Consider the following 72,089-nt stretch of genomic DNA (forward strand, 5'->3'; position numbering starts at 1 on the left):
ACTGTGACAAAGGTGAACAAAGATTAAGAAGCACAGGTGAGTAGTTACCTAGCAACCCGCGGTCACATTAACAAAGCTGGTGGTTTTATTACTAAACATGATCAGTTTCACACATAGACTGTAAAAAGAATGGACGTAGCGTCCGTGACGTCCCCCATTGGTTTTGGGGAGTCGTTTTTGTGACTCCAACATGGCGGCCTGAACAGTGCCATGTTGGATTGGCCGGCCGAGAACCCGCCCACTGGCCTCGAAGCAGCTGTCCACGGAGCTGCTCGGACCTGTCACTCAACGTTTCCGCACCCTAATTGGCCAGAATTTTAACCTAATAACGGTCAAACGGTAGAGTTAAACCCCTCAGAGTTTTAACCTAATAACAGTAAAACGGTAGAGTTAAACCCCTCAGAGTTTTAACCTAATAACGGTCAAACGGTAGAGTTAAACCCCTCAGAGTTTTAACCTAATAACGGTCAAACGGTAGAGTTAAACCCCTCAGAGTTTTAACCTAATAACAGTCAAACGGTAGAGTTAAACCCCTCAGAGTTTTAACCTAATAACAGTAAAACGGTAGAGTTAAACCCCTCAGAGTTTTAACCTAATAACGGTCAAACGGTAGAGTTAAACCCCTCAGAGTTTTAACCTAATAACAGTAAAACGGTAGAGTTAAACCCCTCAGAGTTTTAACCTAATAACGGTCAAACGGTAGAGTTAAACCCCTCAGAGTTTTAACCTAATAACGGTCAAACGGTAGAGTTAAACCCCTCAGAGTTTTAACCTGTGCGGGGGTAGAAACTATCGATTGAGACCAGAAAACGTGCTGACACCAGGCTTTTAACATGTTTATTGAGGATGTAAAGTGGGTGATTTTAACATGGGGGTCTATGGAGAATGCTGCTTTCTGACACCAGCCCCCAGAGGAAGAAGAGGGGATTGCAGTTTGTTGAACGAGGAAGTGACTTCACTTCTCAGACCGACAACTGCCCCCTTGGTTTCACATAGTGTTAGCATCGTTAGCATACCTGCTATCTCTGGTCAGTAATGAAAACATCACGGCCAACCCAGAGCACGTAAGTGACGTCAACCATCACGCATGAGCGCGTCAATCATCACGTAAGGTAAAAAAAAAAAAAAAAAGATTCTTTGTATCATAGGTTTGTATATCTATCGTTTACTGCTGCATTTGTACTATGTTGCTGTTATCTAGAATGATTTAAAAAGAAAGAAAAAACAAAACCGTCAACCGTCACGTAAGTAGCGTCAACCGACGATGTAAATGCGGCGGCAGATTCTGGCACACCGTCTAGAAAGAAGTAGGCCTAAAACGTTATCACATTGAAGATTGACTCAGATTTTTCTTTAAATTGGAACAGGGCACTTTTTTTTGTGCCCATGATTTAAAAAAAAGTAAAAAAAAACAAACAAACAAACAAAAAAAAAAACAGAAAGATGTCTGTATGTCATAAATTTAAAATACAAAAAGCTAGGACTCAAACCAGTCTTTTTAGGCAAAAGGGAAACTGAACAGTACAAAGCATCTGTGACTCAAATAATTAGAAAGCCAGTCAAAACATATAATTTGTGTTCTTTATTTGCTGTATTTATTTGAATGGGTAGCTGGTGTTCATTTGTTTATATGTAGGCTAGGCTAAAAGAGCAAAAAGCCAGCAACACTCAGTGTCTTTCTGATGTCTTTATTGCCTCACTGGTACAGGCAACTACCACAGACAGAGTTTCGACAATCAGTCTTCGTCATATAGCCCAATATAATAGTTTTTATAGCTCGATGTTGGTCGGAAAAACCTCTGTCACCATAGATGTAGTCAATAAATAACTCTATAAAATTGACTATAGAAAACTGAGCAGTTAGATCCATGTGAGGCTTTTAATGAGGCCTCGAAGATTCACTGTATTTTGTTGATGGATGCTTAAAAAAAATCTAGCTACCATTGCAGTAAACCAAGTAAAAGCTAATTGTGTTATTTATGATGATGATGATGATGATGATGATGAGGTGCTTATTTATAAAAACCTAGTAGTGGGGCAGTAAACATTCACTAATGTCGGTATCGGAACAGAAAACCTCTGTGTCACGCAGGAGAAAAAACATCTGGACGAGAGAGAGAGATGCTATCTGCCCCGTGGTGAATATCTGCCCCGTGGTGAACTGACAGTGGATCAGTGTGAGTCTGTGTTGTGTATATTACAGTAAGCAGAGCGACTGTGCAGTTTGACCAAATCCAGCTGTTTTGTTGCTGTTTTTGTCTGTTTTTTGCATCAGAGGTCAGAGAGTCCTTGTGAATCTCCTCTTTTCTCAGGAGTGGAAAGTCACAGACCAACTGTTTATAGAGTTTAACTGCTGCTGCTGCTGCTGCTGCTGCTGCTGCATAGAGTCACTGTAATGGTGTTGGAGTGGCTGTAATGACTGCAAACGACCACAAGATGGCAGCCATGTCATGTAATGTAGTGTCGTCCTTCTGGGTCACATTCACCCAATCTGTTCCCTCCCTCCCTTCATCCTTCCTTCCTTCCTGTCCTCCCTTCATTCTTTCCTCCCTTCCTTCCTTTATCTTTCCTTCTTCTTCCTTCCTTGAATGAATCTGTTCCCTCTCTCCATCTTTCTTTCCTCCCTTTTTTCCTTCTTCTTCCTTCCTTGAATGAATCTGTTCCCTCCCTCCATCTTTCTTTCCTTCCTTCTTTCCTCCCTTCTTTCCTTTCTTCTTTCCTTCTTCTTCCTTCCTTGAATGAATCTGTTCCCTCCCTCCATCTTTCTTTCCTTCCTTCTTTCCTCCCTTCTTTCCTTTCTTCTTTCCTTCTTCTTCCTTCCTTGAATTAGGCCTAATCTGTTCCCTCCCGTCATCTTTCTTTCCTTCCCTTTTCCCTTCCTTCTTTCCTCCCTTCCTTCCTTTATCTTTCCTTCTTCTTCCTTCCTTGAATGAATCTGTTCCCTCCCTCCATCTTTCTTTCCTCCCTTTGTCCCGTCCTTCTTTCCACAATCCCTTTTTCCTTCCTTCCTTCCTTCCTTCCTTCCTTCCTTCCTTCCTTCCTTCCTTCCTTCCTTCCTTCCTTCCCTTCGTCCTTACTTCTTCCTTCCTCTTTTGATCCAATTGACCCACTCTGTTTCCTCCCTCCATCTTTCTTTCCTTCTTTCCTCCCTTCTTTCCTTTCTTCTTTCCTTCTTCTTCCTTCCTTGAATGAATCTGTTCCCTCCCTACATCTTTCTTTCCTTCCTTTGTCTTTGTCCCTTCCTTCTTTCTACAATCCTTTTTTCCCTTCTTGAATTAATCTGTTCCCTCCCTCCATCTTTCTTTCCTTCCTTTGTCCCGTCCTTCTTTCCACAATCCTTTTTTCTTCCCTTCCTTCCTTCGTCCTTACTTCATCCTTCCTCTTTTGATCCGACTGACCCACTCTGTTCCCTCCCTCCATCTATCTTTCCTTCCTTTTCCCTTCATTCTTTCCTCCCTTCTTTCCTTTCTTCTTTCCTTCTTCTTCCTTCCTTGAATGAATCTGTTCCCTCCCTCCATTTTTCTTTCCTTCCTTTGTCCTATCATTCTTTCCACAATCCCTTTTTCCTTCCTTCCTTCCTTCCTTCCCTTCGTCCTTACTTCTTCCTCCTTACTTTTTGACCAAATTGACCCAATCTGTTCCCTCCCTCCCTCCATCTTTCTTTCCTTCCTTTTCCCTTCATTCTTTCCTCCCATCATCACCTTCCTACCTTTCTTCCTTCTTTCCCTTCGTCCTTCCTGCCTTCCTACCTTTCTTCTCTCCTTCCTTCCTTCCTTCCTTCCTTCCTGCCTTCCTTCCTTCCTTCCTTCCTACCTACCTTTCTTCCTTCTTTCCCTTCCTTCCTTCCTTCCTTCCTTCCTTCCTTTCTTCCTTCTTTCCCTTCCTTCCTTCCTTCCTTCCTTCCTTTCTTCCTTCTTTCCCTTCCTTCCTTCCTTCCTTCCTTCCTTCCTTCCTACCTTTCTTCCTTCTTTCCCTTCCTTCCTTCCTTCCTTCCTTCCTTCCTTCCTTCCTTCCTACCTTTCTTCCTTCTTTCCCTTCCTTCCTTCCTTCCTTCCTACCTTTCTTCCTTCTTTCCCTTCCTTCCTTCCTTCCTTCCTTCCTACCTTTCTTCCTTCTTTCCCTTCCTTCCTTCCTTCCTTCCTTTCTTCCTTCCTACCTTCCTTCCTTCCTTCCTTCCTTCCTTCCTTCCTTCCTACCTTCCTTCCTTCTATCCTTCCTTCCTTCCTTCCTTCCTACCTTTCTTCCTTCTTTCCCTTCCTTCCTTCCTTCCTTCCTTCCTTCCTTCCTTCCTTCCTACCTTCCTTCCTTCCTTCCTTCCTACCTTCCTACCTTTCTTCCTTCTTTCCCTTCCTTCCTTCCTTCCTTCCTACCTTTCTTCCTTCTTTCCCTTCCTTCCTTCCTTCCTTCCTTCCTTCCTTCCTTCCTTCCTTCCTTCCTTCCTTCCTACCTTCCTTCCTTCCTTCCTTCCTTCCTTCCTTCCTTCCTTCCTTCCTCCCTTCCTTCCTTCCTTCCTTCCTTCCTTCCTTCCTTCCTTCCTTCCTTCCTTCCTTCCTTCCTTCCTTCCTTCCTTCCTTCCTTCCTTCCTACCTTTCTTCCTTCTTTCCCTACCTTCCTTCCTTCCTTGACCTAGGAGGACAACAGGAGAGTTAAAAAGAGAAAAACACATTATTACTTTACTGTAAAGTCAAGGACAACGATCTGGACTGAACATCTGATCCGGGCTCTGGCTGTGGATCTGATAAAACTTGGCCGTGTGTGTGTGTGTGTGTGTGTGTGTGTGTGTGTGTGTGTGTGTGTGTGTGTGTGTGTGTGTTGGCAGTGCTCCTGGTCTCAGTCTGCTGAGGCAGCAGAGGACAGGAAGTACAGTCAGCCCCACGGTCTGAAGGTGGCAAACTTCCCATGGTGCACTGCAACACAGGGCGCCATGGAAGGGCAAAAACACACTGATGGTACAGTAATGTTTATCCTTTATGTCATTTATTATCTATTTCTGTTGTTTTTTATTTCCTTTTATTGCATTTTTATCTCGTCTTAGTTGGACTGTTTCATTCAGCTGCTCTTGTTAAAGCAGCAGTCAGGTGAATGTTTGTGTTAATCTAAGTCTTAAATAGTTGTATCTTCCGACAGCAATCACTTCTATAGAGTGTTTGGTCTGAAACACGGGTCTGTCAGTCACTCTGCTCTGCTCTGAGCCCAGGAGAAAACTTTCCTTGTATCCTACAACCTTTATCCAATGAGGAGAGAGAACGGCATAAAGGGGCAGTCCTCTCTGTGTGTGCAGCCAAGGGATGCGCCTGAATGTGGTGACGTAGGGACGAGGACCAATAGATCCATGACGAGGGCGGGGGCTGCTAACTCCATCTGCTGACAAGACGTTATGGTGCGTTCAAGGCAACCCGTAACTGGTGTTTTTCCGACCTGTGAAGTGGTACCAGTTCGATCTGGTACGAGTTCACGGGTCAGAAGTTACGAGTGGCCGTTATAGTGACTTTCACAGGTAAAACAGGTCGGAGAAACACGAGTGGGTTGCCTGGAACGCTACAAAGTCGTAAGTCGTGACTTGAAGTTTCAAAAGCCTGCCTGGAACGCAGCATTAGCCAAAACCACCGGATCGCTTACTTCTGCTTTAAAATGTTTTTTGTGTTCATCTTTTTTGTGTCATTGTTGTGTGAGCTACTGGACTAATTTGAATTTCCCTGCTAGGGATGAATAAAGTATTCTCTATTCTCTCTATTCTATTCTATTCTCTCTTTATTTCTGCTTTTACTTTTGCTTTACACCCCCTTGTGTTATTATTTCTGTCTCTTTTAATTGCTCACATCTTCCTGTAGGCTAGTTCCTCCTGCTCTCAGTCTGTGTTTTACTTTCTTTGTCTCTTATGAGTTTAATGTCACTGTTGTTGGTTCTTCATTGTTCTTGAATGAATGAATGAATGAATGAATGAATTGTTTATTTTCCTGTCATGCCACCACTGTGGCCCATCCCATATGGGATTACAAGACATATTTAATGACAAATACAAAAATTAGACAGTCCTTCCTGTTGGTATCAATTCAATTCAATTCAAAAAGCTTTATTGTATTACCTGCCACACAGGTGTGACACATAAATAAACTATTTCAGATTACTTTCAGTACTCAACTATATATCACTCTTTGTCTCGTTGCCCAAGCCTTTTCAAGAAATAAAGAAAATGCAAATATATTCAACTGAAAAAGATGTTTTATCTTCTCAGCATCGTCCAACCACACACATTAGTTATTTGGATCAACTTTACTAAACAGTTTTTGTCTTATAGAGTCATAGAAAGGACAGTAGAACACAAAATTAATTTCATTCTCCATATTGGATGTCACATAAATTACAAATTCTATCGTCTATGAAGACCAAGTATACCAGCTCAGGGATCTTTTCTTTTTGACATATTATACAAAACATTTGTCCAAAAAGAAAAGATCCCTGTGTGCTGGTATAGCCTACTTGGTCCTTGTGTTTCTGCTTTTATGTCAAATGAACTTGTAAACCCTTGTTTTTAAAAGATGCCGTATAATTAAAGGAATTATTATTTATATTATGATTAAATGTCGCAATGAAGGTTATAGTAGAAAAAAAACAGACAAACTTTTTGTAAAATGATCTCGAAGGTGTCTGTGTTTGACATTTTAATATGAACCGAGAGATGTTTTATATTATTCTGTATAATTAATTACAATAGAACAGGAGAGTGGGTGAGTTGCTGCTCATTGTTCTGCCCACTGTTGGAAATGTTTCAAGCTGCCCACACTTCACCTTTAATTGTCCGTTCTGTTATTAATAGGCTGCTCAGCTCACACACTGCTTGTTGTTAAATGTTGTGTAGCACGTTTCTGTCTTTGTCTTCACCTGCTTGACCCTTTTTACACATGAATGAGTTAGATTTAACATCCTTTTTACACACACGTGTTTTCACTAATAACCGGTCCTCTCCTCGTCTGCAGGTTTAAACTGTCTACACGGATTATATACATTGTTTATTATTATTATTTAACAAGAATATGGGACTCAGACTCAAGCTGACACGGACACTTTGACCTTTAACCTGGTATAAGAACAGCTTTTATTTCTATTTGACCTTGTTTTAGAGATTCTTCACCTGTATTGTGTTGTTTTCCTGCTGCCACTGGGTTGTGTTTATGTTGTTGTTGTTGTTGTTGTTGTGCAGCAGCAGCACTTTGGGCAACTGAGGTTGTTTATAGATGTGCCATATATGAATAAAGTTTGAGTTGAATTGAAGTGAGAAATATTGCAAGTATTTCTCCATCTTTCTTTCCTTCCTTTGTCCCGTCCTTCTTTCCACAATCCTTCCTTCCTTCCTCCCTTCCTTCCTTCCTTCCTTCCTTCCTTCCCTTCGTCCTTCCTTCCTTCCTTCCTTTTTGACCCAACTGACCCACTCTGTTCCCTCCCTCCATCTTTCTTTCCTTCCTTCTTTCCTCCCTTCTTTTCTTTCTTCTTTCCCTTCTTCCTTCCTTGAATGAATCTGTTCCCTCCCTCCATCTTTCTTTCCTTCCTTTGTCCCGTCCTTCTTTCCACAATCCCTTTTTCCTTCCTTCGTTCCTTCCTTCCTTCCCTTCGTCCTTACTTCTTCCTTCCTTTTTGACCAATCTGTTCCCTCCATCTATCTTTCCTTCCTTTTCCCCTTCCTTCTTCCTTCCTTCTTTCCCTTCGTCCTTTCTTCCTTCTTTCCCTTCTTCCTTCCTTGAATGAAACTGTTCCCTCCCTCCCTCCATCTTTCTTTCCTTCCTTTGTCCCGTCCTTCTTTCCACAATCCCTTTTTCCTTCCTTCCTTCCCTTCGTCCTTCCTTCTTCCTTCCTTTTTGACCAATCTGTTCCCTCCCTCCATCTATCTTTCCTTCCTTTTCCCCTTCCTTCTTTCCTCCCATCATTCCCTTTGTCCTTCCTTCCTTCCTTCCTTCCTTCCTGCCTGCCTTCCTTCCTTCCTACCTTTCTTCCTTCGTCCTTCCTTCCTTCCTTCCTTCGTCCTTCCTTCCTTCCTTCCTTCCTTCCTTTCTTCCTTCGTCCTTCCTTCCTTTCTTCCTTCGTCCTTCCTTCCTTCCTTCCTTCCTTCCTTCCTTCCTTCCTTCGTCCTTCCTTCCTTCCTTCCTTCCTTCCTTTCTTCCTTCGTCCTTCCTTCCTTCCTTCCTTCCTGCCTTCCTTCCTTTCTTCCTTCCTTCCTTCCTTCCTTCCTTCCTGCCTTCCTTCCTTCCTTCCTTCCTTCCTGCCTTCCTTCCTACCTTTCTTCCTTTGTCCTTCCTTCCTTCCTTCCTTCCTTCCTTCCTTCCTTCCTTCCTTCCTTCCTTGACCTAGGAGGGCAACAGGAGGGTTAAAAAAAAGAAAAACACATTTCTACTTTAATGTAAAGTGGAGGACAACGATCTTTGGGCAACTGAGGTTGTTTTTAAAAAATGTGCCATATATGAATAAAATTTGAGTTGAATTGAAGTGAGAAACATTGAATAAGTATTAGAGTATTGCATCAGGTATGATACAACAGAAGGAAATACTGTACATATAATAATAAATAATAATGATAGTAACACCTGTGCTTTTCCTACTAAGCTGTTAAAAAGCAGCGTTGCATCATATGACAGCATCATGTTGAACAAGAGAAAACTGAGCCAACAGTGACAGTGGATGTTATAACAGACTCACTCCTCCTCCTCCTACACACCGTGTGGGGAACAGTGAACACACTGCAAAAACAAGAATATTTGTCTCATTTCAAGTCAAAAATGTCATTTCTAGTCAAAACAAATCTCATTCTACTTAAAATAAGACTCATCACATAAAAAGCAGCTTGTTTTTAGACACTTTTTACTTCTTTCAAGCAGATTTTCACTTGAAATAAGTAGAAAAATCTGATAGTGGAGCAAGTTTTTCTTTCTTATTACAAACACAAAAAACCTACTTTCACTGGCAGATTTTTCTACTTATTTCAAGTGAGAATTAGTTTGAAACAAGTGAAAATTATCTCAAAACAAGTTCATTTTTAGGCGATGAGTCTTAGTTTAAGTGGAAAGAGATTAGTTTTGACTAGAAATGAGACATTTTGACAAGAAATAAGACAAATATTCTTGGAAGGATTTTGAGTTTTTGCAGTGCACAGTGAACGGCTCTAAATCAACTCTCTGCTAACACAAGGAAATGCACTGAAGTGAAGACGACATCATTATCATCATCATCATCATCATCTCTACAGCTCTTTGCTGCTTGAACACAGTGAACCGACTCCTGTGAGAGTCCACTCACTATAAACATATTTATTTAACCTCATACAGGGTATCTACGGGGTTAGATAGGGTAAAGGGATAGATAGATAGATAGATAGATAGATAGATAGATAGATAGATAGATAGATAGATAGATAGATAGATAGATAGATAGATAGATAGATAGATAGATAGATAGATAGATAGATAGATAGATAGATAGATAGATAGATAGATAATTTAAAAAGTGATGTAATACAAAAAGTCAGAAAAACACAATCTAAAAATTAGATATGTTATTGTGTATGTTTATGTTCCCCTCCCAGCAAAGGGTGAGGAATTGTACAATCCGATTGCCACAGGGTTCACCCAAAATTCAAATTTCCCTCATTATCTCCTCCCCCTCATGTGGACTAAGGGCTGTGAGAAGTTTCAGAGTCCTCCGTGGCTTCTCTGAGTTACAGGGGGTCTCGGCGTAGCAGTGCATGTCCATATGACGGTTGCAAATGGATACCAACTGTCTTCGTAACAAAAAGACACACCAAAAAACATCCAGATACCTCCATGCTGCTCGTATGTAATGTCCCTCTTGTATTGAAGCCCCGAAATGAGAAATTGTTCCGCAGGCAGAGCAGTGAACCAAGACACTGGGAGCTTCCGCTACAAACAAGCTCAAAATATAGACTTATTTAATTTTTTTCAGAACAATTTCTCATTTCGGGGCTTCAATACAAGACGGACATTACAGACGAGCAGTATGGAGGTATTTGGATGCTTTTTCGTGTGTCTTTTTGGACGAAGAAAAGTGGTATCCATTGACAACCATTATATGGACAAATACTGCTGCACGGACCCCCGCTGTAACTCAGAGAAGCCACGGAGGACTCTGAAACTAGACATGAGGGTGAGTAGATAATGAGTGAAATTTGAATTTTGGGTGAACTATCCCTTTAAAAAGTCTTTTCACGACTTTATAAAGTCTTAAATTGAACAACTTGGTACATTTTATGCTTCAGGTTACCTCATGTATACTCTTCCATAATCATGTAAAAAATATATATATATATTCCTCTTGATCATGTTAACACATTTACATTGTATATACATTTCTATAATCATGTTAATATATTCAGGATGAATGATTTTATGTAATTATTTGTATAAATGCTGTAATTATGTAATTGTTGTAATAATTGTTTGAGTTAATGTGGACCAGGAAGAATAGTCTTCAACTCTATGAAGACTAATGGGGATCCAAAGGATACAATACTAAATTGGATTTTAATTGTTTTAATATAAATATTTCATGCTGCAAACTCATATTTTATGCTCTATTGTAGTCTATTTTTTATTATGAGAGCATGTATGTGTTTTATATTACTGTTATATAATTCTTTATGTTTAATGTTTCTGATTTTTTACTATTTTGGGTTTTATTTTTTTCCTTTTCCAATTCATACTGTTAAATAATATGTTTGTATGTAAAGCACATTGAGTTACCCCTTAGTATGAAATGCGCTGTATAAATAAAGTTGCTTTGCCTTGCCTATAACAAAACTATCTAACTGTGAAGTCAATGTGATACAGGTATGAACAGGGTAAAAAGCAGCAGTATATCAGACTATACACCACTGATATAGAGAGAGCTTTCATAAACCAGAGGATTAACATTTAAAGGCCCCATGGCATGAAAAATGTGATTTTGGTTATTTTTTTGTGCTTGGGGAGGTCTCTGGGCCACGTATATACTGTCCCATGCATCAAACTGGTCATAAACGGAGAAACACACACCGCCCATTTGTAGGAACATTCTCTTTAAGACGAGCAGATAGCACTTCCTCCTTTCTGTGATGTCACACACAAGGTAACTCCGCCCACCGTGACCAGTTGTTATTTTTCAATTTCTATGAATGCAGCTTAGGTTTCAGTTACTTGCCTGTGATTGGCCCGACCACATGCCACTCTAAAACAGTCAGCCAATCAGAGGAGAGGTTCTCATTCTCTCTTCTGATTGGCCAAATGACCTGTGCCTGTTAGAACTCCAGAAAGAGGCAACAGAAAGGGGCAGTAGAAACCATATTAAGCAGATCACAGGTACTCAAAACCAATGATACATCTTGTTAGGGATATCAGCAGGTAAATAAACCCAGAGAAAAGTGCACAGCATGGGCCTTTAAGACACATTAGCAGTGATGATGTCTCACTGACGCCTAATAGTTCTGTAGAAGCTTTTTCACGAGAGTTAATTTCACCTCATAGCTACTGAGCCTAATGTTTTTATATCATTAATTATTCATTTTTATTGGTGGTTCAGAATCATTACTATCAAGACCTTTTATTCCTCTGCACATGTCCTCTTCCTCTTCCTCTTCCTCTTCCTCCCCCTCCTGCTGAAGAAGAGGAGGAAGTGACATAAAGAAAATATTTAAATCTGAGGTAGAGAATTGTCATAGGCTACATGTAATACAAATATTGAAACTACAGAGCACTTATTTTATGGGTGTGGAACAGTTCAAAATATATGGAATCAAGATATTCAAATGGGTGTAACTCTCAAAAATAAAAATAAAATAATGTTTGGTAAATCATTTATTTAAAGCAACAAAATAGGGTGAATATGGGTAAACTGGACATGAACATTTACCTTCAACATCCTTTTTGATTATGAACCAAATGTCTTGGCCCATCATATGATACCATTCTAAACAGCTTAAGATCTCTCCTATACTATGTAGAAGAAAAAACAAAGAAACATTAAACACTGGATCAATGACCCTTCACCAAAAACAAATTGACCCAAAACCAAAATTTCGAGGCACTATTGGCAAACTGGGACACTTCCATTTTTATTTAAACACAATAATAAAAACAACAACAATTAATGTCTAAAAAAAAACAAAAGGTCCAAATAGAAACAGTGTTTTTCCTGCACTTTGAAGGGCTGGAAAAAATTATATTATAGTGAACAATGGAACTGTGTATTTTTTTTTCAGGTAAAAACCTCTTTTAGGCCGTGAAAATAGGCCGTTTCTTTGGGTCCATTCACAACACTGTATGTTGTAAATCTCTGGGCAGGGCTATTATGGGCTGGTGTTGCTAACGGGAGGAGTGCAGAGAGTCTTCTACTGCAATTAAAGTACTTAGGGGCTATTTGGAGATCATACAACCACACTTAAAAAAAAAAAATGCTACTATCCCTTTAAGTCAACATGGTGCAATACAGACAATACAATACAGAGACAAGCTTTCATACAAAAACATTGTTAAGTGTAGCCTACATAAATTCAAAGTTTTTATAGCTTTCATGTTGATAGATTTTTTAATAAATAGACTTAATGTCGCCTATTGTTTGGCTTCATTTTCAAAAATAAGAAAAAGTGGTTTTTGATTAGTGTAACGACATTTATGAATGTCCTTTTCCTCCTCCTCCTCCTCCTCCTGCTGCTGCTGAAGAAGAAGAGGAAGAGGTGGGTCATTAGATTGAAGCTTCATGTTGCAGGAGGACACTGATAAGAGCCGGACCATCTTCATCCTCATCATCCTCATCCTCCTCATCCTGCAGCCTGTGTAGTTATCACAGCAGAGATCTGGAGAGAGCAAACCGGTCATAAAGTGGCCTCATATCCCCCCCCCTCCTTCTCTCTGTCTCTCTGTCTCTCTGTCTCTTTGTTGATGGGCCTGCTGCAGTAATTGTTTGCTGTTTTAATCTCGGTTCGGTTGCTATTGAGCGGCCAGTGGAAGATCTACAACCGTGACGCAGGTTGACGGTGATGACGCACACGGAGTGGGCGGGGCCTCTGCGCCCACGCTGCAAAAAACAACAACAACAGCAGTTTAACAAGTGTTGTGTTCACTGACCTGCTGGCTGCACATTGTTATGGGTCAATGAGAAGGAAATCATTTAAAATCACGCACTAATTCTTGAATAGAAACAGATTTGATTTGATTTGATTTGATTTATTTATTTAGCACAATTTTAAAACAGTGCAAGGAGGGAAGGAAGCCTATAGGAGGCTTGTACAAAGTTCCACTACCTTCATCATAGAATTACATGAACTCAAGATAAACAATGAGAAATACAGGAAAATAAAATTAGAAATGAAACAATAAAATGTTCAGTGCAACATAGAAAGACTATGAAACACAAACAAACAAAAGAAAAGAAAAGAAAAAGGATGCATAATTAACATTAACAGAAAAATAACACTGAAGATTATGACATGAGGTGTTTTTTCAGTAACTTTCTAAAGGATGTGTAAGATGTTGTTGACCTCAGAACCACCTCTAAACCATCCAGAGTTTTGGACCTCTAAAAGTAATATTAGATTGATGCCCAGATGTTGGACAGAAGGGTAAATGCAGATTGCCACTATGCCTGGTTGAATATGAATGGAGGTCAGATGAAAAAGTAAAAAAATGTTGAAAAGTGTCAATAGAAATAGATAAAACAATAATAATAATAATAAGCAACCGAAATCAGTCCCAATTTAAAGCATTTTGTAAATCCAGATTAAAAACATTTATCTATCCCTGAGCTCTTTTAAAAGAACTTTAAATCTGAATCTTGGATTTGCACTGTAAAAGTCCTCTTAATTGTTTTAATTAATGATTTCATGCTCTATTTGAGTCTAGTTTTTATTTTATTACCTATATTTCTCTCTGTCTTTCTCCTTTATTTTCTTTTAGACTCTTTTCTTGCTTTTAACTATATATGTTTAACCCTCCTGTTGTCTCCCTGGGTCAAGGAAGGAAGGAAGGAAGGAAGGAAGGACAAAGGGAAAGAAGGAAGGAAGGATTTAGGGGATGGAAGGAAGGATGAAGGGAACAATAGGAGGAAAGACAGATGGAGGGAGGGAACAGACCAAGTGAACTGGATCAAAAGAAGAAGGAAGAAAATTTGACTCAGAAGGACAACAGTTCTTGCTGTTAAATGTTTTGTCTTTATGTAAAAAGCACATTGAGTTGCTCCATGCTATGAAATGTGCTCCTATATCTAAAATGTTTTATATATAATTGTATCTTGTAAGACTTTTCTCTCCATTGACTATATAGGATAGGGTACTACACCTCTCTCAGGTGTGTTGCACTTGATCTGGTCTTTCTAGATGTGGAAACTGTTGTTTTTGTGTTGTATATGTGCTGTCTATGTCTGTTTGTGTAGCTATCACTCTGTGTTTCTTGTCTGTTTGTTATATGTTACATGTTGGGACTGCAGATGGAAATTAACTGTAGTAGTAGTAGTAAACCTTTATTTTACCAGGCAAGAATTGCTAAGAATACATTCTTACTAAGGCAATGGCCTGGTAGGAGGTGAAAGACCTCCTAGGGGAAGGGAGAGGGGGAGTATAACATTAAAATATAGACAATAAAAGCACATACAACAACAGTGACACAAAAGAAAAGAAGAATAGAGACAATAGGCCAATAGCAATGACACACCACAGAATGACAGTTAGTTTGACGTATGTGACATACAACAAGTTAGATGAGCTGTGAGCTGTGAGCTAAATCTGGTGCAACCATCTTCTCATTTTCTGTAAATGATTAATGTCATTGCACAATGTCTCCTAAATAAACTAATATAGCTAATAAACCAAGCTGCTTTGCCTTCATGTGCTGTTTTTTTACAGTGTAAATGTTCCATTAGGACTCATTAACATAACAGCCTGGCTCTGACACTTCTTGCAGCGTCCTCCCCCCTCCTCCTCCCCTCCGGAGGGGGCTGGTCCTGGTCCTGGTCCTGGTGTAGCTACTGTAGACTCTATTACAGCCTTGGCAGGTGCAGCTGCAGCTCACACGGGGCTTCAGAGCCTCTCGACCTGCTGCTTTATCCGCTTCTAATCACAGAGAAGAGAGGAGAGAGGAGGAGGAGGTGACCTGCAGCTTCATCATCTGTCCAGCGGAGGAGAATCTGTCTGCACGGGGAGTAGAAGACCTGCTGCTGCTGCTGCCAAAGGACCAGGACTAGGACTAGAGACCAGGACCAGAGACCAGGACCAGGACAGCAGAAGACCGGGATGGCGTCCACCGTCCTCCAGCTGCTGTCTGTGGCCGCCGCGCTGAGCCTCATCTCCGGCTTCCCCACGCCGACCGCCCCGGCTACAGCTCCGGCCGGTGAGAATAAAAAAAGCCTATAATAATAATAATAATTATTATTATTATTATAATAGTAATGACATCATTAAACTACTCAGCGCACATGGTAGCTACCTGAGGAACAACGGCGCTGCTCCATTAGCTATTAGTTATCGAGAAAATATAGCTACACTGCTCCAAAAAATAAAGGGAACACTTAAACAACATCTTAGATCTCAATTAATGAAAAATTGCAGTTTAAAATCGTTATTCAATATATAGTAGAGTGTGTTGAGAACAAAATAACATAAAAATGATCAACGTAAATCAAAATAATCATCCCAAGTTGATTTCACACGGGTGTGATGTACTTGGAGTTACAATGTGTTGTTTAAGTGTTCCCTTTATTTTTTGGAGCAGTGTTGATTTAAACCTGTGAATATTCCCATTTGTCCAGGTCATAGTTGGGTTATCTCTAGGAAATTTAAATCGAGTGCAACTGGACTCGATTTAAATGTCCTATATTGATTTAATCACAGGTTTGAACCTTATAACTCTTTGTAAACGGCTTATTATTTAAAGACACGTTATAGCCTGTAGGATTTTATCAGTTTTATTCGTGGTTTCTCTCCAGCTCTACTGTGTCATGTGTAGTGTGAAGTGTGTCAGTCAGGAAAGTGAGTTGTTTTCTCTAACCACATAAAAAAAAGCAGCAAGCAGCAGCAGCAGCAGCCTGTGGCTCGGCTCGGCTCGGCTCGGCTCGGCTGCATGTTGTTAGGCCGCTTGTGATCTATTTTCGCCGCAGTTTAATCTTTTGTTTGATAATCCGATTAAGTTGAGTTCAGCCTCCTCAGGCCTGGTGAGCTGGGAGCAGACACACATCATCACTGGAGAAAAAACACAACAAAACAGAAATGACACATCAAAACTGTCTGTGGCACTATACAGACTCAGACTGAGGGTTTTAATGTGATTTTATTTCATGTAAATGTAATTAATGCAGCATCTGGGTCTGTTTATTGATGTTAAAGGGATAGTAGCGTTTTTTTTAAAGTGTGGTTGTATGATCTCCAAATAGCCCCTAAGTACTTTAATTGCAGTAGAAGACTCTCTGCACTCCTCCCGTTAGCAACGCCAGCCCATAATAGCCCTGCCCAGAGATTTACAACATACAGTGTTGTGAACAGACCCAAAGAAACGGCCTATTTTCACGGCCTAAAAGAGGTTTTACCTGAAAAAAAAAAACCCAGTTCCATTGTTCACTATAATATAATTTTTTCCAGCCCTTCAAAGTGCAGGAAAAACACAGTTTATTTGGACCTAACCAACTCACGTATCCCTCCGCTCAGGGTTAGCGCCCGCCGATCAGCAGTTGGTTAGGTCCAAATAAAAACTGTGTTTTTCCTGCACTTTGAAGGGCTGGAAAAAATTATATTATAGTGAACAATGGAACTGTGTATTTTTTTTCAGGTAAAACCTCTTTTAGGCCGTGAAAATAGGCCGTTTCTTTGGGTCTGTTCACAACACTGTATGTTGTAAATCTCTGGGCAGGGCTATTATGGGCTGGCGTTGCTAACGGGAGGAGTGCAGAGAGTCTTCTACTGCAATTAAAGTACTTAGGGGCTATTTGGAGATCATACAACCCCACTTTAAAAAAAAATGCTACTATCCCTTTAAAGCCTGGTTTAGTAATTAAAGGCTGTGTGTGTGTGTGTTGCAGATAAAGGTGTGTACAACAGACAGCTGACAGAGGAACGGCCCGTCCAGGAGCAGGTGAGCTCAGTTCATATCCGGACAAACACACAAACCTGCTTTAACCAGCAGCAGCAAACAAACACTATGAATGAATCCCATGCAGCTAATATCCTGCTAGGCTGCTGGGAATGATTTGTGATTTGTGGTGTTTTTGTCGTGTGTGTGTTTGCAGATCGCTGAGGCGGACAGCGTGAAGGCTGCCGTGCAGTCGGCCGGTAAGAGGAAACTTTATTCTCTATAATCAATTAATGAGCCGACTTCCTCCTCCTCCTCCTCCTGAGTGGATTCATGTTGCAGCTGCTTCCAGGAAACTGCTGCTGCTCCATCCGTCCAGATTCCTGACTCCTCTGTGTCTTTGCTGCTTTCTTTTCTTTCTTTTCTTTATTAGGATCCCCATTAGCACCTGCAGCAGCATCGACTATTCTTCCTGGGGTCCGACACACACACAACATACACATAAACATTCACATATACACATAAGAAACACACATTCACATATACAGATGAGAAACACACATTTATTTACATGACACAACAAGAACAAACAGCAAGGCTGCCTAATAATGAACAAACCACAGAAAAGATCTGACAGACATTTGACAGACACCACAGACGTCACATCACCATTTCTCTACTCAGACTCCATTCAATACTTCAATACCTTGAGTACAACCCGCACAGTAAATAAATAAAAATAAATGGGTCATATAATAATAAGCATTGACTGTCTCAAGTGACTGCGACCATGCACTTCAACAACTCATACACATACACTCCAAGAAAAAGGGTACAACCACAACTGTAGCCAGTCCTCTTATAATAACCTCAATACATTTAAGCAATATATCACTCCAGGCCGTGGTCTATGCTCATTATACCACTCTAAGGGGCGTTGTTCCCCCTTAGAGTGGTAGAATGAGCATAGACCACGGACTGGAGTGATATATTGCTTTTATAAAACGGTTACCAATAATGACAATATGGAAGAGGAATACACAATCAATTTCATGTAGTTTTATTTAAGCAGAATAAAAAGCTGTTCCCAGCTGTCCAGACGTTAGCTCCTAGTAGCTCTGTCACTGCTCAGTCCCCTCTACCATTGTTAACCCTCTGGAGGTCAAAGTTCACCTTCAACATGTCAATTACACTTAGGGTTGGGCGGTATGAGCAAAATCTTTTATCACGGTATGAGTAATTTCATATCACGGTAACGGTATATATCACGGTATGTTTTTTCCCCCTGTAAATTCAATTAATGGCTTAAAATAACGGATACTGTCGCATTTTATCATTTTCCTCTTTTATTTTTCAATTTGGATTTCTATTTAAAAAAAGACAGAAAAAATGCCAGAGCAGTCTGGCTCCAGTTAGTGCAATTATATATAAAAAAATAAATCACAGAATCACAAATTTGCATTTTACAAAAATGGCTACGGTCTGTGCTGTCTATGGCTGTGGTTCAAACAGGTCAAACCGGGAAAATCAAAGAAGTTACTCTAGAGTTCCTAAGTAACCTTTACAGTCAACGTAAAGTAGTACAAAAGGGCTCAAATTTCAACAACTGACGGAAAAACGGTGGGTGGGAGGGACGGAAGTGACCATAATAAACAGTGTCCTAGCCTGTCCTACCGTAAAAATGGCACATAGAAAGAGGAGTAAAGCAATATGTTAAGCGGCAATATATATTTAGGCATCAAAGTGTTCAATCAAACCTACATAGTTTGAAACAACGTTTAAAACACACACAGCCAGTGTCACAACTAAGCATAAAAAGCCCGCTAGCTTAATGCTAACGTATAATGTAAAACACCATAGACGGGCTAACAGAGATTAGCATCGCTTATAACCTGACTTACTCCTCTTCTGAAAAACTCTGACAAGTCAAACTTTAGGATGTGTTAGAGGTCTAATTCATCTGTCTAACCATCAGAACTATGACACATGAAACGGTACGTGAAACGTACGTGAAACACAGCTGATCGATCGAAAAAAAATTACGGCTGGAGTGAATCTTCTTCGTCATGCTGATGCAACCACGCCAAGCAGTCTGCTGCAGTGCCGGCTCCCCCGTGTGTCTAGGCGGTCTAACTACAGTGACTCAGAGAGATGCCGCAGACATCTGCTCTTTCTCCGGTATAAACGGTATTGCAAAATCTCTACCGGTAGACATTTTATACCGTCACACGGTATAATACCGTCATACCGCCCAACCCTAATTACACTACTTTAGTCCGTTTTTTAACATCGTAAAAACATCGACTGTCTGTTGCTACGGACTGCAACAGTCCGTTGTCATGGATACATGACAACAACTTCCATTCATACCAGTCATACGTGCCTGAGGCGGAGTGATAGCCTACGCTGTGATAAGGCTTTAGAATAGTAGCCGTGGTATATGCTCATTATTTTCATTTTCAATTTAATTTATTTAAAAGGGACAATGTACAGTTAAAACATAAATGTTGCCATTTGATGCACTATACCAGATTATAGCTTTAAGCTAATTTGCATCTGTAGTCCCTTGGCAGGTCACAAAAATACAACACAGTAACAAGACAGATTAAACAGTATACAGGGATAAAACACCACAACAACATGGCTACACACGTCTGCGTGCAACCCCCCCCCCCTCATCCCACCTACGCCCACACACACACACACAAAAAAAGAAGTCTAAGGACCAACTTAGTGGTTGCAGAGCTGAGCAGCTTTTAACAGATGTTTTAGGTTAGATTTGAATACTACTTGAATGCTACTGCTCCTTACGGCGTCAGGTAAGGTATTCCACTGGTTTGTGGCTCTTACAGAAAAAGCAGATTGCCCCGCTACAGTGCGGCGAAATGGTATGGTACAATCTCGTATGGAGGATATTCTAGTGGATCTGATGGAATTTGACGAGCGAGCGTGGACAAAAACACATAATGGCTGTGGGGCCAAACCATTTAAAATTTTACAGACCATACACAAATTGGCGAATAACCTAAAATTCTCAAAGCTCAATAACTCATGTTTCTCAAGTATCCTACAATGATGATAACGAATTGGCTTTTTGTCCAGTGTTTTTAAAGTTTGTTTGTATAAAGACTCCAGAGGTCTCAAAGTAGATTCACCAGCCTGCCCCCAGCAGGTGATACAATATGACATGCGGGACAGGATCATGGCGTGCATAAATATCTTGGCTGCATCCAGAGAGAGACAATTTCTGATGTGTTTAAAATTAACTAAATTGTATTTTATGGTTTTAACCATTTATTATACCACGGTTAACAACCAATCAGATCGCCGGATTTCACCTTTCCGTTTTATAAGAAATCATATTTCATTAAATTCTAAGAGAAACTGTTTTAACAGCAATTTAAACCTTCTTCTCCTCCAGAGAGCCGGCGTTCCTCTGAGCCGGACCAGAACCAGGACCAGGACCAGGACCAGGACCGTGATGACCTCACCGTGCTGAAGTCTCTGGCTGAAGCCAATCAGAAGTCGACGGACTCGGCGGCCGGAGGGAAGGACGATCGGTTTGTCCCCGACGAATCCGACTCCACCAAGAGCCGCCGCCTGGCCGAGGACTACGACTCCACCAAGAACGGGATGGACCAGGGTGAGCAGCATGGGCAAGCACATCTGGTGATGTGTTAAAGGGACAGTTCAACATTTAGTCAGATCCTCCTCTCACCATAATATAACCCCTCTATAGTCACAGCAGTAGGTCCATCACCTTTAAAGGGACAACGAGGAGTTTCTCCAGCGGCAGAACGAAAAATTCTGCGACAATAAAAAAGTCTCATATTAAAGCTATCAGTCAGTGATCCGGTGGTTTTGTCTAACTTCTTGTCAGCAGATGGAGTTAGCAGCCCCCGCCCTCGTCATGGATCTATTGGTCCTCGTCCCTACGTCACCACATTCACGCGCATCCCTTGGCTGCACACACAGAGAGGACTGCCCCTTTATGCCGTTCTCTCTCCTCATTGGATAAAGGTTGTAGGATACAAGGAAAGTTTTCTCCTGGGCTCAGAGCAGAGCAGAGTGACTGACAGACCCGTGTTTCAGACCAAACACTCTATAGAAGTGATTGCTGTCGGAAGATACGACTATTTAAGACTTAGATTAACACAAACATTCACCTGACTTCTGCTTTAAAGACTTTTTCCGAGTTGAGGTCCCATGGCGACGTTAGGCTACTTCCTGCTTCCGCTTCGGCTCTCTATAAGTAACATTACGACACATGAAGCAAATAGTCTGAACTACTTTCTCTTCTGAAATCCCTCCGCCCAGCAGCCGTGTCTGTAGAACATGTAGTTCCGGCTGCATTTCCTTCTAAAACAACTCTGTGTGGTAACGTTGTGTTATTATCTCATAGTGTGGTGAATGTGCAGCTCACAACTTGTCCACCAGAGCGTTGTGGAGTTGTTGGATTGTGTATTTGATGAGTTTGAAGGTGATGATGAACCTATACTGCTATGATGCTATGATGGATTATAGTGATAGGAAATGTTGAACTGTCCCTTTAACACACTGACCTCTGTGATGTTTAACCTCCTGTCCGTCACCTGGCGAGAGCGGCAGACATTTTAAAGAAAACACACACGTGCTCATGATGAGGATCAGAACACGTGACAGAGACAGATTATCTCCTCTTCTCAGGCTCAGAGCTGTAGCAACATGAATAAAACAACACAACGGTCAAGATGCAGCTGCTCTAATATGATAAAAACACATTATTATTATTATTATAAATTAAATCTCTCATTAGCTGTGTTGTAAATCTCCCCCTATCACGGATGTAGTGCACTAACTATAGCTAGCCTATAGTGTGTTCGCCATTTTGTAGTGTTGTTCGAATTCTCCGTGGCTGATTTCATCCAGTGGACGACAAAGCACCCACAATGCACCACAAAATTGAGTGAACAAGCGATGTACACTACTTTCTACTCCCGTATGTATCCCACAATGCAATGCGGTCGTGTTTTGCCAGAGAAGAAGAAGAAGCTAATTAGCATGTTAGCTAGGATTTCTTTAGGTTATTTAGCAGTAAACTCCTCAGACGTATTTGTCTTGGCTCCGTTTGCCTGAGCAGCAGGAGTTGGGCAGCAGCATCCCAACAATAACAGGCAGCATTAAATCAATCTGATAAAGAAACTGTAGTAGAATATGGAGGAAATACGAGCTAACGAGCTAAGCTAATAGCCACAACAGTAGTTGACCAAACCAAACTTCATATTTCAACAGTTTATTGTCCCAGAAACACAACCACACAGAATCACATCCTCAAATGTTCCCGCAAGTGTCCGGTTTTTATTGTTTTATTTTTATGTGTCCAGTTTGTTTACATGATTCTCGGTGCGTCTGCTTCCGTCACAGCAGTAGGCTAACAGCTAACACGCTAACACGCTAACACGTGGAGCATCTGCTGACGCAACCACGTTCAGAAAATGGCCGCGTAGTGTCCGAATTCTCCTCCCGTCGTTCCCTACATCGTGTAGACCAGTGGTTCTCAACTGGTGGGTCGGGACCCAAAAGTGGGTCTTGGACCCGTTCTGGATGGGTCGCAGACAGCTGGTCAAAAAAGTAAATAATATTTAATGCACATCTGATGTTGGACATGTCTTTTATTTTGAAAAATAACTTATATTGAAAGGCACGAGACACGTGAACACATGCAGTTGTAATGCTCCTCCTCACTTTCTGATTATTTGCTCTGAATGCAAAGATATCAGTTTCTTATTAATGTGGCCTGAATGCAGTGAATCTTGTTTTGTTTTGTGGGTCTTTATTTTGTGCAATTTGATATTTATTCACTTTTGTGAACATGCTCTGAATGCAGAGATGCATTAGAAGTCAAATATATCATTTTGTTGGTCTCCATTTTGTGCAGTTTGATATGTTTTTATTCACTTCTTGGTTTGAATCATTCACAATCTTGGTTTGAATTCTATAAAAGTGGGTCGCGACTTAATGACCATGGGACAATGTGGGTCCCAGAGTGAGACTAGTTGAGAACCCCTGGTTTACATGATTCTCGGCGCATCTGCTTCCGTCACAGCAACACCTGGAGCATCTGCAGACGCAACCACGTTCAGAAAATTACTGTCTAGTGTCCGAATTCTCCTCCCGTCGTTCCCTACATCGTGCAGCTACATGATGGGAGTGAGTGAGGGAACGAGTGGATGATTTCGAACACAGCTTTTGTCTCAGCCGTTCCTCTTTAAACTCATTTACAACACATAACGTCGGTCGTCGGACCACTCTGTAGATTTCATCAGCACACGTCTCTCTGTGCAGTAATCTGATATATCAGCATAAAGCAGAGTGACTCACACACACACACACACACTCTGCATCGATTTGTGCGGTCAGGTCGGCAATGACAAGCAGCTGGTCAGGTTACGCTGCAGCTAAATGTGGTGCTGCTGCAGTCTGAGTGGGTCCAGGTGTTTACTTCCTGTCAGACAGAAATAGGCCGAAAGTGAAGAACATCAGTGATGATTCAACCTAGTGCCAATACGGGAAAAAGTGTTTATTTTTATGGTGCATGTGTGTGTGTGTGTGTGTGTGTGTGTGTGTGTGTGTGTGTGTGTGTGTGTGTGAGGGAGGTTTTATGTAAGAGTGAAGCTGTAACAACTGCACATCTCCGGTGTGGAGGAGATGGATCAGTTAAACTCTCATGTTACTGTAGAGACACAGAGAGGAAGTGGACAGATGGATGAATCCACTTTCTGCTGTTTGAATGTTGGGAACTCAGAAAAGAAAAATAAGAATAGCCTACTCAAGAACATTTGTTAGCCTAAATGTAAAATAAAAAGTCTATAATTTATGTTTCATGTTTATTAAGATCCCCATTAGCATCTGCATAGCATCCGCTATTCTTCCTGTGGTCCAAAACATATAAGAATACACATTCACACTGGACAATATAGACATAGACATAAAACAACACAAACAAATAAATACAGACAATGTAGACCATAGACAGATATAAAATAACAAGACAAGACAGCTCCAACCAGGTTTCCATGATATAATGAAACCCATCCACAAATAATTGACTCTACTATAACCACTATCCTTACTGTATACTTCTACTATAACCCATACTCTTATATCAAGTACAACATCATGATTAATGATTTTAAAAGCATATTATACTATTTAATTGTTTAATATAACTTGGCAGCGAGTTCCATTCTTGCATTGCTCTGTAGATGACTTTGTTCCTGGTTGATGTAGTTTTATGTTTTGGTAAAATAAAACAACCTTCAGCTGTGTGTCTTGTTAAATAATTGTGTGTGTTTCATAGAAAATCTATGGACTCTTTGTGGTTAAAACAGTTCTCAAAAGAATCATTAAAGAGTAAGAAGTCTATGTTTTACATCAAACCAAGACAGAGAGTCGTTCATCCTTCTGAACCAGTTGCAATTTTCTTACGTTCCTGAGAGCTGACAAGACCAAACTGCAGAGCAATAGTCCATGTGTGTTAAAACCAAGAGTTGAATTACTTGTTTTATATTTTGTTGTGTTAAGTATTTTGTGCATCTTTTAATTACTGATAATGAGGCGGTTTAGTGATTTAACTGTGTGTGTGTTGTGTGTGTGTTGTGTGTTGTCAGACGACCCGGAGAGTTTCCGGCAGGTGGACGGCACGCCGCTGACGGCCGAGGACATCGTCCAGAAGATCGCCAACAAGATCTACGAGGAGGACGACAGAGGCGTGTTCGACAGGATCGTCTCCAAGCTGCTCAAACTGGGACTGGTAGGTCCACGTCGTGTTTATTAGATCCCCATTATTCTTCCTGGGGTCAAAACATCTTACAAACATTTCTGTTTCAGAATTGAACACAGAACATTCAACACAGATCATCATCATTCATACAGTGGACAACAGCAACACAAAACATAAACCAGCTCACATCTCATTTACACACTGTTTTTAAAGTACAAAGAAACAGAAATCATGCAACCGTCTCTAATGGTCAGAGAGTCACTGCCTCTTGTAAAAACAAATCCATCTTTAGTCCCTGTTTAAAAGAGGCTGCTCTACCTTCTCTCATCAAAAGTCTCGGCAGGGAATTCCATGCAGCCATCGCTCTGTAATAAACAGTTTTTTGTTTTGCATTTGTTCTACACGGGGGCAACAGGAAACCACCTTCTGAAGACTGCCGAGTAGAGTAGTTGTGACTTTCAGAAAAAAACACTAATTTATTATAAAAACTCACTGTTTTTTTTGTTATTGTGACATTTTTTACAAAACAAGCCAGAGAACAATGCAATCTACTGTACTTTTGACGCTTAATGAGGCAGCTGATTGTTCATTTCATTGACCCTTGTTCTATAAGGGCACTGAAGAACGATTCGAGCAGCTTTACCCTGAGGTTTCTCAGATTTTTCCCTGTTAAAAGGGTTTTCCATGGAGTTTTTCCTCAGTGGATGTGAGGGTCTAAGGACAGAGGATGTTGTTACGATGTCATGTAAAGCCCTTTGAGACAAACTGTTTGTAAAAACGGGCTATACTAATAAAATTGCCTTGCCTTGCCTTTATTCTGAGCTACCTGCAGCCTTTGTATGTTTCTTTCTGACGTGTTGTCTGTCCCTCTCTGTCCCCGACGCAGCATGAAGCAGCAGGACGATGACGTTTACTCATCAATACCAACCCTCTGTCTCTCTGTCTCTCTCAGACGTGTGAATTCTGCTGTTCCACAGTTTTTAGTTGTAAATTACTTTTCTGACACTCAATAATGAGTCCAGATTGCTCCCTGAGGCGGATCTCTGAGTCTGAGCGACGGTTTAGGATCAATACGTGTTGCTCTGTTCTAACACATCACTCCTCTGCTCTGTGTGCGTGTCTGTGTGTGTGTGTGTGTCTGTGTGTGTGTGTGTGTGTGTGTGTGTGTGTGTGTGTGTGTGTGTGTGTGTGTGTGTGTGTTGGCCCAGATCACCGACAGTCAGGCCGACACTCTGGAGTACCAGGTGGCCGAGGCGCTGCAGGACCTCATCACCAAAAACGCCAAGAACAACGAGATCGAAGACGTGGAGAGCAACGAGCAGGACGCCAGAGGAGAGCAGGACGACCAGGGATCAGACACGGTGAGAGACCACGAGACGATGACGATGAGACGATGAGATGACGAGACGACAACGATGAGACAAGAAGGATGAAAACCACAATTTGATTTGAACAAAAAAAACTAAACATTTCATCATTAATGACAAAATAAACAAAATAAACAATTAACAACAAAATCAAAATCAGGAAGTGTTTATCTCTTGTCCTCTATTGAAAATAAATATTCACCCGAAAGGGATAGTTCAACATTTTGTCAAATTGTCCCATCACCATAATCCCTATAGTCATAGCAGTAGGTTCGTTACCTTTAATTGTCGGTGCAAGCTATTTTTAGAACGGCGGAGCAGAGCCGTGAGCTGCTCAGAGCTACGCTACGGAGGCTCATTATGGGATTTCTTGGTTTCCCTCATCAAACTCATCAAATACACAATCCAACAACTCCACAACACTCTGGTGGACAAGTTGTGAGCTGCACATTCACCACGCTATGAGATAATAACACAACGTTACCACACAGAGTTGTTTTACCACGGCAACTTGAGGTGGTTGCCAATGACGATAGAGGCCCCTCAGGCTGAGTCAGACAGAAACGTTGAGAAAAAGAGCGATTTTCTGCCTCTGCACTGGTCTCACATTTGGGCTTATTTTGACAAAACGGTAACTCCTATCAGAAAAAGAAGCAGAACGTGAGTGTCACAAGGACTTACTGAACGCTTTGGTGTGATTTTGGAGTTTCCACAGTTAATATTTTGCAGAAACGTGTGATTTTAAGGGTCCGTTCTGCTTCTCTCAGAAAATCTTTGTATTGGAGTCAATGAGGAGCGGCGACAGACGTGGCCGCACTTAGAGGCTGACAATTCAAATTCTGTAAGTCTCTCAGATTTTCTGAACACATTGTGAGAGACAGGACAAGTTTGTCTACAAATTTGGAAAAAATCATGTGTGTGGAGTGTAAATTGTGGCCAGGAGGAGTGTGGAAAGAGAAAGGTTTCAGACAATTTCAGAGAACTTCTCTCACTCTAAGCGATGATGTCATCCACTCTTGACACGAACATTCCGTGCAATACACACCCATTATAATCTCATAATTTCTCCAAAAATGATCATGGTCATTGATCAGGGATTGATCAAAAACTATATGACCTATCAAAACGTGGAGTAATACACCAATACACAAGACTTGTGTCCACTGTTTAAAGTTTAAAAGGAGTTTCTAGGTTAAAGTATGCCTGAGCAGTAGACGTTTGAAAAACTCTGATGATTGCCCTTTTTCGCTCTTTTTTTTTCGAACCGTCCCATTGACTTCAATGCAAAATGTAAGCTATTTCACGGCTGTAGGGGCCGGTGCTCGGGGCGATCGTCCCATGGCCCTAATAAACTGCTTCTAGATAAATAACAGATTTACCGTTACTCTCCTCCAGGACTCGTGGGACCCGCCGAGGCGTCGCTACAACGAAGAGGAGGAGGAGGAGGAGGGAGGAGACGATGAAGAGGAGGCGCAGGACGACGGCGTGGACGACGACGCGGCGGTCGAAGCCTGGGACAAAAACACCGAGGACGGCGGCGGCAACGAGGTGAGCCGCGACCAGGACGACGGGCTGCAGGACCTGCAGTACTTCCCCAACTTCTACCGACTGCTGCGGAGCCTCAACTCAGGTACACACACACAATACACACACACACACACACACACACACACACATATGGAGGTACATTTGTGTCTTTATTATTCAATCCAAAAAAAAGTTGATTTAAATAAAAAAGGTATTATTTGAGACCCACAAAATTACATTTGAACGCTTTTTTCTTTTATTGAAAAGTTTTTTTTTTGATTGAGGTGAGTTATTATTTGATTGAAAATTGCTTTTTTGTTTAATCAACTTTTTTTGATTGAATAATAACGACACAAATATCCTACCCATAATATGGCCTAAATACAAAAAATCCCCCCAAAATATTAATTTCAATCAAATAATAACTCACCTCAATCAAAAAAAAAAACATTTCAATCAAAGAAAAAAAGGGTTTGAATGCAAAAAAAAATATTTGAGACCCAAAAAATTGCATTTGAACTCTTTTTTTCTTTGATTGAAAAGGTTTTTTTTTTGATTGAGGTGAGTTAAGGCCCTTTCACACCGCGGACGTAACGAATAAACAACACGAAATTGCGAAATATTCGCGGCCAAATATTTCGCATCAAAACCATACACACCGGCGGCGACGCGAATATGCGACAGATGCGACAATTAGATTCCAAAGTTTCGCTTTGCGACGGGAGGTTCTTCGCCTCCACGTCATGTCTTTAATCTGTTAATTATCCCTCATGTATTCACTACGTTATGCCGCTGTCGTCTTGTTACCAACTTCACTCAACACAGCAGCAGCTCACTGTCTGATCACTGATCAATATCTGATATGAACACACTATTGCTATTTCTCCTCCTCCTCTCCTCTTTCCACTTACCCCCCCTCCTCCTCCTCTTCCTCTCCTTCTCCTCCTCCTCTCTCCTCCTCCTCTCCTCCTCTCTCCTCCTCTCCTCTTCCTCTCCTCCTCCTCCTCTCTTCTCCTCCTCTTCCTCTCTCCTCCGAGCCACAGGTTATTTATTGTTTACATTAGCGGCCAAGCACGTGTCCATGCGCCCGCATGTCCGTGTGTGTGTGTGTGTGTGTGTGTGTGTGTGTGTGTGTGCGCCCAGAGAGACGGCAGGTGGAGGCTGACTGGCAGAGATCAGAGCAAAGACGGTGAACAACTTATTTTTCCTGTGAGAGACTGTGCGGCCACCGTCTGTTATGGGAAACAGCTGTGTGTGTTCTGACGTGGGGGCTGTGACGTACCTCCTTTTCACGGCACATGATTGGTTGATGCGTTTATTCGCGGGGCGAAAGCTCAGAAAAATCGACCGCACGACGAAAAAAAATTATGTCGCATTTTCGCCGCGACACATTCGCGGTAGGTGTGAAAGGATCCGTGATGAAAACCGGGGTTCGAAAAAAAATATTGATGCGCGAATTATTCGCGCGAAAAATACGTCTCCGGTGTGAAAGGGCCTTTATTGTCTGATTGAAAGTATTTTGGGGAGATTTTTTGTATTTAGGCCATATTATGGGTAGGATATTTGTGTCTTTATTTTTCAATCCAAAAAAGTCGATTAACAAAAAAGCTATTTTCAATCAAATAATAACTCACTTCAATCAAAAAAAACCTTTTCAATCAAAGAAAAAAGCGTTCAAATGCAATTTTGTGGGTCTCAAATATGTTTTTTCATTCAAATCCTTTTTTTTTGATTGAAATGAAGTTTGTTTTGATTGAAAATATCTTTTTTTGTTTAAATCAACTTTTCTTTTGATTGAATAATAAAGACACAAATGTACCTCCATACACACACAATACACACACACAATACAAACACACACACACACACACACACAATACACACACGGTTTAGACCAGAGTATAAATATCACTGGTTCATCTGAGAGGAAGAGGAAGAGCAGGACCAGATCACTGATGTTGTTGTCATGGCGATGTCGTTGTCAAGGATGAGTCAACGGCTGTTTGATCCTCCTTTTGTTGCACACACACACACACACGCACACACACACACACACACACACACACACACACACACACACACACACACACACACACTAATTGACTAATTATTCACAATCCAGTCGTCTTGAACTCCCACGGTCAAACACCATGAGGTAACATTAACGCCATGGTAACCAGCCACCATTACCTCACCAGTAATGATGATGATGATGTCATTGTGTGTGTGTGTGTGTGCGTGTGCGTGTGCGTGTGTGTGGCTGCAGACCAGGACGCTCAGGAGAGAGAGACTCTGATCACCATCATGAAGACGCTGATCGACTTCGTGAAGATGATGGTGAAGTACGGGACCATCACGCCGGAGGAGGGGGTGTCCTACCTGGGTGAGACAAACACACACACACACACACACACACACACGCACATTTACAGCCGCAGAAAAACACAAGAAACCACTTCAAAATGATGAGTTTTTCTGGTTTTGGCTTTATTCTATTAAAGGGTTAGTTCAACATTTAGTCAAATTGGCCCACTGCCATAATCCCTATCCACCTTATTCCTAGCCCCCATGATGCTTTGCGGGAATTATGGGCGCAGCTTCCAGTGCGAACCGGAAGTAGCGTTTGTTTACATGCTAACAGTACGCGCTAATCCACTTTCTGCGAGCGTTAGAGACATAAAACACCACCTTTTACAACTCAAACGAGACAATATCATAATACCGCTGCCTACTAATATTGTGAGGTGTGAGGACGACTTAAAAAAGTGTCCAAAGATAAAAAGATAACGTACAGTAGCATATTTAGCTACTTGTTAACTTGTTGCTTCAGTTGTTGAGGCAACGAGCTATCTGCTAGCTCTGGAAAGTTGCCTCATATAAGTTGGAATAATTTTATTTTAAAACACATTCCTCTTTTATAAAGAAATGCATATGTGTGTGGGGGGGTCTCTCTCTCTCACTCACCTCTTTACTGTCTGCTCTCAGGGATTGTGTGTGGTGGTGGTGGTGGTGGTGGTGGTGGTGGGGCGGAGTATTTTACTGTAGGTTCTCACCATGGATCTATTATAAGACCACACACAGACACATCCGAGTGTCCAACCAACAAAGTTGTAGTAAAAAAAAAATCCATTTAGTTTATTTTAATCATAAATACCTATACTTTTGATACAGAGGGGTGTGTCAGTGTACACAACGTTTACACGGAATGAAACAGTAAACATAAAATTGCGTGTATCATTTAGGGATATAAAAACCCCTAAATGATACACGCAATTTTTTATACATATGGTCTTATAGATTCGGGGTCTAGATATTTATGTACCTATGCAAATCAGCGGGTGACACCAAACAACGTCTACCCAAGCAAGTCACAGCTTTTATTTCTCTCACAGTGTCCTCAGTGTTGCCAACTCCTCAGTAAGCAAAGTCGCTATTGGCTGTCGTAAAAGTCGCTAAAAGTCGCTAAATGACGTCATTATCTCAGCGGGGGGGGGGGGGGGGCGCGGCCAGCGGCCAGCGGCGCTCTTTATGTCTGTGGCGTGGAGCAGTGCGTCTCTGAATGCAGCGGAGGCAGCTCCGTGACACTACTGTGTGTAAGCTGAATACCTGTGAGTGCCCGCGGCAGCGCCGCTGCTCGTTGAAAACAGCTGTGATAACGTGATTTCAGGTCCAGAAACGTTTGTAATATCACGGGGAAAAGTCGCTAGATTTGTCGCTAGTCGCTTTTGACAAAAAAAGTCACCAAGAGGGGTTGGAAAGTCGCCAGATTTAGCGACAAAGTCGCCAAGTTGGCAACACTGAGTGTCCTGGAGAGATGCAGCCGCATCTGAGGGGACGACCGCGCGTGTGCGTGTGTGCGCATAGCGTGTGTTGCCCCTTCTCCACTACACAGTCACAGCTCAGCTCTACTCGACTTGGTTTAGGTTCTTTTAATCACAGTCATAGTTTGTCATATTAAAGCGGGTTCGTCAGCACCGCGGAGCTGATCGCTGTCTCTCTAATCAATGAGCATTTTCCACCGACTCTTTTTTCTCTCCTTTCGTCAGCTCCAAACTCACTCTTCTGCACCGCGATTACGAACCGCAGCGTGGCTTCAAACACAGCTGTTATTTAACTCATGTGTCAGAATAACAATAATCTCGAGGGGGGGGCTGTTACATTCATTACAATGCATTTCTCCTCTGTGACGGGCGGCGCACACCCTCACTCCCGTCACAACACACACACACGCTGCCTCTCTCCCGGTTCAGCCCCGTCCACTTCTGGGTCTCCTGCCCAGATTACGTTGTACGAGCGGACCTGTTGGTCCGAGTGGCCGCGGTCCAAGCGGACCTGTTGGTCTGACTCGTCCAACACAGTCCAGTCCTCCACCCGCAGCTCCCCCCCCCCCCAGAAGCTGCAGACGGGTCAACCAAACAGCGCTACTCCCTCTCTTCACTCCAGCTGATTTTTTAATTACGAGGCTCACCACCATGGATCAATAACCGGTCTATTATCACCACATGAATTGCCTCATCTACCGAATTAACTAAGAAAACAGAAAACAATGTGAAAACTTTCAAATAACCCGCTAACAGTAATGAAGACCGCTAGCAACCACTGCTGTTAGCCAATGGCTCACTGCTACTTCCGGTGCTGACCGGAAGTTCCACCCATAACCGTTTCTACAGTAACGACCCCAGGAATAAGGTGGATAGGACGAATCTCCTTGTTGTTTACAACTACTTCCTGGTAGAGAACAATAGTGACAGACGAGAGTTTCACTATATTTATCTACTTTTTCATGTCACTATATCACCGTTTAGACTAATCTGATGTTTGTAAAGTTTATAAAACCAATGATTGGACAAACATTACTATTTCTGTGTGCACATTTTTGTAATTAGTCATGGTTATCATAGATTAGCCGGGCTAACGGTTAGCTACCTGTTGAACTTTAATAACTCAGTGACTCAATAAACGCTCCATGAACAAATATTTTCTCCAGTGGATATCTGAGTTCCAACATGACTGAGCTAACTGGAGTAGTTTCATGTGGTGTCCCACAACGGGAGGGTTTTAACAGCTGACGTCCTAATGCTAGCTTAGCTACCGCCATTAGCTTAGCTACCGTTGTTAGCTTAGCTACCGTTAGCTGTCCCTGTCAGCTGAGCCACTGATGCTTTCTAGACACTGTGATTCCCCCAAACTGAATAAATACAACACATAGCAACACAAAACACACACACAGAAATAGTAATGTTTCTTCAATCATCTCAGATTTGTCTAAACGGTGACAGGGCGTGAAAAATATGATATATAGCTAAACTCTCGTTCGTTACTATTGATCTCATTCAAATTACAGCTGGTTTTCTACCAGGAAGTAGAATGTAAACAACAAGGAGAGTCGGTCTATAGTCATAGCAGTAGGTTTGTTACCTTAAATTGTCGGTGCAAGCTGTTTTTAGGACGGCGGAGCAGAGCCATGAGCTGCTCAGAGCTACGCTACGGAGGCTCATTATGGGATTTCTTTGGTTTCCCTCATCAAACTCATCAAATACACAATCCAACAACTCCACAACGCTCTGGTGGACAAGTTGTGAGCTGCACATTCACCACGCTATGAGATAATAACAGTTGTTTTAGAGGGAAATACAGAGACTGTTGATGAAAAACTTGCATGAATTTCCCTCTAAAACAACTCTGTCTGGTAACGTTGTGTTATTATCAGGTTGTTCATAACGTTCTTTTTTTAAACATATTAAATGTAAACATCTTAATAATGTACTTCAAATCCAATCAAAATTTATTCATATAGCACTTTACAGTATGCATAAATGCTTTACATAAAATAAGAATTAAAACCTAATAACACAGCAAGAATAATACAAACGTAGAGACAGTTAAACTTAAAAATAAATCAAAATGTGTAAAAACAGGAAGATGTCACAGCATCAGTCAGTGTTAAAAGCCATTCTGAATAAAAACTAGGACTTAAAAAGCAGCAGGTGAACTCCCAAAAGCCTTGTAGTTGTACTTCTTTGCACTAAAACAAAGAGTTCTTGTTATTTATACAGGTTAGGTTATGATGCTGTAATTTCACTGGTCCGGTCCACTGCAGATCAAACTGGTCTTTGTTTAGTTTAGTTTAGTTTATTTCATTCATTGAAAAACAAAATAAAACAAGAAATCAAGAAACCTTTTGATAAATGAGATAATGCAGCAGCTTTGTATCTGTATCTGTCTGTGAGCGCTGAACTACAGTGAGTTTGACTCTGCTGCTTCAAACATGTTGAACAAGTCGATAAAACATTTAAAATGTAGGTTTCAGTCTAGTTTACACACACACACAGTGGTAGTCGTCATGGTGCTGTGTGTGTGTGTGTGTGTGTGTGTGTGTGTGTGTGTGTGTGTGTGTGTGTGTGTGTGCAGTGGAGTGTGAAGCCTGTACAGACAGATTAGTGTCACGCTACGTAACCGGGCTGGTTTCATGGCCGTCAGTAAAAGGTCAGAGAGCTGAGGGACGGCGGCCTTCATCATCATCATCATCATCATCATCATCATCATCATCATCGTCCTGTCTGTGTTAAATGACATTCTCAAATGTCACCATTATACATTTTCTTCACACAATTATTGTCGGAGAAATGTTAATGTTTATGTTAATTGCACGATTATAAAAGCAACAATAAAACTGAAAAAAAAAAATTTAATTGAAAAAAAGACGAAACCCACTACGGTAGGCTATATAGTATTATATTTAAACCTCACCTATAAAAGCAATTGCACAAATAACAAAGCAAAACAAACAAAAGAAAGATGAATATATCTTGAATAGCATTTTAAACAAAATAATACAAAATAGAATGAAATAAAAAGGAAAAAATTATTTTAAATACAGAAAAAACGAAGAAAAAAAATATACTATACACATATACACACATAATAATAATAGAAACAAACAAACCAGATTACAAGGTATTACAAAAAGTCAGTATCATATGCAACAATATTTTGTGATAAGATCATTTTTTAGTCTCAATTTGAATCTGGGTAAAGACAGAGAATTAGTAATGCATATTTTTGTTCCATAACACGAGATGTATGATACAAAGGTAGGTAATATAGGTTATTGATTTGTCTAGTGGAATATTGATGAACCTGAGAAGTCACGGTATCATGATTATCACGATTATTATGCATTAATTAATTTCACAACACTATGAATGTGTAAAATCAAATATAGTCAAGATATAATTACATTACTCATACAAAATATTTCAAGTATCTGTTAATATAGGAACAATTATTAATCCCCTAGAGGAAGCGTGTGAAATATTCAGATCATAAATCGCATCTATACCAAATGTTTACTTTTTTTTAATCGTTTTTTCTTTTCTTTTCTTTAAATTACAAATGACACTCAACATTTAAATTCCTACCAATTCAATGCTACAATAGGTAAATGGACCAGAATCTGTGCATTAACCTTTATTTTGCCGCACATCTGCCGATACGGTTCCCACATCATCTTTTTTTGTGAAAGTAACGGTATTTAGGAATCTTTACGATTAATTAATTAATTAATTAATTAATTGTGGCGTTTAATACCGCAGTTAATTGTGAAAACAAGTAATGGTGACATCCCTAGTCTCGCACAGAACACACACTCTGATCTGATCCTTCATGTGACAGGACACTGAGTTCTTCTATTTATATTCTCTATGAATAATTAACTCTAACAGAATATTAATGAAGTGAAGTGTTCAGGTTTTATATGTTTGTCACAGGTGATGAAGCATCAGCAGAGTGAGTTAATAATCAATAATACCTGTCGTCGTCCAGCAGCTGTTTCCTGCTCCCACATCACACGCTGCAATATACCATTACTCAGTTTCCTAGGCAACCCCTATGGCCTCATGGCGGTAGCAGCTTATAGGTCGCTGGGGAGATAACAGGACGGACAGAACACCATCGCCTAGCAACATGTTAATGTTAATGAGTCATCCAGGTACACAGCTGAATAAATACACACACACCTGTCAATCAATGGCCTGGGGAGGGGTGTGTGTGTGTGTGTGTGTGTGTGTGTGTGTGTGTGTGTGTGTGTGTGTGTGTGTGTGTGTGTGTGTGTTGTTAGATGATAAGAAACAAGAGGAGGAGCTCGGAGCAGATGGAGACGAAGCTGAACGACCTGAAATCTACAGCAACATGCGTCAAAATGATTTATTACACAGAATATTAGAGATTATTTATTTAATTGATTGATTGAAACCTTTATTTATCCCCATAGGGAGATTCAGGTGTCTCCGAAACAGCAACAGTTAAAAAGGAGAGTTAAAAGACCGTCGTTTAAAAAGATAAGATAGGTTAAGTTAATAAATAAACAAACAAGATAGATAATTAGTAGAATGAAAGTAATAGCCTAGATAAATTAATGAATAAATCAAAATAAATGAAAGGACAGCATGAGAGAGGCATAACCAGATACTTCTGATAAATATTAAAAGTATTAAAGTGCCAAGTCACAGTTAAAAACAGCCAAGAATCACAGAATATTTGCGTTTAACTATGATATAATATTTTACTGTCGTATGGGACCAACACTGTCCCATGATCATGACGTCACAACACAAAGATTCAAACCAAGTTTATTTATTTTTCAAAGAGTATAGCCTTTGAAAACACAAGAACGTCGTCTTTTCTAACATAAATACACGTGTTTTCATGTATAAAGTGGATTTCAGAGCAAACTAGACAATTTCCTCTGGGAAATTTTGATAGGACCACGGGGGGCTACGCGTGGTCATCTTTCACTGAGCTCTGATATTAAGGAGCTGTGATCACAGTTAGTTACCTGTGTGTGTGTTTGTGTGTGCGTGCATATGTGTAAGCATGTGTGTGTGGTTGTGTTTGACAGACTGGTAGTAGATTAACTGAGGCTCTGGCCTGAGACTCAGAGGTTACCACGGCAACTTGAGGTGGTTGCCTTGCCAACGACGATAGGGGCCCCCCAGGCTGAGGCAGACAGAAACGTGGAGAAAAAGAGCGATTTTCTGCCTCTGCACTGGTCTCACATTTGGACTTATTCTGACAAAACGGTAGCTCCTATCAGAAAGAAACACAGATCATCATCACTGTAAGGACTACCTGAACGCTTTGGTGTGATTTTGGTGTTTCTACAGTTAATATTTTGGAGACACTTGTGAGTTTAAAACAGGGGTCCGTTCTGCTTCTGTCAGAAAATCTTTGTATTGGAGTCAATGAGGAGCAGGAAACAGATGTGGTCGCACTTAGAGGCTGACAATTCAAATTCTGTAAGTCTCTCTGATATTTTGAGCACATGGTGAGAGACAGAACAGGTTTGTCTATAAATTTGGAAAAAATCATGTGTCTAGAGTGTAAATTGTGTCCAGGAGGAGTGTGCAAAGAGAAAAAATATTGAATTTTTTTGGGCTTTCTCCCACTCTAACCGATGATGTCACGCACTCTGACACGAACATTCCGTGCAATACACACCCATTATAATCTCATAATTTCTCCAAAAATGATCATGGTCATGGAACAGGGATTGATCAAAAACTATATGACCTATCAAAACGTGGAGTAATACACCAATACACAAGACTTGTGTCTACTGTTTAAAGTTCAAATGGAGTCTCTAGGTGAAAGTATGTCTGAGCAGGAGACGTTTGAAAAACTCCAATGATTGTCCTTTTTCACTCTTTTTTTTCGCCCGTCCCATTGACTTCAATGCAAAACTTTACATTGAAGTCCTATTTTGCATTGAAGACCAGTGCTCGGTGCGATTGCCCCGTGGCCCTAATTAATAATAAACTGAGGAGGAACATGTGACAACTACAGGAACCAAAGTGACTATAATAAATATAAAAAAACAGAAAAGACCCACCACAACACGAGATGTTTTCACACCTAGAAACATCAACATCAAATGACGGTTACCATGGCTACCGCAGTAGACCGCTGCACGTGTCTGACCAACGCATGTCTGTCAAAATAGAAGACAATAGAATAAAACACTTCGATAGAAAATAAAAGATAGAAGAGAAGAAATTACTAACTTAGTTAAATAATAAATATTTTTTTTCAAAATAAAAGTCCAACATTCAGGTCAGATATTATTGATTTATTTATTGAGCAGCTGTTTATGAGCCAGAACCAGTTGAGATCCTGTGGTTCAGGCTGTAAAAACCATGTGAGAACAGATTTAAATGTTTATTCATGTATTTATCAGACAGCAACACTCTCACTCTGAGGCACTTATAGATAATTAATGATAATTTAGTTGTATTTATAATGTAAAATGTGAAAAAACTAATTAGCAGCTGATGAGTCATAGGTTTAACTCCAGCTGCTGTTTGTGTCTCGTCAACATCTGTTGGTTTTTAACCCTTTGTTAATCCAGACAGCAGCAAACTCCCTCTGAGCCGTGTGACCTGTTTGTGTCTGTAACAGTTTATAATAATCCCTTTGTAATAACATCATAACACACACACACCCCCCCGTTGTGCTAACACACATTTTAATATCATTGTTATAAGTTCATCTCCCTGGATCTCAGGCTGTCATGTTAAGTTAAATCATAAATCATATAATAACAGAACGTTACCACACAGAGTTGTTTTAGAGGTAAATACAGAGACTGTTGATGAAAAACTGTCCCTGAAGGCAACGTACATCAGTGGTTTTACATGAATTTCCCTCTAAAACAACTCTGTGTGGTAACGTTGTGTTATTATCTCATAGCGTGGTGAATGTGCAGCTCACAACTTGTCCACCAGAGCGTTGTGGAGTTGTTGGATTGTGTATTTGATGAGTTTGATGATGAGGGAAACCAAGAAATCCCATAATGAGCCTCCGTAGCGTAGCTCTGAGCAGCTCACGGCTCTGCTCCGCCGTTCTAAAAACAGCTTGCACCGACAATTAAAGGTAACGAACCTACTGCTATGACTATAGGGATTATGGCAATGGGCCAATTTGCCAAAATGTTGAACTATCCCTTTAATATATTACAGAGAGGGGAAAAAACCCTGTCTTTGTTTCTCTCTGTCTCCCTCTTGAACCCACTCTTCATTAATTAGCGAGCGTCTGTTGTGATGCTAATCAGCCTGCTGAGTCACAGGGACAAGAGGCTTCTTCACTTCACTTCACTTCATTTTATTTCATTTAATTCATCGTCTGAACGTCTGTTTTCTCTCTCTCTCCTGCAGAGAACCTGGATGCCATGATCGCCATGCAGACCAGGAACAAGCTGGGCAAGTCGCTCACCGCCGCCGACTTCACCGCGCTCACCGGTGAGAGTTTAATAGAAGAAGAAGAACAGTCTGTTAATTGTCATTTGTGTTCAGATGAAACCAGAACACACAGTCATCGTCAAACTACTGTAGAAAGTCGGCAAATAAAAAATGAACATGACTGATCTTGATTGGTCCGATGATGTCATCAGCTGATGTAGTTCAGCATTTAAATATAAATATGGCATTTAATTATTATTTATTTTACTAAATGAGACTAATATGTCTATATCAGTGGTTTAAATCCTTAATATGGAGCACTTTGTTATTTCAATACTGGGAAAAACAAAACAAAAACAATGAAAAGAGTATTTAACTCATTGAGTGCCGCGCTCCTTTCCAAAGTTTTAGTCAAGTGTACCGGCAAATTAGACCATATTTGACTTTTTATTTTAGAGCCATAGTGTATTCTATATTATTGCCACCAACACATACTGTAGCTCATTTGAAAGGTTTAACTTTATCCTTCAAATGGCCACAAACCGTTTGTTTCTACGTGCCTCCGTTCCTGAGAAAAGTCAAGCTAAACATGGCTGGGTTTCACCAAAATCCCTCCTTTTTTTCTAGAAAAGGAGATAGAGCGTCTTTTATGAAAGGTGCGCTGTTTGTGCCTGTCGCTCTTCTCACACTCGCATTTCTGGATCAAAGGGCTCGTATAAGATAAATATACACAACAATTGTTGTTCTATTCACAAATCCACCATCGGGGGCGGGGGGGGCGCCACTAAACAACAATAACACAGACGCACCGTGCCGTGTCACAGCCTCTCGCCGCGGAACGTGAGGCTCTGCCGGCCACAGCGGCTCGCGAACACCGGTCCCGCCGGTGTTCGCGGTCCGTCTGTGGTACGGGTCGGCGGTGCCGGTCTGCTTTGACCCAGAGACCATCAGATTTTACCGCGGGAGGACTTTGGGGAGGACACGGTGTTGCTCCAGATGAAGACCGGGCGGGACTGTGGGCTGAGAGCTTCCTGGTTCAGCTCCCAGCTGCTGCAGCCTCGCGGGTGAGAGCGGAGCAGCTGCGGCGCAGCTGCGCTGCATCCACATGCAGAACTCCGTTTGCAGAAGCTGAGTTATGATAAAAACTTCCAGATCATGAGCTGTCATGTGACTTTGATCGTCATCTATTTCAGTTCTGCTCGTCGTAGAGTCCCCAAATTTACATATAATGTGTATTAAAGTGTCTATTTTCATAATTTAAAAAAAAAGCAAAAAACGAAAAATTTCGTTTTTGGCACTCAACGCATGGGAACGAAAAACGAGAAATTACGTGGTTGGCACTCAATGAGTTAAAGGGATACGCCAACGTTTTTTTTTTCCGTGTCTTGCCTCACTCCCGAGTCCATGACCAGCAGATAGACACCATCCTTTCGACTGTGCGTGCAGTAACCATGGTGATAGAGCCGTATCGCCCGTAATTAGCTTAGCTCAAACACTGGAAGTGTATGGGTAGTGTTAGCCTGCCTCCACCTAAAGTCGCTAATTAGCTTAGCTCAAACACTGGAAGTGTATAGGTAGTGTTAGCCTGCCTCCACCTAAAGTCGCTAATTAGCTTAGCTCAAACACTGGAAGTGTATAGGTAGTGTTAGCCTGCCTCCACCTAAAGTCGCTAATTAGCTTAGCTCAAACACTGGAAGTGTATGGGTAGTGTTAGCCTGCCTCCACCTAAAGTCGCTAATTAGCGGTGCGCCAGCTCTGCTGCACGCACAGTCGAAAGGATGGTGTCTATCTGCTGGTCATAGACTCAGGAGTGAGGCAAGACACGAAAAAAAAAATGTTGGTGTATCCCTTTAAACATTTTAGATTTCTTTTTGACGTCATTTATTTTGAACATTTAAAACATTATACATATATATTTTAAGACTCTTGTTGTGTGTTTTCCTGCTGAAGGTAAAAACCTGGACGAGGACGACAACACCAAGGCCGAGGCCGCCAAGATGCAGAAGGAGTACGAGAACCTGAAAGACTCAACCAAGGAGCAGCCGTCCACCGAGACCAGTCAGTCCTGATCCGCTTCTGATCTAGTCCAGATTGTGGTTGGCTGGCTTTGTTTGTTTTTAGTTTCTTGTCACTGTCGCGTTACAATGCGGTCGCTCGCCCGCAAATAAATTAATGAGTAAATAAATAAAGCAGATCATCACAATTGCACAGTGTGTAGTGTCAACACGGCAGCGACATGCAGTCCTCCACCCTCACTGTCCTGCTCCTGGGACATCCACGGCTGCTTTTCAGTCCCAGTCCCTCCTGGTTTCATCTGTGTTAATTAAATTAGGTTGAGTTTCCATTACGCGTGCCGACAGCCTTTGATCTGTCATCAGTGTGACGAGACAATCGATATAGATATACGTGTATGTGCTGATTCAGATAGTTACAGTAAATAGTGGTTTTTGTGATTATTAATTGCATTTAATGTGCCTGGAACAGTGGAAACCTGCCTGTGAGGTCTTGGTGACGTGTGTGCACTGCGCGCCAGTCAGCCACTGCGCCGGCTGCGCTTCGCCTTGCACCGAGAGTAGAGCAGGTTGGAGCTGGCGAGCTTTCAGCGCACCCTCGGCGCGGCTTTTTGTCCCCCTGCTGCGCTGCCACACCCATCTCTCAACAAGAAACCCTACACTGTAAAAACTCAAAATCTGTCCAAGAATATTTGTCTTATTTCTTGTCAAAATGTCTCAATTTTAGTCTAAACTAATCTCTTTCCACTTAAAATAAGACTTGTCACCTAAAAATGAACTTGTTTTTAGATAATTTTCACTTGTTTCAAACTAATTTTTGAGAATTTTAGTAGAAAAATCTGCCAGTGAAAGCAAGTTTTTGTACTTAAGGAAGAAAAACTTGCTCCACTATCAGATTTTTCTACTTATTTCAAGTGAAAATTATTTTGAAACAAGTGAAAATTATCTAAAAACATGCTGCTTTTTATGTGATAAGTTTTATTTTTAGTAGCTGCCACACCCATCTCGGCGCACCGCGGTCTACCAAATTACCAAATCCGCTGCGCACGGTGCTCTGTATTGATCTGGCCTCAGAGCAGTTTGACTAAGTTTTTACCAGTTGCCCCATCAAAGTGATAAAAACACAGACGACTTTTGTTACATGTTAATATTGATTTTGTTTTTTGTTGTTGTTGTTGTTTTTGCAAAATGGTTAAATTTAAATTTTGTTTTTTTATGTTTGTGATTTGTTTCAAATAAATTCAGATTTTTCCACATAAATCAGTTGAATGAAGCCAAACATCTTCTTCTTCCTCTTCCTCCTCCTCCTCCTCCTCCTAGTCAGTCACAGCCAATCAGAGCTCAGTCCTGTTTGTCCCTGAACTAGGCCAGAACAGAGGAAACAGGAGAGCTGGCTGTTCTCTGCTCATCAGTCTAATCCACACACACACACACGCGCACGCACGCACGCACGCACACACGCACACAGAGGCTCGAAAGGCAAAATGAACCATAAAGCAGCAGAACTGCAGCTTTCAGCAGGAAATGAAGTAAATCCTGACTAATGTCGACTGCAGTTGCGTAATAATATCATATTTTATTATTTTCTATTTGAAAGAATGTCACGTATGGTTTAATCCACATTTAATCTGTGGTTACGCACCGTTGTAATCTTGACTGCTGTTTAATAATAATATATAATATAATAACAACTGGCTCCACTGCAAAAACTCAAAATCTTACCAAGAATATTTGTCTTATTTCTAGTCAAAACAAATCTAATTATACTAAAAATAAGACTCATCACATAAAAAGCAGCTTGTTTTTAGACACTTTTTACTTCTTTCAAGCAGATTTTCACTTGAAATAAGTAGAAAAATCTGATAGTGGAGCAAGTTTTTCTTTCTTATTACAAGCACAAAAAACTTGGCATTTTTCTACTTATTTCAATTGAAAATTTGTTTGAAACAAGTGAAAATTATCTAAAAACAAGTTAATTTTTAGGTGACGAGTCTTATTTTAAGTGGAAAGAGATTAGTTTTGACTAGAAATGAGACATTTTGACAAGAAATAAGACAAATATTCTTGGAAAGATGTAGAGTTTTTACAGTGTAGGGCTTCTTGTTGTCATCTTCATTTGTTTTACCCTTTTATTTTATTTTATGTTATAACCACTGTACATTGGAGTATGTTAGCCTACATACGGTCTTTGGTGTAGATGATAATCTGATTGTTCAGATTTAATGTTTTGATGACTTGTCTTTTTCGTGTTGTGATTGTACACTGCAAAAACTCAAAATCTTACCAAGAATATTTGTCTTATTTCTAGTCAAAACTAATCTAATTATACTAAAAATAAGACTCAAGACACTTTTTACTTCTTTGAAGCATATTTTCACTTGAAATAAGTAGAAAAATCTGATAGTGGAGCAAGTTTTTCTTTCTTATTACAAGCACAAAAAAAAGAAAATTATCTAAAATCAAGTTAATTTTTTAGGTGATGAGTCTTATTTTAAGTGGAAAGAGATTAGTTTTGACTAGAAATTGAGACATTTTGACAAGAAATAAGACAAATATTCTTGGAAAGATTGTGAGTTTTTACAGTGTAGAAGAGGAGAGGAACTCCTTAGTCATGTTTCTTCTTGTTTCTTCTCTTTCTTTCTTTCTTCTTCCCGTCAGGTCGACCCGGGAAGTCTGAGACGTATCTGGAGGCGATCCGGAAGAACATCGAGTGGCTGAAGAAACACAACAAAGAGGAGGGCAAAGATGGTGAGAACACACACACACACACACACACACACACACACACACACACACACACACAGACACTGACCTCTCTCTAGTGTCTGAGTGAGTTTATACACACTAAAAAATGTTGGGTTATCTCTGTAACCCAATTTCTGAGTTATTGGTGTTGGGTTAAGTTTTTGGGTTATTTTTCCAGAGTGTAACCCATTTTCAGGGTTATAGGCTATGAATTTAACCCAATTCCTGGGTTGTTCAAGTAATTGGATTTTTTTTTTTTTTTTTTACAAGAGTTTACTTTTAACTCATTGAGTGCCAACCACGTAATTTCTCGTTTTTCGTTCCCATGCGTTGAGTGCCAAAAACGAAATTTTTCGTTTTTTGCTTTTTTTTTAAATTATGAAAATAGACACTTTAATACACATTATATGTAAATTTGGGGACTCTACGACGAGGAGAACTGAAATAGATGATGATCAAAGTCACATGACAGCTCATGATCTGGAAGTTTTTATCATAACTCAGCTTCTGCAAACGGAGTTCTGCATGCAGATGCAGCGCAGCTGCGCCGCAGCTGCTCCGCTGCTGCTCTGCTCTCACCCGCGAGGCTGCAGCAGCTGGGAGCTGAACCAGGAAGCTCTCAGCCCACAGTCCCGCCCGGTCTTCATCTGGAGCAACACCGTGTCCTCCCCAAAGTCCTCCCGCGGTAAAATCTGATGGTCTCTGGGTCAAAGCAGACCGGCACCACCGACCCGTACCACAGACGGACCGCGAACACCGGCGGGACCGGTGTTCGCGAGCCGCGGCGAGAGGCTGTGACACGGCACGGTGCGTCTGTGTTATTGCTGTTTAGTGGCGCCCCCCCCGCCCCCGATGGTGGTTTTGTGAATAGAACAACAATTGTTGTGTATATTTATCTTATACGAGCCCTTTGATCCAGAAATGCGAGTGTCAGAAGAGCGACAGACACAAACAGCGCACCTTTCATAAAAGACGCTCTATCTCCTTTTCTAGAAAAAAAGGAGGGATTTTGGTGAAACCCAGCCATGTTTAGCTTGACTTTTCTCAGGAACGGAGGCACGTAGAAACAAACGGTTTGTGGCCATTTGAAGGATAAAGTTAAACCTTTCAAATGAGCTACAGTATGTGTTGGTGGCAATAATATAGAATACACTATGGCTCTAAAATAAAAAGTCAAATATGGTCTAATTTGCCGGTACACTTGACTAAAACTTTGGAAAGGAGCGCGGCACTCAATGAGTTAATAGGTTTATATTAAACATACACTTAGATACTCAGACACACACCCACATGGATAAATACACTGAAATGTGTTCTACAGGGTCTGACCGGGTCTGACTGCTTGTCAGACATATATTATTGTCTATGGTCAGAACCCCCGGACCAAGATGGCCGCATCTAGTCAGTATTTATATCTATGGAACTTCCTGATGAGAATCATTTTGTCCTGTTGTGGGAAAGTTGGTGATGAGGCCTCAACTAGACGGTGTGTGTGTGTGAGTGTGTGTGTGTGTGTGTGTGTGTGTGTGTGTGTGTGTGTGTGTGTGTGTGTGTGTGTGTGTGTGTGTGTGTGTGTGTGTGTGTGTGTGTGTGTGTGTGTGTGGGTGAGTGTGTGTGTGTGTGTGTTGACACCATTATCTGTCTGCAGCCTCCTCTCTCTCCACAGCAGCAGCATGTTAATGAGCTGCTGTCCTACATTCACATGACCTGCTGCTGGGAGCACCTCCTATACTCCTCCTCCTCCTCCTCCTCCTCCTTTTCCCTCCTCATTCTCCCTCCTCTTCCTCCTCCTCCTCTTTCTCCTCTCCTCCTCCTCCTCCTTTTCTTTCTCCCTCCTCCTCCCTCCTCTTTCTTCCTCCTGCTCTCCTCCTCCTCCTCCTCTTTCTCTCTCCTCTTTCTCCCTCTTTCTCTCTCCTCTTTCTCCCTCCTCCTCCACCTCCTCCTCTTCCTCCCCCTCCTTCCTCCTCCTCTCCTCCTCCTCCTCCCCCCTCTTTCTCCCACCTCCTCCCTCCTCTTTCTTCCTCCTCCTCTCCTCCTCCTCCTCCTCCTCTCCTCCTCCTCCTCCTCTTTCTCCCTCCTCCTCCTCCCTCCTCCCTCCTCCTCCTCCTCCTCCTCCTCCTCCTCCTCCTCCCCCCTCCTCCTCTCTCTCTCCCCCCCCCCCTCCTCCTCTCCAGTGGACGTAGTTGTTTTCCTGTCTCCCTCTGTGATGACACCAGTGGTCTGAACTCATTAACATTTCATTCTTCGTCTTAATGAAGCTGCGTCGGCGTCGGTCTGAGCGACTCAGCAGGTTTCAGCTGCTTCAGCGGCTCAGAGCTCTGAGCTCTGACATTTACAGTACAGACACAAACACAAGCAGATACTACACTGCAAAAACTCACATATCTTACCAAGAATATTTGTCTTATTTCTAGTTAAAAAAAAAATCTCATTCTACTTACAATAAGACTCATCACATTAAAAGCAGCTTGTTTTTAGACACTTTTTACTTCTTTCAAGCAGATTTTCACTTGAAATAAGTAGAAAAATCTGATAGTGACTTTTTAGGAGTCTTATTTTAAGTGGAAAGAGATTAGTTTTGACTAAAATTGAGACATTTTGACAAGAAATAAGACAAATATTCTTGGAAAGATTTTGAGTTTTTACAGTGTAGGGTTTCTTGTTGTCATCTTCATTTGTTTTACCCTTTTTGATGTAGATGATAGTCCGATTGTGCAGATTCAATGTAAGTTTTTGTTGACTTGTCTTTTTCGTGTTGTGATAGTACGCTGCAAAAACTCAAAACCTTACCAAGAATATTTGTCTTATTTCTAGTCAAAACTAATCTAATTATACTAAAAATAAGACTCATCACATTAAAAAGCAGCTTGTTTTTAGACACTTTTTACTTCTTTCAAGCAGATTTTCACTTGAAATAAGTAGAAAAAAATGATAGTGGAGCAAGTTTTTCTTCCTCATTACAAACACAAGAGAAAATTTGTTTGAAACAAGTGAAAATTATCTAAAAACAAGTTAATTTTTAGGTGACAGAGATAATTTCCTAAATAATATTAATTTAAAAACACTGTTTAAATATATAAGATTGTAGGCTATAGGGCTTTTATTCTGAAATGCTACTGTAGGTGATCTGAGGTGGGGAATAAACCATAATAGATAGGCCTCTCTTTATTATGGAGCCTGAACGAGGCGGCCAGCTGCATCATGGGTAATTAGGACGGGACTCATCAAGGAGGACGATCCATATTCATGAGACGAGGAGGAGGAGGGAAGCGAAGCGAAGCGAAGCGAAGCGAATCCCACGCTCATCTTAATTGCAAATCGGGGGCGGAACAAAACAAAAAGACGCTTGAAAATAAAATACTCTGCTCTCGAGTGCCTTCATGTCGGAGGAGGAGGAGGAGGAAGAGGAGGAGGAGGAGGAGGTTTTCTACACACTAAAAACAGTTGGGTTAAAAAATAACCCAACTACTGGTTCAAATAAGGACAAACCCCTTTTTTGGGTTAATTTTAACTTATTCTTTTTTTTCTTTTTCTCTTAAACCAGCACTAAGTAACTTTTCAACCTTCATAAAATATTTTCATAACTTTTGTGATGATACATCGACTTACAACAAGTTGAATGACACCTCTGTCATGGTCTGAGGGGGTCTGTATCATTATGGTCTGTATCTCTTTCTCTGGCACTAAGCAGCTTTGAGGAGCATGGTAGGAACCCGGCTCTCACTTTACTTTCACTTTCACTTTCGCGAGTCACAACAAGGAGGGAACAGGCAAAACGGCACTTTAGCAATGGATTATGTTTGTGTTTTCACTTTGAAATGATCCACTGGAAACAGAAACTTAGTTTTGATGTCTTCTGTTAATTTTAATGCAGGATATTTACAGGGCTTCACGCTAGTGCTCATGGGAAATGGAGTCTTCCTTCAGGCAAAACACTACCGCTTTGGTCCACAGGCGCCGCCAAACTCAACCAAAACTGAAAGTTCTTTAGTACTGCTTTAACCCATTGGGTTAAAATAAGCCAAAAAAGGGGTTTGTCCTTCTTCAAATCAGCAGTTGGGTTAAAATTGTTTTTTGTTTTTTTTAACCCAACAGTTTGGTTGTTAAAAACTACAGAGAGTGCTCCAAACTTTTCTACCAAGTGACACCACTGTCACAGAAATGAATGGCAGTGGTGTCACTGGTTAACGCTTGGAGCGCTCCCTGCAGACCTAGATTGAAAAGTGGTTAAGTTCAAGTACAATTACTTATCATTAGTACCTCTTCAAAAGAGAAAGAAAACTTTCTTGATTGATCATCTTATGTTTTAATACATAAAAAAAATAATTAATATTAGCTATTTGCTAACTCCGGTACATTTACATTGGGCTTTTTCCTTTCTCTTTTCCTTAAAAAGAGAAAAGAGCTGATGTTATTAATGTACATTGTCCTTTTTAAATAAATAAATACATTAAATTAAATTAATAAATTAAACTTTTTTCTTTGACTAGTGAATGCACTGCAAAAACCAAGAATATTTCTCTTATTTCTCGTCAAAACTAATCTCTATTACACTTAAACTGTTTATAAAAAAAATATATATAGGCCTATAGAAATTTTTCCCCCCAAAGAACATTTTTTTGTTGTTGTTGTATCATAAATATGTCTGACATTTATAATAAACCAAACGGCTTGGAAGTTAAAGTTTAGTTACCTTTATTTAAACTCGTTAGTACACAAATATTCGGTGAGTTATGGTGATTTTAATGGTTGATAGACCTCTAAAGCAGGAAGTAGACACGGCTTCCCCCTGACCAAGATGGCCGCCACGTTGACGTATTCCACTCAATAGAGCTGCCTGGGAACGCGGCATCTAGTCAGTAGGCCTATATACGTATATCTATGAGAAAGTTCAACAGATCGGAGGAAAGATGGTTCTGAACCTCTCCTATATAATCCTTCATCCTCCTCCTCCTCCTCCTCCTCCTCCTCCTCCTCCTCCTCCTCCTCCTCCTCCTCCTCAACAACAGCTGCTGCAGAACAAAAGCCTTTTCATCTACAACACAGCGTCATAGTAACGGAGCAGGTTTATTGTGTTTACTCCATTAGGACGAATCAGTGCACTCAGTGTGTTTGTTTAAATCTGCACATACATTAATGTGTGTGTGTGTGTGTGTGTGTGTGTGTGTGTGTGTGTGTGTGTGTGTGTGTGTGTGTGTGTGTTTACACCTACACACTGCTCAGATGAGCCAGAGCAGCAGATGGACGTAGCGGCCACATCCTGGTTTTGGCTCGTGGTCGTCGTGGTTCCTCACGGCAACAACAACGACAACCAGAGAGACACTCGTCCTCTGATCAGACTGAAGTGTTTTAATCCTTCACAGAAACTTTATTATGAAACAAAGCGATAAAAGCTGTTGTCACGGTGACGAGGTCGTTCCTCCGTCAGCTGTTGGAGAGCTTCATCTCTAAATATAGACACATCCTGTCTGACTGGAGCAGGACGAGGACAGAGGACACATCCTGGTTTTAAGGAGGAACTCTGTAGGATTTCCACCTTAAAGGGATAGTAGCATTTTTTTTAAAGTGTGGTTGTATGATCTACAAATAGCCCCTAAGTACTTTAATTGCAGTAGAAGACTCTCTGCACTCCTCCCGTTAGCAACGCCAGCCCATAATAGCCCTGCCCAGAGATTTACAACATACAGTGTTGTGAACAGACCCAAAGAAACGGCCTATTTTCACGGCCTAAAAGAGGTTTTACCTGAAAAAAAACACACAGTTCCATTGTTCACTATAATATAATTTTTTCCAGCCCTTCAAAGTGCAGGAAAAACACAGTTTTTATTTGGACCTAACCACCTCACGTATCCCTCCGCCCAGGGTTAGCGCCCGCCGATCAGCAGTTGGTTCGGTCCAAATAAAAACTGTGTTTTTCCTGCACTTTGAAGGGCTGGAAAAAATTATATTATAGCGAACAATGGAACTGTGTTTTTTTTTTTTCAGGTAAAACCTCTTTTAGGCCGTGAAAATAGGCCGTTTCTTTGGGTCTGTTCACAACACTGTATGTTGTAAATCTCTGGGCAGGGCTATTATGGGCTGGCGTTGCTAACGGGAGGAGTGCAGAGAGTCTTCTACTGCAATTAAAGTACTTAGGGGCTATTTGGAGATCATACAACCTCACTTTAAAAAAAATGATACTATCCCTTTAACTCTTTAGTATTTCCACCTTAACTCTGTAGTATTTCCACCTTAACTCAGCTCCATGTCCCTTGTCTCCAGCTCCAGAGTCCTAGTTCTGGTTAAATCAATGACTAGTAACTAGAATTTGTGGAAATATTGTTGATACATTTCTGGAAGAAAGACTTTTTTTAGAAGAAAAATGATGAAAATTAAAAAAAAAAAAAAATCTAGAAAAAAGTGGTAAGAATTCTAAAAAAAAAAAGGTAAAATATTTTCTCAAAAATTTCTAAAAAAAAAGTAGTAACATTTTCAAAAAGGTTTAAAAAAATTCTAGAAGAAACTGGTAGAATTTCTAAAAAAAAAAAAAAAAGTAAAGACACCAATCAAATAAAAAAAAAGTGGTAAAATTTCAGGAAAAAGTCGGAGACCCCCTTGAACCCTGGAGGTCCGCGGTCCTCACTTTGAGAACCATTGAAATCAATTTGTAGACTTGTTGTAACTAGGCAAATTCATGTAAAACCACTGATGCGTGTTGCCTTCAGGGACAGTTTTTCATCAACAGTCTCTGTATTTCCCTCTAAAACAACTCTGTGTGGTAACGTTGTGTTATTATCTCATAGCGTGGTGAATGTGCAGCTCACAACTTGTCCACCAGAGCGTTGTGGAGTTGTTGGATTGTGTATTTGATGAGTTTGATGAGGGAAACCAAGAAATCCCATAATGAGCCTCCGTAGCGTAGCTCTGAGCAGCTCACGGCTCTGCTCCACCGTTCTAAAAACAGCTTGCACCGACAATTAAAGTTATAACGAACCTACTGCTATGACTATAGGGATTATGGCAATGGGCCAATTTGCCTAAATATTGAACTATCCCTTTAACCATCCTGAACAACCACCATCGCCTCTTCACTGTTTCTTTATTCTGTGTTTATGTCTTTACTTCCTGAGTTCGTAATCCCAGACAAACTCCTTAACCTTAATCCTGAGTGATGACGAGCCACTTGCTCCAGATTCTCTCCGCCTGATTGGGCAGCGAGGAGCGAGGATGATGAGGATGAAGATGAGGATGTCTGGTGTCTGATCTCGTCTCGTCTCGTCTCGTTACAGTTTTTCTCGATTGCTAAGACACATTATTTCTCGAAAGCTTCTCTCCTTTTCTCTAAACTGTGAACACAAACCTCCAGTTTTCAAGCTACGTTCACAAACCCTCAGACTCTTCTAGCAAAACCTCAAAACTTTCACCTCAAAACAGTTCAATCTGGTGCCCAAAACTGAACTATGCACTGCAAAAATTCAATATCTTACCAAGAATATTTGTCCTATTTCTAGTCAAAATGTCGTTTCTAGTCAAAATAAATCTCATTCTACTTACAATAAGACTCATCACATTTAAAAAGTAGCTTGTTTTCAGACACTTTTTACTTTTTTCAAGCAAATTTTCCACTTTAAAGTGGATCAAGTTTTTCTTTCTTATTACAAGCACAAAAAAACCTGCTTTCACTGGCAGATTTTTCTACTTATTTCAAGTGAAAATTAGTTTGAAACAAGTGAAAATGATCTAAAAACAAGTTCATTTTTAGGTGATGAGTCTTATTTTAAGTGGAAAGAGATTAGTTTTGACTAGAAATGAGACATTTTGACAAGAAATAAGACAAATATTCTTGGAAAGATGTTGAGTTTTTGCAGTGTGTTGTCAAATCGTGCCCCGAGTCAATCAGAATTAAAAACGCTACTGAGCAGCCACTAAACACGACATAGACAAATAGAAAACACAACGCTCAGCACATGAAGCTGTAGAGATAAATGTTTATTGTTCACTGTAGATAAATGCATGTTGCAAATCAAAAAACCTGTAGCACTTCTCTCCTTCCCTTTCTTTCACCCTCCTCTTTCCCTCCCCACATCCATTTCATCCCCTTTTCCTTCCTTCTTCTTTTTTCTTCCCAGTTCATCCCTCCCTCATCCTCTCTTCCTTCACTCGTCTCTCACCCAGGGCCGTTGTATAGGGGAGAAAGGTGGTGATAACTCTAGGGGCCCAGCGCCCAGTGGGGCCCATAAAAAACCCCAGTAGTCTAATCTTTGTATGACTGATTTATTCTGCGTAAGACCCTGACTAATACTCATAGTACACTGTAAAAACTCAACATCTTTCCAAGAATATTTGTCTTATTTCTTGTCCAAATGTCTCATTTCTAGTCAAAACTAATCTCTTTCCTCTTAAAATAAGACTCATCACCTAAAAATTAACTTGTTTTTAGTGTTGTTGTAGTGTTGTTTTCACTTAAATTCACAATAAATAGAAAAATCTGCCAGTGAAAGTAAGTTTTTTGTGCTTGTAATAAGGAAGAAAAACTTGCTCCACTATCAGATTTTTTCTACTTATTCCAAGTGAAAATCTGCTTGAAAGAAGTAAAAAGTGTCTAAAAAACAAGCTGCTTTTAATATGATGTGTCTTATTTTGAGTAGAATGAGATTTGTTTTGACTAGAAATTACATTTTGACTAGAAATAAGACAAATATTCTTGCTAAGATACTTGAGTTTTTGCAGTGTAATGCTGCATTAGCATCAAAACAAAGAAGGCTAAATAAAAAACGATAATACATACGTAGTCTAAGAAAAAAAAAAAAGGAAAAGTTAGGGGGAGGGGCCCACTTTAGTATTCTTTAGCCTGTGCATTTAGCACTTGTACGTAAAAAAAATTAGTACAAAAAGCAGAAATCCTGTGCGTTTGACAGTAATCCCTGCTCCGCTCTGTCCCCGTTCCCCCCCAGACTACGACCTGTCCAAGCTGAAGGACTTCATGGACCAGCAGGTCGACTCCTACATCCAGAAGGGAATCATCGCCAAGGACGAGGGCGACACCATCAAGAGGATCTACGGCAGCCTGTGAGGCTCAGCTCGGCTCAGCTCGGATCGACTCACTGCACTGTAAAAACTCAACATCTATCCAAGAATATTTGTCTTATTTCTTGTCAAAATGTCTCAATTTTCATCAAAACTACTAATCTCTTTCCACTTAAAATAATGAGACTCATCACCTAAAAATGAACTTGTTTTTAGATCATTTTCACTTGTTTCAAACAGATTTTCAATTGAAATAAGTAGAAAAATCTGCCAGTGAAAGCAAGTTTTTTTTGTGCTTGTAATAAGAAAGAAAAACTTGCTCCACTATCAGATCTTTTTCCACTTAAAATAAGACTCGTCACCTAAAAATGTACTTGTTTTTAGATAATTTTCACTTGTTTCAAACAAATTTTCACTTGAAATAAGTAGAAAAATCTGCCAAACTTGATCCACTATCAGATTTTTCTACTTATTTCAAGTGAAAATCTGCGTGAAAGAAGTAAAAAGTGCAAAACAAGCTGCTTTTTAAATGTGATGAGTCTTATTTTTTAGTTTAATTAGATTTTGTTTTGACTAGAAATGAGACATTTTGACTAGAAATAAGACAAATATTCTTGGTAAGAGTTTGAGTATTTGCAGTGTGGACCCAACACACTGAGACAGTTACCTGCGTTCTACATCACTGCTGAGGACACACACACACACACACACACTCACACACACACACACACACAGATACACACACACATATATGAAACAAAGGGATTTATTGACAGTATCATGACTCGGTAGTTTTTCCTCCCCTGACTCGTCATATTTGCACGTCGACATCACAGAGTAATAATCTGTAGATTTATCTGATGTAACAGATTCGCCTGTTTAGCATTTACTCATGAATGTTACACTGTAAAAACTCTAAATCTTTCCAAGAATATTTGTCTTATTTCTTGTCAAAATGTCTCAATTTTTTCTCTTTCCACTTAAAATAAGACTCATCATCTAAAAATGAACTTGTTTTTAGATCATTTTCACTTGTTTCAAACTGATTTTCACTTGAAATAAGTAGAAAAATCTGCCAGTGAAAGCAGATTTTTGTGTGCTTATAATAAGAAAGAAAAACCATTATTGATTTTTCTACTTATTTCAAGTGAAAATCTGCTTGAAAGAAGTAAAAAGTGTCTAAAAACAAGCTGCTTTTAATGTGATGAGTCTTATTTTTTAGTATAATTAGATTAGTTTGACTAGAAATGACATTTTAACTAGAAATAAGACAAATATTCATGGTAAGATTTTGAGTTTTGCAGTGTTTATGAGAGTTTGATGCTGTAGATTCATCAACAACTGTCTCCAAAACATGTTTTTATTTCATTCTGCAACACAACACACACACACACACACACACACACACACACACACACACACACACACACATAAACCAGATCGTACTCATCCTGTGTAACCTGTCTTAGCCTATTATTATCTTTACTTTCTCCAGTATAATGTATAATGATCTTAATGTACTCCTTTGCTTTTTATTTTACCAAAAAAATATATTTGTTGTGTATCATGTCAGTGCTCTCCTTCTCTGTTCTGCTCTGCATGTCTCTGAGTTCAACCGTTTCCATAGAGACAGACCACGATAAGATGAAGATGATGATGATGAAGAAGTATTTTTAAATGTAAATATCTGTGATTTTTTCCTAAAAATGTAAAAAGCAATTAAAACATTGCCTTTTCTTTACTCGTGTGCTGTAGCTTTAAAGGTATAATACGTAGGAATTATTCCCCCCATCTAGCGGTGCGGTTGCATATTGGAACATATTCTTCTATGTTGCATTCACGTGAAATGGGGCAGACGTCAGACAGACAACAGACGCTGCATGTAAAGCCTGCCACACACATAAAGATAATCGGGCTGATTTTGCCCCGATTTTCCCCCTTCCGACCACGGACAGACACCGCCCGATTATCTTAAGGTCTTAAGATTATCTTATAAGATTCTCTTGTAGTGTGTGGTGTGTTAAGAGTCAAAATTCCCCCGACAATCGGCTCGGAAAACGTTCGGCGCCGATAATCGTAAGTATTAAACATGTTCAATATTTACGATTATCGGGGCCGACTTCGGTGGCCGTTTCAATCAAAAGTCATCTTGTGTGTGGAGAGCCGGTGTTGTGTGGAGAAGCGCCTGCCTGCCGAGCTCTGCATGCTGCTCGCGGCAACAAGCCACTTCTCCACACAGCACCGGCAACCCCACAGAGAGCCACGGTGCAGCCCTGGGGCCTCATTTATCAAAGAGCGTGTAAAAGTCCTCTTAAATTTTCAGTACGACGGAAAGGCAAAATGTGCGTACGACCAAAAAATATACACTCTTTTCAGATCTATCAAACTCCGCGTACACACGGCTGCACGGTATTTCCCTTGATAGATCACACCGGACCTGAGAAAAGCGTGGATGAGAACACGCCTCATACCCAGCCCCCTAAACGGCCCCACGCAACCATAAGTGGTCAATGCAAATCAGTTACGTGCATATTAAGTAGCCATGTGCACTCTGGAAACGTGTGGAATGACGTCAGTGGAAGACGGTGAAGACAACAGACGGACGGAGAGCGGAGAAAGAAGCGGAATTTCTCTGAAAGCGAGATACACGGTAACACGGCAATATCAGTCAGAAACATCATCTTGCATTGAAAGGCTACAATAAAAACAAAAAACTCCCAAATCTAAATGAAACAGAACAGAAAGAAGAAGAATCATATTTATTCTGCCCCTTATTTTAGATCATGTCATAATAATTTAAAGCAGGGTTTCCACTGCCAGTCAGTACTTTGCACCCCTTTCCACTAACCCCCAACTTCCGTTCACTGGAAGACTTTGATTTTCATTTGTGCATAGCTATATATTTAAAAAAAAAACATTGAAGTCCACCAGTCTGTGACTTTTCCTAAAATGATGTTGGGCAGCACCCATTTTTGTTAAATACAATAAATATTATTCACACAAAAAATATCGATCATGTTTTCTCATTTGCTTTGATTTGCTCCGACATTATTGGGCTTGCTGCGCTGTGTGTGTGTGTCCAGTCTGGCTACGTAACACACGCACGTCGCAGAAATTATTTTCCAGACTGGACAGACGGGTTGTGGAAGAGTTGTAGCCTACATGCAGGGAAAAATATCAATATGATATCAAAAGAAAACGAAATTCGTTTTATAAAGCCAGTATTTAGGAGCAAACTAGTGTAAATGCACAGGGGAAAAATCAGAGTCGCTGTGCTTTTCATGTAAAGTGCCGACGTCAACACGTGTGCGGTGGTGGGGCGGTGGGGGGGGGTGGGGGTGGGGGGGGGTCATCATCACCACCACTTGCTACTTCAAACAGTGTCCGCGCTCCTCTCTCCCTCGCACACTGCAGTTCTCTGACTCAGCAGCGGCGTCGCCAATTCCTCCTGTTCTTCAAAAAGCGTGTAAATGCCGGTACGCCATGGTCGGACTGGTCGTAAATTTTTGCTCTTACTCCCGACAAGTTTTGGTTTGATAGATCCCAAATTAGGCGGAGAAAAGTGCGTACGCACAAAATGGGGGAAAGAGCGTGTAAAAAAGCGTGTATCCACAATGATAAATGAGGCCCCTGGTGTTACATGAGGTTCACACAGACATTCACGCATACACAGGAGGTTTCCTGAAGCCGATAGCAAAGACGGTAGCGCTCGTAGCCGGCAACAGCCAGCAATACAGCAGCCATGTTTAAACGATCATGTGACCGCCGCTCACAGCCCGTCATGTGACAGCACGGCTCCCTATTGGACAGCCGCTTGACTGCTCGGCGTCCGGAGCCACAGACACACAGACACACACAGATGGGATCGTTGTAAAGGCTGAAGTGTCCCGCTTTCATTAAAAAAAAAATTACGTCTCTCTTATTGTCCATCCCGGAAATAGACCTGAAAGAGTAGCTACAACGACACCCCTGGTATCGCTGCTGATGCCGGATTGTTTTCTGACCAGAGGGTCAAGATTCTGAAAAATCTTAATGTGTGTGGTGAGCTGTGTTTGGAATATCGCAGCACACCACACACAATACGATCAAAACTGTTCAATCGCAGATTTTTTATCTTCATGTGTGGGCTCTCTCACAGATAATAAATCGGTTGAGATTTATAAAATCTTTATGTGTGTGGCAGGCTTAACAGGATAAACAAGCGTCTATGTAAACAAGTGACGTGACAACATGTTGTCATGGTGATGTGGTATTGTTTTACCGTCTTTCTCTCTGGTGGAGTACAATGACATCCGGTTGGTTTGCCGACGGCCGTCTGCCTGACTGCACCTGAATGCAACACCGGACTGCACCTGAATGCAACACCGGTGCCTCCGTCCTTCCTCACACTACACTGCAAAAACTCAAAATCTTTCCAAGACTTTTTGTCTTATTTCTTGTCAAAATGTCTCATTTCTAGTCAAAATTAATCTCTTTTCACTTAAAATAAGACTCATCACCTAAAAATTAACTTGTTTTTAGATCATTTTCACTTGTTTCAAACAAAATTTCACTTGAAATAAGTAGAAAAAAGTGCTCCACTATCAGATCTTTCTACTTATTTCAAGTAAAAATCTGCTTGAAAGAAGTAAAGTGTCTAAAAACAAGCTGCTTTTAATGTGATGAGTCTTATTTTAAGTAGAATGAGATTTATTTTGACTAGAAATAAGACAAATATTCTTGGTTAAGATTTTTAGTTTTTGCAGTGTACACAGTGGTGACAGTTTTAACAGCCGCTACCTGGAAAACTTTCTCCCCGAGCCGACAGCCGACAGCTCCACTGAGTTTCCGTGGTTACCTACGGTCACGATGCAACATGGCCGCCTCGGTTCGGTGCGTCGCCCATAACGACTTGTAACAACTCATTCTAAGGAACCAGAAAGCTTTCATTTGGATGCAGCTGTGATTCACCTTCAGTCAAATACGGATTTATGAAAGACAGGTTTGATTTTTGATAATAAAAAGACAAATAAGTTACACACTGGGGATTTAAATATGTTTTTATTTATATTCTCCCCCCAGAAAAATAAAACCAAAACAGAATTTTAAAAGCACAGTAAAACAGCCGTTATACAGACAGTTGTCCACACATAAATAATAATAATATAATAATAATAATAATAAAGCATTCACACATAGAGCAGAGCTGTCCCTTCAGATCCCAAAGAAAGAAAGAAAAAACAAAAAAACAAAAAACTCAACCAATGGAGCGAAGGCTGGAGTTGAAGCTCCGCCCCCGATGATGATGATGATGCTATTCTAGGAGCGGATTGAGGCTGCAACTCGAACACACTAATCCTGCTGGAGTTGCTTAGCGCTGTGTGTGTGTGTGTGTGTGTGTGTGTGTGTGTGTGTGTGTGTGTGTGTGTGTGTGTGTGTGTGTGTGTGTGTGTGTGTGTGTGTGTGTGTGTGTGTAACATGCTGCAGGTTCTGTACAGCAGCTTCAGAAGCGTGAAGTGAAGATGATGATGATGATGATGATCCTATTAACATCAGAAACTCCGACCGCTGAACCTGAACCTGAACGCCTCATCTTCCTCCCTGTTAAAAACTGTAACAAAACCATAGTAACAACAGAAGCAGCAACAACAACAACAACAACAACAACAATCATAAAGTCAGAGTGGAGATCAGATCAGCTGATCGATAATAAATAAAAAAAAAAAGGCAAAAACAAGAAAACATGACACTTTGTTCAACGTGGTTTTGGTAAAAGCAGAAAGAGAGAGAGAGAGAAAAAAAAAAGAGCAAGGACGTTGTGGTAGTGTGTGTGTGTCTGTGTCTGTGTGTGTGTGTGTCTGTGTGTGTGTGTCTGTGTCTTAAAGGGATAGTTCAACATTTTGGCAAATTGGCCCATTGCCATAATCCCTATAGTCATAGCAGTAGGTTCGTTACCTTTAATTGTCGGTGCAAGCTGTTTTTAGAACGGCGGAGCAGAGCTGTGAGCTGCTCAGAGCTACACTACGGAGGCTCATTATGGGATTTCTTGGTTTCCCTCATCAAACTCATCAAACACACAATCCAACAACTCCACAACGCTCTGGTGGACAAGTTGTGAGCTGCACATTCACCACGCTATGAGATAATAACACAACGTTACCACACAGAGTTGTTTTAGAGGGAAATACAGAGACTGTTGATGAAAAACTGTCCCTGAAGGCAACACACATCAGTGGTTTTGCATGAATTTCCCTCTAAAACAACTCTGTGTGGTAACGTTGTGTTATTATCTCATAGCGTGGTGAATGTGCAGCTCACAACTTGTCCACCAGAGCGTTGTGGAGTTGTTGGATTGTGTATTTGATGAGTTTCATCAATGAGGGAAACCAAGAAGAAATCCCATAATGAGCCTCCGTAGCGTAGCTCTGAGCAGCTCACGGCTCTGCTCCGCCGTTCTAAAAACATCTTACACCGACAATTAAAGGTAACGAACCTACTGCTATGACTATAGGGATTATGGCAATGGGGCCAGTTTGCCAAAATGTTGCACTATCCCTTTAACTGTATACTATATGTGTGTGCGTGTCCAACACTGGGCTTCAGGTAAACAGGTGTGTTATATCTCCTGGTAGGACGAGGTCGGGGCCGTGTAGCTCTCCCTCTCCTCGCCGCTCCTGCAGAACGACAAGAAAAGAGATTTACAATAAAATATTATAGAGAAATTTCTGGAAAAAAAGTTGAAACATTTCTAGAAAAAAGTGGTAAAAGTTCTCACAAAAAAATAAACAAAAAAGTTTAAATTGTTTTAGAAAAAAGTGGTCAAATTTTGCACTTTTTTTTTTTTTTTTTTTTTTTAAGAAAAATCTGGTAAAATTTCTCAGAAAAAGTGGTAAAATTTCGAAAAAGGAAAAAAAAAGTTTTCAAAATTTTTAGAAGAAACTGTTAAAAATGTCTCAAAGAAATTCTAGGAAAAGTGGCAAAATTAAAAATAGTTTATAGTAAATAGTAAAAAAGTCTTTTTTTAAATTGAGAAGAAACTGGTAAAATTACTCAAGAATTCTAGAAAAAGTGGTAACATTTCTCAAAAGGGGGGGGGGGCAAACAATAATACAAAGGGGTGAAATTTCTTTTTAAAAATTCTAGGAAAAGTGGTAAAACTAGGGATGTCACAATTACTTGTTTTCACAATTAATCGCGGTATTAAATGCCACAATTAATTAATCGTAAAGATCTTTAAATACCGTCACTTTCCAAAAAAGATTATGTTGTAAACACAGAAGCAGATGTGCACAAAAGTTAAGGTAAATGTAAGAAATACTGGTCAATTTACCTTTAACGTAACATGGTAGAAATTTAAATGTTAGCGTCTCATTTGTGATAAAAAAAAACAAACAATTAAAATAAACTTAAACATTTGGTATAGATGACAATTAATGATTTGAATATTTAAAACACTTCCCCTGGAGGATTAATAATTGGTTACATATGAATAGTAGATACTTAAAATATTTAGTGTAAAGATTTGTAATGTAATTATATTTTGACTGTGTTTGATTTTACACATTCATAGTGTTGTGAAATTAATTAAAGCGTAATAATAATCGTGATAATCGTAACACTGATTATTTCTCTGACAATAATCGTACAAAGAAAATCTATAATCGTGACATCCCTAGGTGAAACTTCAAAAAATAAAAAGAAGAAAAAACAATAATTAAACCAACACTAAGTAACTTTTCAACCTTCATAAAATATTTTCATAACTTTTGTGATGATACATCGACTTACAACAAGTTGAATGACACCTCTGTCATGGTCTGAGGGGGTCTGTATCATTATGGTCTGTATCTCTTTCTCTGGCACTAAGCAGCTTTGAGGAGCATGGTAGGAACCCTGCTCTCACTTTACTTTCACTTTCACGAGTCACAACATGGAGGGAACAGGCAAAACGGCACTTTAGCAATGGATTATGTTTGTGTTTTCACTTTGAAATGATCCACTGGAAACAGAAACTTAGTTTTGATGTCTTCTGTTCATTTTAATGCAGGATATTTACAGGGCTTCACGCTAGTGCTCATGGGAAATGGAGTCTTCCTTCAGGCAAAACACTACCGCTTTGGTCCACAGGCGCCGCCAAACTCAACCAAAACTGAAAGTTCTTTAGTACAGCCAAAGACGGTTTAAAAACCAAGACCTTTCATGACGAGTCAGCTTCCTGTATGATGTCACTAGGCTTCTGCTTGGCCACGCCCCTTTAGGGAGACCAGAGGCAGCATAGAGTGTATCGACTCCAATGGGACAATTTAACGTGAACACAGATTATGGTCTGTCCTTTCTCCCCACAGTCACTGAAGTAAATGTTGGACTCATTTTTCACAAGCCACATCTCTTCTGAACAGTTTGACACCAAAATGGAAACTTTCAGACGGACACATCAGGAGAAAATCCACTTTGTTCCAGACCTGTCTCTGTCTCTACGACACACAGATCTCCATGGCAATGTCAAACAAACGGCCGCAAACTCCCGTGAAAATGATTTAAATTATTTCTGTCATGCTAAATATGACTGTTAGTAGTGTAAATATTTAATGTTATCATAAGAAAATATAAATATCTCACTTTCATCTACCTAAAAATTGTATAAATCCACACACACACGTTCACAGACGAGTTGGTGACGGTTGGCCACGCCCACTTAGAGAGACAGGAAGTGAAACCAATTCATATCATTGGAGCAGCCGTTCATGGAGGATCTTTCCATTTATTGAATATCTTTGGTACTGCTTTAAAAAAGTGGGAAAAAAAGTTTTAAACAAATTCAGAAATTCAAAAAAGAGCAACAGGAAGAAGACTGGTCTGAGATCAGCTACAGGAGGACGAGGTGCTAACAATGACTCAGCGTTCATGGACCTGCTGCTACACACACACACACACACAGGTCACCATAGCGTCCAGGTGAGTGTGTGTGTGTGTGTGTGTGTATAATAGATGAGTGTTGATGGCGTGAGGCTGAAAACAACAGTGTGGCTGCTGCAGGGATGATGTCATGATGACGTCGTCACAGTCTGTCTGTGTCGAGCTGCCAAGAAGTGGAGTTAATGCGGAAGAAGGGATGAAAAAGATCAATAAGAGGATGAGAGGACGTTTCTTTCTACACCGTCACTGCAGCAGAGAGAGACAGAGAGAGAGAGAGAGAGAGAGAGAGGAGGAAGCAGGAAGTCTTTATCTCACATCAGACGTCTGATGGAGAAAACAAACGTCCCCGAGGAGCTGAGCCTCTTTAAAACACCTCAAAACACCTGAAAATGTCTCAGCATCTTTAAAAGTCTCAACTCTCAGCATCTTTCAAACGTTTAAAAAAAAAACGTCTTTAAAACGTTTCTAAAATATCTTTATAATATAACACCCATCACTCACTCAGAATGACCTAATTTGGCTGTTTTTAGAGAAGAGGTTTGTCAAAAGAAATCTTATTGACAATAAAACTGTACTAGATATCTCCATACAACCACTGGGTATTGTTCAACAACATCCTAGGGAATACAATAATAGTGTATTTGAAAGGAATTGATGATTTTCTGTTAAATAAGAGAAAAGTTAAGGGTCCCCTTTTCCCATTATCACAAAAATGCAATTTTCCGCCTAAATTACAACTATGTTTTCAGGTTCATTTTTCATGATTTTTTGAAAGTGAATTAATTTCTGACTGACTGGTGATGTAGGACAGACACCTGGTTCATAGCTCAGCAAATATGAATGGGAAAAGAGTGAGCATTCTCAAGTGATGGGCTTTTTTGTCATCTTTCCATTAGGCGGACTGGCCTAATTTGTCTGTTTTACAGAGATTGGGGTAGTTCTAAATAATACCCCCAAAAACAAATTTTGCCCCAAAATAAAAGTTCACAACATTCCATTTCATGAATAGGAGACCCTAAAGATAAAAAAAAAACACAGTTGTGTTTTGTTCTACCTCGGGTAGGGGTATCTCAAAATCTGAGGGCCCTTCCTGCTCGTCTATAAAGTCTCAACCTCTTTTAAATGTCTCAGTGTCTTTTAAACATCTTTAAAGCATCTTGGCATCTTTAAAAACGTCTCAAAAACATCTTTAAAACATCCTGCGTGTCATTCCTCCTCTCTGCCTCCCCTTTCCTGTCTCTCTCTCAACTTTCCTGTCCATTAAAAGGTAAAAAAGCCCCAAAAATATACTTAAAAAACAAAAAAAACATATCAATGTCTTTCAAATGCCTGAGCAATTTAATTAATCATTTAAAGATCTAAATTTAGGCTAATTATTCATAACTAAAGACTAAATTTATGTAATAGTAACTCCATTAGAGTGTCATATAATTTTAACGTAATAGATATGGACCTACACTACTCACAGAAAGTTAGGGATGTTTGGCTTTTGGATTAAATTACAGATCTGAAGACACACGCAGGCCTGAGGTGTGTGTTTGTTCTGGTGTGTGTGTGTCTGTGTGTGTCTGAACTCACTGCAGCTCAAACACCGACTGCATCAACAACACGGAGCAAAGGCTGATGGGTAAAATATGTAAAAACTTCCTCTCAAAGCTCCAGTCTCTGTCTGAAGTCAGAATTCTAGAAAAAGTGGTAAAATTTCTCAAAAAGGGAGGGGAGCAAACAATAATACAAACTGGTAAAAAAAAAAAAAAAAAAAAATTCTAGGAAAAGTGGTATAACTTCAAAGAAAAAAAAAAAATTAAAACAATAAAGTGAAAAAATTCTAGGAAAAAGTGGTAAAATGTGAATAAAAAGTAGTGGAGCCTTGAACCCTGTCAACCCTCCCCAAGTATTGATGTATTTTCAGTGGTATACTGAGTAAACCTGAGTATCACATAGACTACACCACTGGGCTGCTGTGGATTTATTGATTATTGATCTATAATAAACTAGTGATGTTTAACCACGACGTGACTGCTGGTGTCAGAGCAGCGGTGGACTTCATGAACCCTGAGAGCAGCAGGAAGGACACTGGTCTGAGATCAGCTGCAGCAGGACGAGTGTGAACAGTGACTCGGTCCCGACACACTGAGTGGATAAATGGATCCAACCTGCAGTGTTCAGGCCTGACTCAGCAGAACCAGAAACTTCTGATACCCCTTTCCCACTGGCCAAAAAACCTGTTTAAACCCGCTAACAATCGGCTTCTGGTGGCAGTGGGAAAGACACCGAGCCACGCGGGTCAAACGACTCGGTAAGCGACGGGTTAAAATCTCCTTTAATCGGCTCGGCTCTGCTCGCAGTGGGAACGCCAGACCCGCGTCAACCCGCTAATTTACGTGATGACACTGAACGTTACGTGACGCCACGTCATCGCGCCGGTAGCGTCTCATATCACCAAAACAAAGCTCTGCTCCGCTCTGCTCTCATTCCAGACTGGGATCAAAAGATCAAACAACACCGACCAAAAACGATAGAAAAAAAGAAAAGAAAAGAAGCGACAGTCTGTTTTAGGCCTGCAGCTATCGAATATTTTAGTAATCGAGTACTCTACTGAAAATTACATCGATTAATCGAGTAATCGGATAAAACGTATTTTTGCTTGGTTAAAGAGCAATTATGAATACACAAGAGAAAATAACATATTTCACTTAATAATGAATGACCAATTGGTTTCCTTTTGTAGAATCAACTGTTTTTATTTCTTAAATTCACAAGCAAATATTTTCTGGTCTTGAAACATTACCAAAGAGGCGACTGCTAACATAAATAAGAATAAATAAAACACAAATAAAAATAAATTAAATTAAATTACTTTCAAGATATCAAAAATAAATTAAATTAAATTACTTTCAAGATATCAAGGAGATGCCCCCCCCCCCCCCCACCTCCCGCAGCCCCCGCATGCCGTGGGGGCCCCGCCCCCGCCCGTTAAGCCGTCTATGGTTTCTACTTTTTTTTTTTTTTTTTTTTTACACCACAACATATGGTTCACGTCATGATAACTTCTGTATTTTGGCCATTCAAGCTTCCACAGTCCATAGTCCTTTTCTTTGTTTGATATTTCAAGAGACTGTGGTTGGTTGGTAACCATGGATAGCTCCTAGGCAGGATTGTTCTGCTGTGTTGTCGCCACCGTCGCCCCCCCCCCCGTCATCACGGCCACCGCGGCCATCGCCCCCCCCCCCTCCCCCCTCCCCCATCTCCGCCGTCATCCGCGGGCCCCGCACGGTTACGTTCATAGGTTACGTTACGGCGCACGTTGTGCCACATTGAAAGTCCGTGCGGCCGCTTGAACTACAATTAAATTAACGATTCCTCGAGACAGAAAAAAATCCTCGGACCATTTTTTGTAATCGAGGTACTCGAATTACTCGAGGAATCGTTTCAGCCCTAGTCTGTTTAACTGACGTGTTGTGATGTCATGGCGCCCGCGGCAGACTGGCTGTCCTCCGTGGTCCTGGTGCTCCAGGTCAGCCAGACCAGTGTTTCCGCTAGAAAAAAATGGCACCGGACAACGTGACCGGCAGGTTTTCAATTTACTGGACAAATGTTTGAAATTCCGGTCAAATATTATATCAGAAATATCAGATATAATAATTTGCAAACATAAAACACATCTTGGACCGGCTCATTTCATAATAACACGGCGTGCTTGCAACTTGAAATAATAATAAAAAGTCCGCTGCTTTGCAATAAAAACTCTACAAACAAACTGAAAAAAAATCCCTTGACAAGTTCTCTTTTTTCTTTTACTTTAACTTTTTACGCATTTTGGCGTGTGTGAAATGTGCTGCAGCTGTTTTAAAATCTAATGTGTGTGCACTGTGCAGTGTCTCCGCGCAGTCGTGTGACTTTGCTCTCCGCCAGGCGACTTCACTGTGCTGTTTTGATGCGATTCTGCAGAGAGAAGCCTCTCTCTACTCAATCTAGATGTCGCTGAAATTTCTGATTTCGTTTTTTTTGTTTGTTTGATTTTTTAATAAAATTCAAATTGTGCTCGGACTCGGAGGGAATATTTTCACCGGACATTTTGACCGGCGGGGTTAGAAAATTCCGGACTTCGGCAGATTTTTCCGGTCAAAGTCCGGTAATTACCGGACAACGGAAACCCTGGCCAGACACCTCGTCTGCCTCGGCGGACGGACCTCACACTCCGCAGCGGGCGGCTGTGGCATGAAACGGTGTTTCTTGCACCGCGGATGAGAGCGGAGCGACTGGTTTATGGTCTGTCTGATCCCTCAGTGACTCGGCTCGTTTTGGTCAATGGGAAAGGGGCCAAATGCCGATTGTTAGCGGGTCGACCCGCTAATTTTAGTGGGAAAACGGCTCTAGAGTCCTGACTGTTCATCAGGTCCAGAACCTCCTGCTGGTTCCTGCTGACTGGACCCTCTGACATCGACCCACTGAGCTCAGATCCAGATCCAGGTCTCCGTCCTCTAACAAAGTGCTAACAACACTCAGCAATGACTCAGCATTCATGGACCTGCTGCCACACACACACACACACACACACACACACACACGGACTGGACCAGAGCATTGATTGATTGATTGATTATAACCAATGGTTCTCAGCAGATTCCCTCTGTGACCAGCTGACATTATTATTTATAATTAAACAGGCTGCCTCAACGTAACACTGAATTAACTACTTCCTGTTTCAGAGGTGGAGCTGCTGTTGTTGCTGTTGTTGTGTTGTTGTTGTTGTTGTTGTTGTTGTTGTTGTGTCTCTGCTACAGGAGCCGGCGAGGGTTAAATTAAATCTGAGCCGTCTGGACGGTTTCAGCTGATTAATCTGCTTCTTCATTATCAGATCGACCTTCATGGATGCAGACCATGAGGAGACACGGTGCAGCAGGTAAAAAACACCTCTCCGCCCCGCTTATTTATCGCGTCGCGGCCGTTCCCAGTGTACTCCTGGCGTAATGCAGTGTAGCGTAATGTAGTGTAGTGTAGTGTAGTGTAGTGTAGTGTAGTGTAGTGTAGTGTGTAGGGTTTTCCATGGAGTTTTTCCTCAGTGGATGTGAGGGTCTAAGGACAGAGGATGTTGTTATGATGGGATGTGAAGCCCTTTGAGACAAACTGTTGGTAAAAAGCGGCTATACAAATAAAATTGCCTTGCCTTGTGTAGCGTAGCGTAGCGTAGCGTAGCGTAGCTCACCTCTCCTCCTCCTCCTTCAGTCTGTAGTGTAGTGTAGTGTAGCATAGTGTAGCATAGCGTAGTGTAGCATAGTGTAGTGTAGTGTAGCGTAGTGTAGCCTCAGCTCACCTCTCCTCCTCCTCCTTCAGTCTGTAGTGTAGTGTAGCATAGTGTAGCATAGTGTAGCGTAGCGTAGTGTAGCGTAGCGTAGCTCACCTCTCCTCCTCCTCCTTCAGTCTGTAGTGTAGCATAGTGTAGTGTAGCATAGTGTAGTGTAGTGTAGTGTAGTGTAGCATAGCATAGCGTAGCGTAGTGTAGTGTAGCGTAGTGTAGTGTAGCCTCAGCTCACCTCTCCTCCTCCTCCTTCAGTCTGTAGTGTAGTGTAGCATAGTGTAGCATAGTGTAGCGTAGTGTAGCGTAGCGTAGCTCACCTCTCCTCCTCCTCCTTCAGTCTGTAGTGTAGCATAGTGTAGTGTAGCATAGTGTAGTGTAGTGTAGTGTAGTGTAGCATAGCATAGCATAGCGTAGCGTAGCGTAGCGTAGTGTAGTGTAGCCTCAGCTCACCTCTCCTCCTCCTCCTTCAGTCTGTAGTGTAGTGTAGCATAGTGTAGCATAGTGTAGTGTAGTGTAGTGTAGTGTAGTGTAGCGTAGTGTGTAGTGTAGCGTAGTGTAGTGTAGCGTAGCGTAGCTCACCTCTCCTCCTCCTCCTTCAGTCTGTAGTGTAGTGTAGCATAGTGTAGCATAGTGTAGTGTAGTGTAGTGTAGTGTAGTGTAGCGTAGTGTGTAGTGTAGCGTAGCGTAGCGTAGCGTAGCGTAGCTCACCTCTCCTCCTCCTCCTTCAGTCTGCGCGCCGCCTGCTGCTTCGACTGTTTGATCTGTAAGTCCAGTCTGTGTAAGAAGTCTTTAGCCGACAGCTCCTCGGGCTGCGGCGCCTTCGAGTCCTCGGCCGGCGGCGGGGGGGGCGGCGAGGGGGGCGGGGACGGTCCCTCGATGTCCTGCGTCACAACACAAGCTGCTGCTGCTGCTGCTGCTGCGTCGTCGCCGTGGAGACCCGACGACGGCTCGGCCTCGGCGTCCGGTGACTCCAGAGAGAGTCCGTTGAAGATGGAGCGCTTCTGAGAGGCCACGGGGATGTGCAGGCTGTTCCTCAGGAAGATGCAGTCGTTGCTGAACAGCTTGTTGGCTCGCTTGATCTGCTCCATCTGGCACAGGAGGAGGAAATTGACACAAATTAGTCCACGGACGCCCATTGGACAAAATTTTGAAGCAAACACCAGAAATACACAAATATTTGTTCCGAGACTGAATAAAGTTTTGTACATTCAAATTAGGGCCAATGGCGTGAATTTTTGGAAATATTATGGAGAAATTTCTGCGGAAAAGTGGTACAATTTCTCCAAAAACGTTCAAACATTTCTAGGAAGAAGTGGTAAAATTCTCAAAAAAAAAAAGTTAAAAAAGAAACAAACCAAAAAAAGTTAAACATTTTCTAGAAAAAAAGTGGTAAAATTTCTCAAAAAAAAAGTTTTTAAAAAAAATCTAGAAAAAGTGGTAAAATTCTCTAAAAAAGTTAAAAAAAAAAAAAAAAAAAAAGTTAAAAATTTTCTAGAAAAAAAGTGGTAAAATTTCTCAAAAAAAAGTTTTTAAAAATAATCTAGAAAAAGTGATACAATTTCAACAAAAAAAAAAGAATTCTCAAAAAAAAGAAGTTAAACGTTTTCTAGAAAAAAAGGGGTAAAATTTCCCCAAAAAAATTGTCAAAGAAAAAAAAGTTAAACAATTCTAGAGAAATTGGTAAAATTTCAAGAAAAAGTTGGGGACCCCCTTCAACCCTCTCAGGGACCCCTGGGGGTCCCCGGACCACACGTTGAGAACCACTGCAACAACTACACAACAACATGAGGAGCTGCAAACCAACATTACACAACATCAGACACTTTTACATTTTGGAAAACATTTTACATGTCGTACAGTTTATGAATGTATGAATCTGTATGATAATTATATTCAGAGCTCCTGACATGTTCACTTATCTGTAATCTTGTGCTTTTCTATTTTCTTTTGAATTTAAAAAACATAAGTAGTTTATAGGGGTTTTAATTGGCCACAACGGAGCCACAGTGTTTAACTAGGTGTAAATATTATATTATTGATATTATGTAAAGAGCTGTGGTTGAAAATTAACTCCAGTTTTATTCCCTCTGCATTAACACGGATAAAATGACCAAAAAAAAGAAAAGAAAGTGAAATCAAATTATAAAACAGTAATCTCACGTGTCTGAACTGGTTCACCTGTCTGAACAGGAGCCAGTGGAAACTGACTGATTTAAAACAGAGACTCCCTGTCCTCCCATGATGCACCTCTGTCCTCCCATGATGCACCTCTTCCTCCTCCAGGTGCAGCTCTCACCTGGTTTCACCTCAGAGCTCCTTGTGCCACATGTCGTGAAAACGAAAGCAGAACTACAGAGATGTTGAAGCTGCAGCTGCACGAACACAAACTCTGAATCTCTCTCTCTGAATCACTAAAACTCCAAAATCACATCATCATCTTCTTTTTCTCATCTGGTCTCAGAGTTTGTTGTGAATCCAAAGATTAAAACCTTTATTGTTCACAGATTAACAGACAGAAACTCACTGACTGAACTGTGACACATTTCTGATATAAATATAGAGGACAAGAAATGAGTGTTTCCTCCATGTTCACAGTGTTGCTCCTTTGTAAATTCACTTTATGTTCAGTTGGTGTAAAATGTTCCTTTATTCAGAGCTTTCTGCAAACGCAGCAGCTCCACAGTGACGGACTGAAGTTGTTGCTTCAGGTGGAAAAGACAAAGTGCTACTCAACTGTTTGTTTAGTGTAATGGACCAAACTGTGAAGCTGTTAGAAACTCTGATGTGCAGCCTGGATGAAGCAGGAAACCGCATTATAGAGGAGCGGCATATACGTAGCTGCATACATGGTGAATTGATATTTGATTCTCACTTTACTTTTAAAATCAAATTTATTATATTATATTTTTGTATTTTTTTGTCTATGGACCAGTCATTGTGTCTGCAATAAAGATTGATTGATTGAATATCTGGGTTTTTATTCTGAGCTCAGATGAAACTGGAGTTTGGTGAAAGTTTTTGTTGTTCTGAGTTTAGAGAAGTTTCTCAGTGAATCAGACCAGGACAGTTACAGTTACATTTAGTTTCAGTTACAGTTACATTATCAGAATCAGTGTTTTATTGGTTGTTAAGGAGCTGTAGTCGATGTTAACTCTTGGCTCCATTTCAGATTAAAATCCATAGATGGGTAAAAAAAAAATAACTTGCCAGGCTGGGATGATGAGGATTATAAAAATATAATTAGTTTGTAGTAAGTAAGAATAAAAGTTTTGCTTGGGGCCGTCCCTGTGTCTAGAGTTTGGAGAAAGTCTGTTGTTCAGAGTTTTGAAGGTTTCCAGAGAAGTGTTTTTAAGTGAATCAGACCAGGACAGTTAGTTACATTTAGTTACAGTTACATTGTCAGTATCAGTGTTACAGGTTGTCAGAATGAATCTGAAGGTTTTCAGTTTAATGTCTCCTGTTTTGTGGTAGTTGTGTCTGTCCCCGCGTCGCCACGGCAGCGATGAATGGGAGCGGATTGAAGTTCTGCTGCTTAGGCTGTTTCCATCCCTCAAAGCCACAGACAGCATCAGATGGAGACTCAAACATGCAGCCAGAAGTTTATTTACTTCAACAAGCCGACATGTTTGTAAAACTAGATCTAATTCAAAGTCTGGCGGAGTCGAGACCCAAGTTGACGCTCGGTGTGTTCAGGTGCAGTGGGAAGCTCCCGTTTGTGTCATAAACACAGGAATATCAACTCTGGACTTGCTTCAAGTAAATAAACTTCTGGGTGCATGTTTGAGTCTCCATCTGACGCTGTCTGTGGAAAAAAATGCACACTACACTTGAAGCAACTCAAAACAGGAGCAATTAAACTGAAAACCTTCAGATTCCTTCTGTTAGACCTAAAATGTTAGGAACTTACAGCCTGAGTTGAATTTGCCCAGAATTGTCCTTTAAGGTCTGTTGTTCAAAGTTTTTAAGGTTTCCAGAGAAGTGTTTCTATGAATCAGACCAGGACAGTTACAGTTACATTTAGTTACAGTTACATTATCAGTGTTTTACAGGTTGTTAAGGAACTGTAGTTGATGTTAAGGTGGAATCGTCTCTTCACTCCCTATGCACCAGTGCTGCCTCTGATCAGACTATTGATAGGCTGTGAGTCAGTGATGGATCAGATGTTGTTGTCATGGTTTCAGCCCGGTTCTGTCTGGCCCGGTTCGGCCCGGTTCAGCCCGGTTCGGTCTAGCCTGGTCCTGGTCCTGGTCCAGGTCTCTTACCGTGACGCCGTACTTGAGAGCGATGCCCTGCAGGGTGTCGCTGTCGCTGAGCCGGTGCTCCACGTACTTCTCCCCCAGAGAGGCCGCCACGCTGGCCGTGCTGCCGTACGACCGGATCTTAGTCCGGGCCAGGCTCTGCGACAGCTCCGACTCGGACTCGGACCCGGACCGGGACCGGGGGAAGATGGGCTGTGTAAACCTCCCTGCTCCTCCTGCTCCTCCTGCTGCTGCTCCTCCATCCCGCAGCGGCAGGACGGGAGAGAAGTCCGCCATCTTTGAGTCTAACTAGCTGCTTCTCTCCTCTTCTTCTTCCTCCGCTGCTGCTGCTTCAGCGCCGGGACTCTGGCGGGACTTCAGGCCGCAGGGAGGCTCCCATCCCCGGCGTGGCTCTGCAGGTCGACCCGGGGAACAGCGGTCATGTTCCGGGGAGCAGCAGCTGAGATAACTCACTCACATCCACTCACTCACTGCTGCTGCGCTTTTGTCGTAGATCTGGGACGTTGACGTAAAAACGGAACGTAGTAACGTACCGTACGTAGCGTCAGGATGACGTCACGTCACGTCACGTCACGTCCAGGGCATAGAGGTCCAGGGCGAATAAGGCGACTTTTTTTGTTGTTTTTTTTTGAAATTTTACCACTTTTTCTGAGAAATTTTAACCAGATACCCCCCCCCCCCCAAAAAAAAAAAATGCAGAATTTCACCACTTTTTTCTAAAAAGAAATTGCTAATTACCTTATTTTATTGTGATTTATTTATTATTTTATTTATGTTTACTGATAGATATTGCAGCACCTGTCTGATGTTCTATTGTATAATTGTATGTACAACCCGTACAACCCTGTTCTTTGTACATCCGTTTGTATGTCCAGCTGTTTTCAATAAAGCTCATTGAAAAAAACAAAAAACAAAACAAGGCGAACGTGACAAATTCAGCTTCAAAATTA

General features: G+C 40.9%; 2 protein-coding genes across 2 annotated transcripts; one reads left to right on the forward strand and one right to left on the reverse strand.

Annotated features, from left to right (window-relative positions):
* Positions 1–15,262: 15,262 nt before the first annotated feature.
* scg3 (secretogranin III) lies at positions 15,263–52,749 on the forward strand. Its single transcript, XM_085772908.1, has 12 exons — positions 15,263–15,359; positions 17,041–17,093; positions 17,248–17,290; positions 20,452–20,673; positions 24,680–24,822; positions 26,001–26,153; positions 27,555–27,789; positions 29,953–30,069; positions 38,897–38,980; positions 40,871–40,978; positions 43,591–43,680; positions 52,611–52,749. Exons 1-12 carry the CDS (start codon positions 15,263–15,265, stop codon positions 52,727–52,729), a joined length of 1,464 nt encoding a protein of 487 aa, XP_085629034.1. The 3' UTR covers positions 52,730–52,749.
* Positions 52,750–59,156: 6,407 nt separating this feature from the next.
* On the reverse strand, positions 59,157–71,605 carry lysmd2 (LysM, putative peptidoglycan-binding, domain containing 2). Its single transcript, XM_085773068.1, has 3 exons — positions 71,143–71,605; positions 67,589–67,968; positions 59,157–59,336 (listed from the first exon to the last, which is right to left on the reverse strand). Exons 1-3 carry the CDS (start codon positions 71,413–71,415, stop codon positions 59,279–59,281), a joined length of 711 nt encoding a protein of 236 aa, XP_085629194.1. The 5' UTR covers positions 71,416–71,605; the 3' UTR covers positions 59,157–59,278.
* Between the last annotated feature and the right edge of the window lie 484 nt (positions 71,606–72,089).

This window comes from Trachurus japonicus, chromosome 3 (genome assembly GCF_045865225.1).
Source record: "Trachurus japonicus isolate A0001 chromosome 3, Traja_1.0".
NCBI lineage: Eukaryota > Metazoa > Chordata > Actinopteri > Carangiformes > Carangidae > Trachurus > Trachurus japonicus.

Excerpts from the sequence above, each read along its gene's own strand:
- scg3 (XM_085772908.1), top strand. The coding sequence starts at position 15,263 with ATGGCGTCCACCGTCCTCCAGCTGCTGTCTGTGGCCGCCGCGCTGAGC. Across the intron at positions 17,291-20,451 it reads GGCTGCCGTGCAGTCGGCCG|AGAGCCGGCGTTCCTCTGAG; the intron begins GTAAGAGGAAAC and ends CTTCTCCTCCAG. Across the intron at positions 24,823-26,000 it reads AGCTGCTCAAACTGGGACTG|ATCACCGACAGTCAGGCCGA; the intron begins GTAGGTCCACGT and ends GTGTTGGCCCAG.
- lysmd2 (XM_085773068.1), bottom strand. The coding sequence starts at position 71,415 with ATGGCGGACTTCTCTCCCGTCCTGCCGCTGCGGGATGGAGGAGCAGCA. Across the intron at positions 67,969-71,142 it reads CTCTCAAGTACGGCGTCACG|ATGGAGCAGATCAAGCGAGC; the intron begins GTAAGAGACCTG and ends CTCCTGTGCCAG. Across the intron at positions 59,337-67,588 it reads CTGAAGGAGGAGGAGGAGAG|GAGCGGCGAGGAGAGGGAGA; the intron begins GTGAGCTACGCT and ends GTCGTTCTGCAG.